Source organism: Rhinoderma darwinii, unplaced genomic scaffold (assembly GCF_050947455.1).
Source record: "Rhinoderma darwinii isolate aRhiDar2 unplaced genomic scaffold, aRhiDar2.hap1 Scaffold_4302, whole genome shotgun sequence".
Lineage (NCBI taxonomy): Eukaryota > Metazoa > Chordata > Amphibia > Anura > Rhinodermatidae > Rhinoderma > Rhinoderma darwinii.
Window position 1 is genome coordinate 13,431 of NW_027463820.1, and position 72,089 is coordinate 85,519.

General features: G+C 41.7%; 1 protein-coding gene across 2 annotated transcripts; it reads left to right on the forward strand.

Annotated features, from left to right (window-relative positions):
* The first annotated feature begins 18,919 nt into the window (after window positions 1–18,919).
* Window positions 18,920–51,983, forward strand: KCNK10 (potassium two pore domain channel subfamily K member 10). Of its 2 annotated transcripts, none has more exons than XM_075848595.1 (6): window positions 18,920–19,279; window positions 35,650–35,767; window positions 36,293–36,453; window positions 38,908–39,094; window positions 41,850–41,992; window positions 44,596–51,983. In XM_075848595.1, exons 1-6 carry the CDS (start codon window positions 19,022–19,024, stop codon window positions 45,208–45,210), a joined length of 1,482 nt encoding a protein of 493 aa, XP_075704710.1. In that variant the 5' UTR covers window positions 18,920–19,021; the 3' UTR covers window positions 45,211–51,983. The 2 variants fall into 2 exon arrangements, with proteins under 2 accessions (XP_075704710.1, XP_075704709.1); XM_075848594.1 differs by having other exon boundaries at window positions 18,927–19,279; window positions 38,911–39,094.
* Window positions 51,984–72,089: the final 20,106 nt, after the last annotated feature.

Here is a 72,089-nt window from a genome sequence, read left to right on the forward strand (position 1 = left end):
GGGCCACAGCTCAAGTGCTGCTGATTTCTAGGACGGTCTTGAAGAGAACATTGATTTGAAATCAATGTAAGAAGTGATTATTCCCCCGCTGTTCTGTGTGAACACGACTTATGTATATATATAAAAAAAAGACACATCTTGTCAGCTCCGTCATAATGGCACAAGTGTCTGCAGTGATTACAGGTCAAGATAAGAACAGGAAAAAAAGACAAGGTGATAGATATGAGATAGATAGATAGATAGATAGATAGATACTAGATAGATAGATAGATAGATAGATAGATAGATAGATAGATAGATAGATAGATAGATAGATATGAGATAGATAGATATGAGATAGATAGATAGATAGATGATAGATAGATAGATAGATAGATAGATAGATATGAGATAGATAGATAGATAGATAGATAGATAGATAGATAGATAGATAGATAGATATGAGATAGATAGATAGATAGATAGATAGATAGATAGATAGATAGATAGATAGATATAGATTTCGTATGGATCATATCTCGTCTGACGTAACATCTTGTTCTGCAATCTCGAGAGCCCAGAACTGTAGTATTAAATTGTCATATATTAACATATTCACATGAGAAGCTTTTAGAAGGTTTTGGTTTTGTAAAGTTCACTTACGTAGCGCAGCCAAAGTGTGAGGTTTTTCTAAAGCTGCTGCACAAACTCTGATTTTGCAGTTGAGATTTTATGAACTTATTAACAGATTTATTTTACCAACAAAGTCTGAGAGGTCAGCAAACAGAGTTATCTAGAATTATCCTGCTGGTTCTGTGCATTTTATTATCCAGAATTATTTATAATATATAAAAGGGGATGAAAGTCATATGTAAGATATTGCAACATTTGAAAAGCATTATTACCAACCTTATGTAGAGATCCAAACAGCGATTAAGATGCAGAACACTAGATAGATTGTAGCGTCTTATATCCAGTATTATATACAAGAATATAACTACTATAATACTGCCCCCTATATACAAGAATATAACTACTATAATACTGTCCCCTATATACAAGAATATAACTACTATAATACTGCCCCTATATACAAGAATATAACTACTATAATACTGCTCCTATATACAAGAATATAACTACTATAATACTACTCCTATATACAAGAATATAACTACTATAATACTGCCCCCTATATACAAGAATATAACTACTATAATACTGCCCCTATATACAAGAATATAACTACTATAATACTGCTCCTATATACAAGAATATAACTACTATAATACTGCCCCTATATACAAGAATATAACTACTATAATACTGCTCCCTATATACAAGAATATAACTACTATAATACTGCCACGTATATACAAGAATATAACTACTATAATACTACCCCTATATACAAGAATATAACTACTATAATACTGCCCCTATATACAAGAGTATAGCCACTATAATACTGCTCCTATATACAAGAATATAACTACTATACTACTGCCCCTATATACAAGAATATAACTACTATAATACTGCCCCTATATACAAGAATATAACTACTATAATACTGCCCCTATATACAAGAATATAACTAATATAATACTGCCCCTATATACAAGAATATAACTACTATAATACTGCTCCCTATATACAAGAATATAACTACTATAATACTGCTCCCTATATACAAGAATATAACTACTATAATACTGCTCCCTATATACAAGAATATAACTACTATAATACTGCTCCCTATATACAAGAATATAACTACTATAATACTGCCCCTATATACAAGAATATAACTACTATAATACTGCTCCCTATATACAAGAATATAACTACTATAATACTGCTCCTATAAACAAGAATATAACTACTATAATACTGCCCCTATATACAAGAATATAACTACTATAATACTGCCCTCTATATACAAGAATATAACTACTATAATACTGCCCTCTATATACAAGAATATAACTACTATAATACTGCCCCTATATACAAGAATATAACTACTATAATACTGCCCCTATATACAAGAATATAACTACTATAATACTGTCCCCTATATACAAGAATATAACTAGTATAATACTGCCCCCTATATACAGGAATATAACTACTATAATACTGCCCCTATATACAAGAATATAACTACTATAATACTGCCCCCTATATACAAGAATATAACTACTATAATACTGCTCCTATATACAAGAATATAACTACTATAATACTGCCTCCTATATACAAGAATAAAACTACTATAATACTGCTCCTATATACAAGAATATAACTACTATAATACTGCCCCTATATACAAGAATATAACTACTATAATACTGCTCCTATATACAAGAATATAACTACTATAATACTGCTCCTATATACAAGAATATAACTACTATAATACTGCCCCTATATACAAGAATATAACTACTATAATACTGCCCATATATACAAGAATATAACTACTATAATACTGCCCCCTATATACAAGAATATAACTACTATAATACTGCTCCTATATACAAGAATATAACTACTATAATACTGCTCCTATATACAAGAATATAACTACTATAATACTGCCCCTATATACAAGAATATAACTACTATAATACTGCCCATATATACAAGAATATAACTACTATAATACTGCCCCCTATATACAAGAATATAACTACTATAATACTGCTCCTATATACAAGAATATAACTACTATAATACTGCCCCCTATATACAAGAGTATAACTACTATAATACTGCCCCCTATATACAAGAATTTAACTACTATAATACTGCTCCTATATACAAGAATATAACTAATATAGTACAGCCTCCTATATACAAGAATATAACTACTATAATACTGCCCCCTATATACAAGAATATAACTACTATAATACTGCTCCTATATACAAGAATATAACTACTATAATACTGCTCCTATATACAAGAATATAACTACTATAATACTGCCCCTATATACAAGAATATAACTACTATAATACTGCTCCTATATACAAGAATATAACTACTATAATACTGCTCCTATATACAAGAATATAACTACTATAATACTGCCCCCTATATACAAGAATATAACTACTATAATACTGCTCCTATATACAAGAATATAACTACTATAATACTGCTCCTATATACAAGAATATAACTACTATAATACTGCCCTCTATATACAAGAATATAACTACTATAATACTGCTCCTATATACAAGAATATAACTACTATAATACAGCCTCCTATATACAAGAATATAACTACTATAATACTGCCCCCTATATACAAGAATATAACTACTATAATACTGCTCCCTATATACAAGAGTATAACTACTATAATACTGCTCCTATATACAAGAATATAACTACTATAATACTGCTCCCTATATACAAGAATATAACTACTATAATACTGCTCCTATATACAAGAATATAACTACTATAATACTGCCTCCTATATACAAGAATATAACTACTATAATACAGCCTCCTATATATAAGAATATAACTACTATAATGCTGCCCCTATATACAAGAATATAACTACTATAATACTTCTCCTATATACAAGAATATAACTACTATAATACTGCTCCTATATACAAGAATATAACTACTATAATACTGCCCCCTATATACAAGAATATAACTACTATAATACAGCCTCCTATATACAAGAATATAACTACTATAATACTGACCCCTATATACAAGAATATAACTACTATAATACTGCTCCTATATACAAGAATATAACTACTATAATACTGCCTCCTATATACAAGAATAAAACTACTATAATACTGCTCCTATATACAAGAATTTAACTACTATAATACTGCTCCTATATACAAGAATATAACTAATATAGTACAGCCTCCTATATACAAGAATATAACTACTATAATACTGCCCCCTATATACAAGAATATAACTACTATAATACTGCTCCTATATACAAGAATATAACTACTATAATACTGCTCCTATATACAAGAATATAACTACTATAATACTGCCCCCTATATACAAGAATATAACTACTATAATACTGCTCCTATATACAAGAATATAACTACTATAATACTGCCTCCTATATACAAGAATATAACTACTATAATACTGCTCCTATATACAAGAATATAACTACTATAATACTGCTCCTATATACAAGAATATAACTACTATAATACAGCCTCCTATATACAAGAATATAACTACTATAATACTGCCCCCTATATACAAGAATATAACTACTATAATACTGCTCCTATATACAAGAATATAACTACTATAATACTGCCCCTATATACAAGAATATAACTACTATAATACTGCTCCCTATATACAAGAATATAACTACTATAATACTGCCCCCTATATACATGAATATAACTACTATAATACTGCTCTTATATACAAGAATATAACTACTATAATACTGCCCCCTATATACAAGAATATAACTACTATAATACTGCTCCTATATACAAGAATATAACTACTATAATACTGCCCCTATATACAAGAATATAACTACTATAATACTGCTCCTATATACAAGAATATAACTACTATAATACTGCCCCCTATATACAAGAATATAACTACTATAATACTGCCCCCTATATACAAGAATATAACTACTATAATACTGCCCCCTATATACAAGAATATAATTACTATGGATAAAAAAATAACAATTCTGATTTATTACTTTGATTGTAAATGTTATATATGAGAAATTATTTTAGGTACCTTCTTAAAGGGGTTTTCTAGGGGTACTGGCTATATGTGGGGGTCAACTATTTGAAATCTCAAGTGAATTTGGAAGGGAATAGCTAAGAATGTCGTAATCCTCCTCCCAGCAGGTGGCTCTACCCCTTAGGTGCGTTCTACCTTTTCAGTCGATCTGTGTAAATAGACTTCCAGGTATGGAGAGGGATCACCACTGGGCTGCGTCATTTGCATCGGCAGGAAAGGGTTGCTCTTCGGCCCCTTGGCACTGCCCAGTTGCCTCTTGATGAATATGATTAATTTGGAAAATCTCTTGTATCCTTTTTACAAATGTTTCCTTTCATTTCTATTACTTTTGCAATCCTTTGCATTTTGATTTGAGTTTAGTATTTTCTTGAGTGGGGCAGGGAGTGATTTTAAGCCCATGCATGATATGTTAGTATTGCAATCGCCTGAAATGCCCTGCAGTGTTGCGTCGTGGACTGTTGCTTTTAGAGACGTTTAAGTACAAATTAAAACTGAATCAAACAATGGAACTGTACTGAGCCCTGCAACCAAGTTGGCTATTGTATACAGGAGTGTGGAAAGGTGAGAAGCAAAAATTAAATATCAAACCTGCCCCCGCCTGGAGCTTATTCGCCCTCCCCGTTTCCCACATCAGGGTACAGTGACCATCGTCCCTTGGTATCTACGAGTGATTTGTGTGGGTCACGCTGCTCATAGGAAATAAGAAGGGTCCTAGGTGAGCTGAGCCTCCCCTCCCTATAGCGGCTGTCGGGGTCCCCTCTATGGACACATGCCCTTGACTTTATATTATCTGCCACTCGTGTTACATCAGGATTTTGGTGTATTATATTCTGGGCATCTTGGTCCTGTCCAGTATTATTTCCGCCATATTTATATAAGGGGAATACGTGGCATTTTTTGCTTGCTCCACCTGAGTGCAGCTCTGCAGAGCTCAATATTCCATAATTCCAGAATAAAGAATCGTTCCAGACAGTGAGCGCCACTCACACAGACACGAAGAGTCTACACATATTTACAGCCGTCTCGTATTAGACGTGATTGGCAGGAGAAGAATTGATCCAGTGCAGTGATACAAAGTAGCAGTTTCATGTGCTGTGGTAATGAGGTTATCTCCACTGCGGGTCTTCACCTCTCGTAATGTCATTATAGAATATCGGAGACAGACCCTGCCTCTTACTGGACATGTCTTATTGCTTTATAGTCTCCCCTTACAGAATGGGAACCTGTGTAACAATGCAAAGAATAAGACATGAGGCGTTTACATGGATAATAGCTTCTTAGAATGACATACAATACATTGCACCTTATAGACACTTTATATTCTGCAAGACGGGGTCAAGAGAAGCAACAGCAAGAATGACATGAGGTATGAAGGGCCCATGAATCAAAGAGAGGAGCCCGGCAGCTGCAATGGGACCTGTGGATAGTAAAGGAGACAGGACGGAGTCCAGAAGTAAAAAAGGAAAAATATGAAACTGAACTTGATGACTTGTTTGTGTAGATGTGGAGTTTTCATCCTGTTTACACGGTAATTGTAATATTCAGGATAAATGTATGGTGGACATTGATGTGGATGTTGTTAGGATGGAGGCTGAACCTTTGGTGGGCATTGATGTGGTTGTTGGTAGGTTAGAGGCTGAGGCTTTGGTGGACATTGATGTGGTTTTTGTTAGGTTGGAGGCTGAGGCTTTGGTGGACATTGATGTGGTTGTTGTTAGGATGGAGGCTGAGGCTTTGGTGCACATTGATGTGGATGTTGTTAGGATGGACGCTGAGGCTTTGGTGGACATTGATGTGGTTGTTGTTAGGTTAGAGGCTGAGGCTTTGGTGGACATTGATGTGGTTGTTGTTAGGTTGGAGGCTGAGGCTTTGGTGGACATTGATGTGGTTGTTGTTAGGTTGGAGGCTGAGGCTTTGGTGGACATTGATGTGGTTGTTGTTAGGTTGGAGGCTGAGGCTTTAGTGGACATTGATGTGGTTGTTGATAGGTTGGAGGCTGAGGCTTTGGTGGACATTAATGTGGTTGTTGATAGGATGGAGGCTAAGGCTGAGGCTTTGGTGGACATTGATGTGGTTGTTGTTAGGTTGGAGGCTGAGGCTTTGGTGGACATTGATGTGGCAGGTGTTAGGTTAATGGTCTATGTTCTTTCAGTGTTCATGTGGTTTTCCTCCTACATACAAGATGGTAATTGATTCCTGATTAATTTGCCCCATAATTTACCAGGTTGAGAACCAATCAATGATAGTGACTGGAATACATTTTATATTCAAAAGTCTAAAGAAGAATTCTGGAGACACTTGTCACATATACAGGTGACGACAGAAGGTTGAGATCATGGGACATGTGAACTGAAGCTCTTTTATATTGCAACATGCACTAGTTTTGTAAATTTGGCCCATCTATGTGATGTTACATGCACATGCTGCCCCCCCTGTATTCAGGGCTTATTCTAACCCGGCCATTGCCAGAGGCAAAAAGTAAACTGGCGCCTCCATCTTCACTTTAATTTGGAAACTTGAAAGCGTGACGAATACCTGGGGCATCTGCAGTGTGCCATGATAATAGTTTTCGTGAGTTCTCACCTTTGGATTTTCTGGCCATGTGTTCACAACTTGTAAACCATCCTTGGTCATACCCCAGGACAATACTCATAGCAGTGCCCACAGTGCTAACCTCATAGTGGTCCCCACATCTCCAGACTGATTGTAGTTCCCAAAGTGTCATTTGGAGCAGGATGGCAGTGCGGCAGAAGAGCTGATGATCACTATTGCTAGGACAATGCCCCCCTGCCTAAATGAATATTTATATATGTGCATCATTGTAAATGAGAGAAGCTATATAAAAAACTACAGTATAAAGAGCCAGCCTGAGGGGAGAGGCAGATCCAGCAGCCCGGGCTCAACTAATCTTAGACAATATCCATAAAATGGAAGTTATGAGCTCAAGAAGCTGCCACCGGTTCATTACTGATCTCCCTGGGGATGAAGTTTAGTTGGTTGACAGAAGGTAGAAACTTCACAGTTCCCGGTATTCAAATTTTACTAATAAGGAGCCGAGATGCTGCAGATGCAGCCCAGAAAATATGGAAAGGAGTTCAGCACCTGAAGGAAGTAAAGCTGCCAGGGGCACAGACACATCCTGGAAATGGAGCCGGAACCGGGAAACTAAAGAGGATCGGCTACGGTAAGGGAAAAATCTACACTATAATACCAAATCCAAGGACAGAATAAACAAGAACTAAAGTGCAGCAAATTAAGAAAACCAGCAGTAGTGGATCATAGGAGTCGTAATATGGGAATATATTGTATTAACAGGATTTTTTTCATGACATTCTTTATGTAATATCTATCTATCTATATATATATATATATATATATATATATATATATATATATATATATACACACACACACACACACACACACACACACACACACACACACACACTACCGTTCAAAAGTTTGGGGTCACCCAGACAATTTTGTGTTTTCCATGAAAACTCACGCTTATATTTATCAAATGAGTTGCAAAATGACTAGAAAATATAGTCCAGACATTGACAAGGTTAGAAATAATGATTTTCTCCTTCAGACTTTGCTTTGGTCGCTCCATTTACAGCAATTCCAGCATTGCAGACCTTTGGCATTCTAGCTGTTAATTTGCTGAGGTCATCGGGAGACATTTCCCCCCCCCATGCTTCCAGAAGCCCCTCCCACAAGTTGGATTGGCTTGATGGGCACTTCTTGCGTACCATACGGTCAAGCTCCTCCCACAACAGCTCTATGGGGTTGAGATCTGGTGACTGCGCTGGCCACTCCATTACAGATAGAATACCAGCTGCCGGCTTCTTCCCTAAATAGTTCTTGCATCATTTGGAGGTGCTTTGGGTCATTGTCCTGTTGTAGGATGAAATTGGCTCCAATCAAGCGCTGTCCACAGGGTATGGCATGGCGTTGCGGAGTGATAGCCTTCCTTATTCAAAATCCCTTTTACCTTGTACAAATCTCCCACTTTACCAGCACCAAAGCAACCCCAGACCATCACATGACCTCCACCATGCTTGACAGATGGCGTCAGGCGCTCTTCCAGCATCTTTTCAGTTGTTCTGCGTCTCACAAATGTTCTTCTGTGTGATCAGAACACCTCAAACTTCCATTCGTCTGTCCATAACACTTCTTTCCAATCTTCCTCTGTCCAATGTCTGTGTGCTTTTGCCCATATTAATCTTTTCCTTTTATTAGCCAGTCTCAGATATGGCTTTTTCTTTGCCACTCTGCCCTGAAGGCCAGCATCCCGGAGTCGCCTCTTCACTGTAGACGTTGACACTGGCGTTTTGCGGGTACTATTTAATGAAGCTGCCAGTTGAGGACCTGTGAGGCGTCTATTTCTCAAACTAGAGACTCTAATGTACTTGTCTTGTTGCTCAGTTGTGCAGCGGGGCCTCCCACTTCTCGTTCTACTCTGGTTAGAGCCTGTTTGTGCTGTCCTCTGAAAGGAGTAGTACACACCGTTGTAGGAAATCTTCAGTTTCTTGGCAATTTCTCGCATGGAATAGCCTTCATGTCTAAGAACAAGAATAGACTGTCGAGTTTGACATGAAAGCTCTCTTTTTCTAGCCATTTTGAGAGATTAATCGAACCCACAAATGTAATGCTCCAGATTCTCAACTAGCTCAAAGGAAGGTCAGTTTTATAGCTCCTCTAAACAGCAAAACTGTTTACAGCGGTGCTAACATAATTGCACAAGGGTTTTCAAGTGTTTTCTAATCATCCATTAGCCTTCTAACACAGTTATCAAACACAATGTACCATTAGAACACTGGAGTGATGGTTGCTGGAAATGGGCCTCTATACACCTATGTAGATATTGCATTAAAAACCAGATGTTTGCAGCTAGAATAGTCATTTAGCACATTAACAATGTATAGAGTGGATTTCTGATTCATTTAATATCTTCATTGACAAAAACTGTGCTTTTCTTTCAAAAATAAGGAAATTTCTAAGTGACCCTAAACTTTTGAACGGTAGTGTGTATGTGTATATATATATATATATATATACACACACACACACACACACTACACACACACATACACACACACACACTCCTTGTGTCCTAGAGAAAAAAGAGTGAGTAAGAGCCCTAATAGTAGTTTCAAGTTGGATGTCCAGACAGCCAGTGTTCAGCATTCCCACTTTAGGGACTAGTTAATCACAGATATTGTCATTGTAAAGAAAATTAAAATGCAATAATACTGCCCTTGTATACAGCAGTATAACTACTATAAAACTGCCCTCTATATACAAGAATATAACTACTATAAAACTGCCCTCTATATACAAGAATATAACTACTATAATACTGCCCCCTATATACAAGAATATAACTACTATAATACTGCCCCCTATATACAAGAATATAACTACTATAAAACTGCCCTCTATATACAAGAATATAACTACTATAATACTGCCCTTGTATACAACAGTATAACTACTATAAAACTGCCCTCTATATACAAGAATATAACTACTATAATACTGCCCCTATATACAAGAATATAACTACTATAATACTGCCCCCTATATACAAGAATATAACTACTATAATACTACTCCTATATACAAGAATATAACTACTATAATACTGCTCCTATATACAAGAATATAACTACTATAATACTGCTCCTATATACAAGAATATAACTACTATAATACTGCCCCCTATATACAAGAATATAACTACTATAATGCTGCCCCTATATACAAGAATATAACTGCTATAATACTGCTCCTATATACAAGAATATTACTACTATAATACTGCTCCTATATACAAGAATATAACTACTATAATACTACTCCTATATACAAGAATATAACTACTATAATACTGCTCCTATATACAAGAATGTAACTACTATAATACTGCTCCTATATACAAGAATATAACTACTATAATACTGCCCCCTATATACAAGAATATAACTACTATAATACTGTTCCTATATAAAAGAATATAACTACTATAATACTGCTCCTATATACAAGAATGTAACTACTATAATACTGCCCCTATATACAAGAAATATAACTAATATAATACTGTCCCCTATATACATGAATATAACTACTATAATACTACCCCTATATACAAGAATATAACTAATATAATACTACCCCTATATACAAGAATATAACTACTATAATACTGCCCCCTATATACAAGAATATAACTACTATAATACTGCCCCTATATACAAGAATATAACTACTATAATACTGCTCCCTATATACAAGAATATAACTACTATAATACTGCTCCTATATACAAGAATATAACTACTATAATACTGCCCCTATATACAAGAATATAACTACTATAATACTGCCCCGATATACAAGAATATAACTACTATAATACTGCTCCTATATACAAGAATATAACTACTATAATACTGCCCCCTATATACAAGAATATAACTACTATAATACTGCCCCTATATACAAGAATATAACTACTATAATACTGCTCCCTATATACAAGAATATAACTACTATAATACTGCTCCTATATACAAGAATATAACTACTATAATACTGCTCCTATATACAAGAATATAACTACTATAATACTGCCCCCTATATACAAGAATATAACTACTATAATACTGCCCCCTATATACAAGAATATAACTACTATAATACTGCCCGCCTATATACAAAAATATAACTAATATAATACTGTCCCCTATATACATGAATATAACTACTATAATACTACCCCCTATGTATAAGAATATAACTACTATAATACTGCTCCTATATACAAGAATATAACTACTATAATACTGCTCCTATATACAAGAATATAACTACTATAATACTGCTCCTATATACAAGAATATAACTACTATAATACTGCTCCTATATACAAGAATATAACTACTATAATACTGCTCCTATATACAAGAATATAACTACTATAATACTGCCCCTATATACAAGAATATAACTACTATAATACTGCTCCTATATACAAGAATATAACTACTATAATACTGCTCCTATATACAAGAATATAACTACTATAATACTGCTCCTATATACAAGAATATAACTACTATAATACTGCTCCTATATACAAGAATATAACTACTATAATACTGCTCCTATATACAAGAATATAACTACTATAATACTGCCCCTATATACAAGAATATAACTACTATAATTATCTTTTTTATTTGAAAACTTGCAACAAATTATTACAATACCTTTGCAATACACTCATAACAGATAAAGAAAATAAACGTATGTCTCTTAATAACATCACAATCATTAAACAAACCATAACATATGAATATTTCGCCAGTATAGATTGTTTCAACTATTTTTCATGATATTATTCTAGACCGTATTACAGGAGAGTTCTTCTTTATTGGTGACCGGGCAGCATCGCGCACACCACAGAGGGTACACGGTCACCACATTTATGACATATAGTAATCCTCTATGATATAAACGGAGTTCGGGGTAGAAGTCTCCATACAGCAGCTGAGAGTTTCACTGTCCCACTAGATGTGGTGACTGCAAGGACACAGCAGGGACATTACTTTGTAGATAAGTCTCTTGTATAAAGATGACATTGGTTTTGTCGTCAGACAGACGCTGGAATATCGCCTGCCGTCTGCTCCTATTCTTCACACTGTTCACATTAATAGGAGGTGATTTTCAGCCTCATCCTGGTTACATGTCTTTCCTACTTTTTTTTCTTTCTTCCACTACTATGTCCCGTTACACCCCATCTTTTGGTGGACATTGGAGGGTCAGCATCTTCATCCTGAGGTTCGTCATCTGGGTTGTGTGAGGAGACTTGCTCCATCTCTGCTTCTTCTTCCTGGTCATCTTCTCCCAGCGCACAGTAACGTCCCCCAGTTATCGCCAGCACTGGAGACTCCGGTGATTTCTTTGCAGCAGTGATTTTTTTCCTAGAAGAATTATCTGTTTTACTTCTCCTTTTAACCGTCTGAAATCCCTCCTCATCGATACTGGTCGCTGCGGCTGGATCAGCAGGTTTTTTACTGGTCGCTGCGGCTAGATCTGCTGGTTTTTTACTGGCCGCTGCGGCCGGATCAGCTGGTTCCTTACTGGTCACTGCGGGTCGATCAGCTGGTTCTTTACTGGTGTTGGGCAGATGTTTAGATGTTTTGGTGACAGAGCGGCTGGATATTTTACTTTTAGCATGACCTCTATTTTCAGTGGCTGGTGACACTTGTGCAGCATCCACAGATGGGACATTCGTCTCTGGAGCAGGGTCTCTGGTACTTTGGCTCACATCATCGCTGGGACTTCCAGGTTCTGGGGTTGTATCTACACGTATGGAGACATCCTCCTGGTCTTCCTCCATGGCTCCTTTAAAGGTCTCCTCCTTATTATGCTCTGCATGTGGACACTCCCGGAATGTATGTCCAGGTCCTAAGCACAGGTTACAGATGACAGGTCCTGTACAATCATCCTTCACATGCCCAAACTGACCACATAGTGAGCACTTAATACGGGAACAGTTGAATGCCAGGTGTCTGCCCCCACATCTATGGCACAGTCGCGGTTGACCAGGGTAGTAACATACGCCTCTCTCCGAGCCCAGGTAGAAGGAGTGCGGCAGATGTCTGGTCACTCCATTTTCCTGAACCAGCTGGATCTTGACAGAATACCCTCCATTCCAGATCTCCTCCTCATCATAGATCTTTGTTGGCGGTCTCTTCACCTCACAATATCTGCTCAACCAGTGCTGCAAATCTGCCAGAGCCACCACCTCAGACTGGAACAGGACGGTGGCGGTGACTACCTGGGGTTTAGTCAGCTGGATGACATGTAGATGCTCCCACATCGCGTGCTCCTTTGTATCATTATAAATACTCCAGAATAAGTCTAGACTATATTGCAGCTTGAAACTGATGTCATAATTCCTGCTGGAGGGAACGTGGATCAGAGCGAACACCTCAGAAGCTTTAAACTTCATAAACTCCTTCAACAAAACTTTCCCAATGTAGAGTCTGGAGGGGAGGTTTTCCTCTGGTCCCGAGTACCTGATTCTGACCGCGTTCCTCCTCTGAGGTGTGGGGTTAGTCGGTCTTGTGACGCTGGAGAACAGTCTCCTGTACTGAGGTCTGTCAGCAGGTGGGTCAGGACTGGACCTCTCCTCAGCTGATTGTACTGCAGATCCTCCTGTGTCTGCTCCTGATCGCTGCGTAACCTGCACTCCATTCACTGACACTGCGGACGGCTGAACCTCCAGAACAGGGTCCGCAATGTCGGGCTCAGCCTGTGCCGCTGGTTCATCAGATATCAGACTGTCAATCACCGCGCTGAGCGAGGTCTCACTTACAATGTCAGTATATGCGGCACTTTCTTGCTCACTCCCAGGAGTGCCACTCGCATTCACTTCATCAGTACTGCACATAGAGTCTACTGCAGTTAACCCCTCGTCAGCTGCCACACATTTCTCTGCAGCTTTAGCAGCATTTGTGTTGGCTGATTGCACAGACCCCACACATGATGAGAGATGTGATCCTCCAGCCACTGCACACTCATATCTTCCAGGGTTTCCCTGCTCCACAATATTATAGTCAGTGTCTTTTTTTGCAATGATATTTTTTCTCTTCACAGTTTGGGCTCTGGTCTCCCTTTTGTTCTCACTTGCCCAGTTCTTTATTTTGGGTACTGTGCATGATTCTTTCTGCAATCTCTCCTTCAATATCACCAGCTCACGTGTGCAAACATCCAGACACTCACATTTCATCAGCTTTGCCTTTGGATCAGTCTCTTGGTTAATTTCAGTTCTCAATTTGCGAACTTGCATTTCCATTTTAAAGATATTTTTCTTTGTCATTTTTGTGCACAATTCACCAACATCATGAGATTCAGTTGACTCACCAGCCACCAATTCCAGATCATCACCTTCACCATCTCCATGCTGCAGGCCAAACTCCAGACTCTGGGCTTTCCCAGGATCATCAGCCCAGGACCCCTCCCCTCCACCTGGGTCAGAAGCCATGCATAGTCCTAACAGGGAGCTCACAAGCACACGTCTATCCTCTCCTATGGACAAGAATATAACTACTATAATACTGCCCCTATATACAAGAATATAACTACTATAATACTGCTCCTATATACAAGAATATAACTACTATAATACTGCTCCTATATACATGAATATAACTACTATAATACTGCTCCTATATACAAGAATATAACTACTATAATACTGCCCCTATATACAAGAATATAACTACTATAATACTGCCCCCTATATACAAGAATATAACTACTATAATACTACCCCTATATACAAGAATATAACTACTATAATACCGCCTCCTATATACAAGAATATAACTACTATAATACTGCCCGCCTATATACAAGAATATGACTACTATAATACTGCCCGCCTATATACAAGAATATGACTACTATAATACTGCCTCTATATACATGAATATAACTACTATAATACTGCTCCTATATACAAGAATATAACTACTATAATACTGCCCCTATTTACAAGAATATAACTACTATAATACTGCTCCCTATATACAAGAATATAACTACTATAATACTTCCCCTATATACAAGAATATAACTATTATAATACTGCTCCTTTATACAAGAATATAACTACTATAATACTGCTCCTATATACAAGAATATAACTACTATAATACTACTCCTATATACAAGAATATAACTACTATAGTACTGCCTCCTATATACACTAATATAACTACTATAATATTGCCCCCTATATATAAGAATATAACTACTATAATACTGCCCCTATATACAAGAATATAACTACTATAATACTGCTCCTATATACAAGAATATAACTACTATAATACTGCCCCTATATACAAGAATATAACTACTATAATACTGCCTCCTAATATACAAGAATATAACTACTAGAATACTGCCCCCTATATACAAGAATATAACTACTATAATACTTCCCCTATATACAAGAATATAACTACTATAATACTGCTCCTATATACAAGAATATAACTACTATAATACTGCTCCCTATATACAAGAATATAACTACTATAATACTGCCCCCTATATACAAGAATATAACTACTATAATGCTGCTCCTTTATACAAGAATATAACTACTATAATACTGCTCCTATATACAAGAATATAACTACTATAATACTACTCCTATATACAAGAATATAACTACTATAATACTGCTCCCTATATACAAGAATATAACTACTATAATACTGCCCCTATATACAAGAATATAACCACTATAATACTGCCCCATATACAAGAATATAACTACTATAATACTGCCTCCTATATACAAGAATATAAATACTATAATACTGCCCCCTATATACAAGAATATAACTACTATAATACTGCCCCCTATATACAAGATTATAACTATTATAATACTGCCCCCTATATACAAGAATATAACTACTATAATACTGCTCCTATATACAAGAATATAACTACTATAATACTGCCCATATATACAAGAATATAACTACTATAATACTGCCCCGTATATACAAGAATATAACTACTATAATACTGCCCTCTATATACAAGAATATAACTACTATAATACTGCCCCTATATACAAGAATATAACTACTATAATACTGCTCCTATATACAAGAATATAACTACTATAATACTGCCCCTATATACAAGAATATATCTACTATAATACTGCCCCTATATACAAGAATATAACTACTATAATACTGCCCCTATATACAAGAATATAACTACTATAATACTGCTCCTATATACAAGAATATAACTACTATAATACTGCCCCTATATACAAGAATATAACTACTATAATACTGCTCCCTATATACAAGAATATAACTACTATAATACTGCTCCCTATATACAAGAATATAACTACTATAATACTGCCCCCTATATACAAGAATATAACTACTATAATACTGCCCCTATATACAAGAATATAACAACTATAATACTGCCCGCTATATACAAGAATATAACGACTATAATACTGCCTCCTATATACAAGAATATAACGACTATAATACTGCCCCCTATATACAAGAGTATAACTACTATAATACTGCCCCTATGGACTTGATCAGGGAGTATTCTCATGGAGTGGCTGTATGATGAGGCTGTTTCGTAGTTTGTGGTGTAACTCTTGCAGTTGTGATGATCTGTGTTGTGTGTATTGTGTATCGGGTGGTGAGATCAGGGTCTGGCTCCCTGCAGAACATCGCCTGATAACATTGCTGGGGCCCTTGGGGGCTTTGTGTTATTGAGCTTGTGATGTAGATGAGTCCCTGAGCTCCGCTGCGTTGCGCTGAGATCCTGCCATGTATTAGTTTAGGTGAATTTACCTTATTACAACCCTCACACCGCTGCTACCTCTCCCCATTATAAGCTGCTCCAGGCAGGGGCCACACTGTTGGCAGGTAAGGGCCCTTCTTCAAGGCTTTACGGAGAATTTAATGATAGGATTATATACTCTGTTTACTATAAAGGACTCTGAACGATTTGTTGATAGCAGAAACTGTCAGGGAGTTGGATTATTATAAGAAGGCGCAGCGGACAGCACACCAGGGACCTTTTAATTGACCAAGTATTTAGAGGACTCAAGGTCATTGTTTGTGCTGAGGCGGAAGGCGCTGATTTCTGTTCCTTTATCAGTCGCCTTCTTTATGGTAAAGGGAGAAGATCTGACAAATTGTCTATAAGAGGTGGCAACATTTTTAAAATGGAAACAACAGAATTTATCCATGGATTATATCAGTATAGAGGTTACATAGGTATAGATTATATAGGTATTATTGGTTTATGATTATATATTGGTTATATCAGCACAGAGGTTATATATAGGTTATATTAGTATAGAATATAAAGGGTATATCGGTATAGTATTTTATATATAGGTTACATCGGTACAGAGGTTATATATTGGATATATTTGTATAAATATAGTATATAGGCATGTTATATATATATACACACTTATTCTGTGATTCAGGATAGATAGGAGCCGCAGTCTCTTGCGCCAGGTCCCCAGTATTTTATGCTGGATGTGTCGTATATGAGCATCTAGAATCATCCTGGTGTACAATTTCTGTTCTGTGTACATCTTAAAGAAACATCGCGCCTTTTACCTGATAAACATTTCATGTTTCATGAACATCCAAGTAATGAGCAGGAAGAGACTTGGAACATCTTGTTCTGAATCTCAGAAGATCTGAAATGCATGAACTCCTCTGTGGGATCTGCAAACAAACAGCCTCATCCGCTGCGCTGCCCTTGATTTGGTCTCCAAGTCTCCGTGCAGTCAAAGAGAAGTCATCTTAAAGAGACAGTACACTTGTCTGTATGCGGTTTACTTACTGTTCAATTAATTACAATCTATTGCTCCCTGTTATCGGCCATTTCAGGCCAGGGAAAAACTGACTGTAGTGTTCTTCAATGGGATGAGTGATAGGAAGTGCAGAAACCTCCCTGCCCCCCCCCCCCCATGATCACCAATTCATGTCACATCTCCAGTAAGGAACAACTCCAGAGACATTTACATCCATATATATGTGACTGATATCAGCCGCTCCCCCGATAACGACGCTTCACTGGTATAAGCTACTGACTGCAGGGTTACTGGCCCTTTAAATTCCCTTCACGGAGCTGAGTCATTCCACTAGCATGCAGGGAAAGCTTGCTCGAAGGATAGATCGCAGCTCATGATCTTCTCAGAATATAAACTCCTGACATGTCTATCAGAAGCCACCTGCAGTTTGGGGGTCCCCCAGTGATCTGTGTGGATGATCCGCTGCTATTGCTGGGCAACCAACTTGTAAGGGTTCAAGATGAACCCATGAGATGCCATTGATCCCAAGAGACGCCAATGGAACCAAGAACCTAGAGTAGCTCTTGATGTGGCTTTTGACTGTAGCTAAATGGAGGGGGTCCCGATAAGAAGACCCCAACCACCTCTATGTGTACAACCTGGACATTCTGATTAATAGGAACAGTTACATCATTCTGTGACAATGTATCAGTTGTCAATCACGGTTATACTTTTCTTGCAGTGGCTGTGCCATCAGCTGTGCCCTCACCTGCCCCACTTCCTGTGCCCCCGTCTGATCCGAAGCCAAACGGGCATCACTCTACTCCCTCGTCGACACCTAGAATGTCGGTATGTTCCCGGACTACTATAGTGACTACGATGGACAACACCTCTAGAGGTCTACACTCCGTCATGAAGTGGAAGACAGTCTTGGCAATCTTCGTGGTGGTGGTGGTGTATCTGGTCAGCGGTGGCCTTGTCTTCCGGGCTCTTGAGCAGCCATTTGAAAGCAGCCAGAAAAGCACGATAGCCCAGGAGAAGCTGGATTTCCTGCAGACGCACTCGTGTGTCACTCAGCAGGAGCTGGATGCTCTGATTAAGGTAAGAAATTATGTCAATTATTGTATCATTCAATTGTTAAAGGAGCCACAATACAGATATCGGCGGCGGCAGATGTTGTGCAGAAAATTGTGTATAACCTTTAGATGCTGGGTTCAGAATTTCAGTGCAAGCTGGATCTTTCTTGTGTGATAATCTGTATTGTAGAAAAAGAGAATGCACGGCGCCACATAGTGCAGGTAAAACCGATAAACAGTATAAAAAGGTAGCTGAAAGTTACGCTCACCTATACGAGTTGTTCTCAGTCAGACACAACTCTGATGTGTGCGAAGTTTTATTTGTAAAGAGCCAAACGTAAGCAGCAGCCAAGGTCCGATCCGGTAATCAATGATGTTACCGCCGGAGATAAGGAAGAAAAAAATGTGAACAAAATATGGACCAACAAAACGGCGCTGCTAAACTGGAATGAGGATGACTGGAGTAATAAACGTTAATCTATTGTACAGGGCTACGCGTTACGTCATCGAACTGATGTCTTCATCAGGCCATAAAAAACAAGAAATGTTACACCTTAAATACTAACAACTGAAAAACAAAAACCGCCAAATCTGTACAGGTCAAAGATCAATCCTGACGTCATACACCGGTTACAAGGGACGGAAAAAAAACCTGCAGTTTATAAAGATAAATTGTTCACAAAAAACACAGAGGTTAATAAATGAAGAGATATCGATATACTAAGAGAAGCGGTCAGTAAATAATATAACAGGGTAAAACAAAATCAGGTCAAAAGAATTATGAGCATCAATTCAAAACAGAAAAAAATGATATTACTCACATATTGACATCATCTTATCAGCGTGGAGTATAGAAATATCATCCGAAGGAGGAGAAGAAAAACAGCCAAGAACCTATTCCGTAGGCAGGTGAACGAGGACACAGGCGATGGCGAAAAGAAGCGTCCCTGGAGTCAAGGCAACGGACAACTACGGAAGCCGAGAGGAGACAGACAGACTCCGATATAGAAGGTCTGCGGGATTGGTGAGTGGGAGGATAATTCTCTAATAATAATGATGTAAGACATAGAATAGATATATCGGTAAGTTACTCTTGTGCTGATGATTGTAAACTCTATATATTTATTATTAGATTCTGTAATATTACACGGTTAGTCTCTTGGTGCATGTTCATGCTTTCTATTGTATTCTCATACCCTCCAGCATAATGCTTTAAGGTAAGAACTTTCACAATCTTTTTAATTATTTCCTTTATATAATATAATATACATTTCCCGATATGCTATTGATTCCTCGATCAGCCGGATGATCAAACTTGTTGGTCACCTAACAACACTATATTCTTCTAGTCCGCCCTATTTTTGTATGAGACTGAGAGTTTCTTTTTTTACTAAAGACTAAATACGATCAATTTCTAATTACTCCTATCCGCAGCACAAGAGTAACTTACCGATCTGATTAGTCTACATCTTACATCATTATTATTAGAGAATTATCCTCCCACTCACCAATCCCGCAGACCTTCTATATCGGGGTCTGTCTGTCTCCTCTCGGCTTCCGTAGTTGTCCGTTGCCTTGACTCCAGGGACGCTTCTTTTCGCCATCGCCTGTGTCCTCGTTCACCTGACTACGGAATAGGTTCTTGGCTGTTTTTTCTTCTCCTCTTTTCCCCTCCTTCCGATGATATTTCTATACTCCACGCTGATAAGATGATGTCAATATGTGAGTAATATTTTTTTCTGTTTTGAATTGATGCGCATAATTCTTTTAATTAGATTTTGTTTTACCCTGTTATATTATTTACTGACCACTTCGCTTAGTATATCGATATCTCTTCATTTATTAACCTCTGTGTTTTTTGTGAACAATTTATATTTATAAACAGCCGTTTTCTTTTCTGTCACTATTAACCAGTGTATGACGTCAGGATTGATCTTTGACCTGTACAGATTTGGCGTTTTTTTTTCAGTACAGGATCAGTAATGTAATGTATGTACACAGTGACTCCACCAGCAGAATAGTGAGTGCAGCTCTGGAGTATAATACAGGACATAACTCAGGATCAGTACAGGATAAGTAATGTCATGTATGTACACAGTGACTCCACCAGCAGAATAGTGAGTGCAGCTCTGGAGTATAATACAGGATGTAACTCAGGGTCAGTACAGGATAAGTAATGTATGTACACAGTGACTCCACCAGCAGAATAGTGAGTGCAGCTCTGGAGTATAATACAGGATATAACTCAGGATCAGTACAGGATAAGTAATGTAATGTATGTACACAGTGATTCCACCAGCAGAATAGTGAGTACAGCTCTGGAGTATAATACAGGATGTAACTCAGGATCAGTACAGGATCAGTAATGTAATGTATGTACACAGTGACTCCACCAGCAGAATAGTGAGTGCAGCTCTGGAGTATAATACAGGATGTAACTCAGGATCAGTACATGATAAGTAATGTAATGTATGTACACAGTGACTCCACCAGCAGAATAGTGGGTGCAGCTCTGGAGTATAATACAGGATATAACTCAGGATCAGTAATGTAATGTATGTACACAGTGACTCCACCAGCTGAATAGTGAGTACAGCTCTGGAGTATAATACCGGATGTAACTCAGGATCAGTACAGGATCAGTAATGTAATGTATGTACACAGTGACTCCACCAGCAGAATAGTGAGTGCAGCTCTGGAGTATAATACAGGATGTAACTCAGGATCAGTACAGGATAAGTAATGTCATGTATGTACACAGTGACTCCACCAGCAGAATAGTGAGTGCAGCTCTGGAGTATAATACAGGATGTAACTCAGGGTCAGTACAGGATCAGTAATGTCATGTATGTACACAGTGACTCCATCAGCAGAATAGTGAGTGCAGCTCTGTATAATACAGGATCAGTACAGGATAAGTAATGTAATGTATGTACACAGTGACTCCACCAGCAGAATAGCGAGCGCAGCTCTGGAGTATAATACAGGATGTAACTCAGGATCAATACAGGATAAGTAATGTATGTACACAGTGACTCCACCAGCAGAATAGTGATTGCAGCTCTGGAGTATATTACAGGATGTAACTCAGGATCAGTACAGGATAAGTAATGTAACGTATGTACACAGTGACTCCACCAGCAGAATAGTGAGTACAGCTCTGGAGTATAATACAGGATGTAACTCAGGATCAGTACAGGATAAGTAATGTAATGTATGTACACAGTGACTCCACCAGCAGAATAGTGAGTGCAGCTCTGGAGTATAATACAGGATGTAACTCAGGATCAGTATAGGATAAGTAATGTATGTATGTACACAGTGACTCCACCAGCAGAATAGTGAGTGCAGCTCTGGAGTATAATATAGGATATAACTCAGGATCAGTACAGGATAAGTAATGTAATGTATGTACACAGTGACTCCACCAGCAGAATAGTGAGTGCAGCTCTGGAGTATAATATAGGATATAACTCAGGATCAGTACAGGATAAGTAATGTAATGTATGTACACAGTGACTCCACCAGCAGAATAGTGAGTGCAGCTCTGGAGTATAATATAGGATATAACTCAGGATCAGTACAGGATAAGTAATGTAATGTATGTACACAGTGACTCCACCAGCAGAATAGTGAGTGCCACTCTGGAGTATAATACAGATGTAACTCAGGATCAGTACAGGATAAGTAATGTAATGTATGTACACAGTGACTCCACCAGCAGAATAGTGAGTACAGCTCTTGAGTATAATACAGGATATAACTCAGGATCAGTACAGGATAAGTAATGTAATGTATGTACACAGTGACTCCACCAGCAGAATAGTGAGTGCAGCTCTTGAGTATAATATAGGATATAACTCAGGAGCAGTACAGCAAATTAGTGTATTACTGTGTTGTAATTCTCCCACCACGAGGGAGCTTTGAGGTCGTGGTCCGCGATTGTTTTCTGGTAACCGGGATCTAACCATAACCTGGCTGAATACATTTAATATATGTTTCACCGTACTTTATAAATACATACGTGTATATAATATTGTGTGTATATATATATATATGATAGAAAATTAGCAGATGGAGAAAACGGATGATACCGGGACGCAGCTTTATCTTTGACAATGTGACTCAGTAGCAGTTACTTAATAACATGTTTTCATACATTCAGATTTTTAAGCCAACCCCCTGTGATATTACCCATGATTCCTTGGGTACATGCAGTATTATATAGCATACACTTATTGCTCAACACTTCCTGAGCTGAATCTGCTGGAAACGTTCCTATCTTTGTGTGTGATGTGTAATTGATCTGCGCGTGTATTTAGTGTTGAATATGGTGTGTAGCGGCTGAGCCTCCCTGTGTAACATGAATGGATGCAGCACTTAGTGTCACTCAGATTAACTGGACATAAAGTCACATAAACTTCTGGTGTTCACAGCTGCTGGCAACTTCTGAATAAATATTCTCCATAACGCCCTTCAGGGGTGTATAGTGAGGAACGTGTCCCTTCAGTTATTGCATATGGTAAGCCCAGACACCCCACCTAACACACACACACACACCGGTCACTGTGTACACCCTCAACTAGCTGCCAACCACCGGGCTCACCCAAGCTGTCAGCAACAAAAGAAGAAGAGTAAAACTGGCACTGAAATGGCCCCCAAACAAATATAAATTCTAAAAAAAGGAGGGCGAAAGGGAAGTAAGAACCAAGGGAGTATATGGAAGGAAGAGAGAAAGGGAGGAAAGAAGAGTAAGGGACAGAGGGACAAAGGAAGGAAAAGGGAAAGCAGGAATGAAGGAAAGTAGAGGAAGGCAGAGCGGAAAGAAGAAAATGGAAAGGCGAGAGGGAAGGAGGAACTAAGAAAGAAGAAGGAAGGAAGGGGAAAAGAGTAAAAGTAAGGTAGAGGAAGGGAAGAAAGAGAGGAAGGGTGAGGGACCAAGGAAGAAAAAGGGAGAGAGGAAGGAAGGAAGTCAAAGTAAGGAAGAGAAAGGGAGGAATTAAAAGGAAGAAAGAGGGTGAGGAAGGGAGAAAAAGGAAGAGAGAGAAGGAGGTAAAAGTAAGGAACAGAAAAGGGAGAAAGGGAGGAATGAAAAGGAAGAAAGAGAGCAAGGAAGAGAGGAAGGGAGAGAAAGAGGTAGGGAGAGAGGGCAGAAGAAAGTGGATGGAAAAGAGGAGAGGAGGAGGAAGGGAGCGAGGAAGGACAGAAGGAAAAGGGAGCGAGGAAGGAGAGAAAGAAAAGGGTGCGAGGAAGGAGAGAAGGAAAAGGGTGCGAGGATGGAGAGAAGGATAAGGGAGGATGGAGAGAAGGAAGAATGAAAAATGGAGGTAGAGAAAGGAAAATAGAGAGTGAGAAATTGAAAGAGAGGGAGTGAGGAAGGAAGGAATTAAGGAATGAAGAAAGGAAGAGGGAGAAGAGGAAGGAGAGTAAGGAAAAGGGAGGAAGAAGGACAGGTAGGGTGGGAGAGAGAGAGAGAGAGGAAGAGGGAATGAGGAAGACAGGAAAGAGTATATAATGTGGAAGAATTGCAGAAAGAAAGGAAGTTCAGTGGGAAGTAAGTTAAGAATGAGCTAGGAATGAATTGAAAAGGACAAAATGCGAAAGGAGGGCGGAAAGAGAGGAGGGCAGAAGTAAGGAAGTCAGGAGAGAGGGAGAAATGAAGGAAGTGAGGAAAGGAATAATAAAGACAATAAGGGAGGAAGGAAAGATGGAAAGTTCAAGAGAGGAAGGGAGGAAATAAATATCTGCTCATTCACATTATTGTTATTTACAGGTTGTTGTTTCTTTGTGAAGAGGACCGGTCACCTCTCCTGACAATTAAGGCTGGGTTCATACGTGGCGGAATTTCACTTGAATTCCGCTACGGACACTCCGCAGCGTTAATCCACAGCGGAGCCGTTTCTCCATTGACTTCCACTTCTATTTAGAAGTGTTCGTTTAGACGAGGCGTAAAATTCCGCTGCGGAGCGGAATTTGGTGTCCGCAGCATGCTCTGTCTGTTGCGGACCAGTGGCGGACTGGTTGCGGACTCATGGCGGAATTTCTCCATTGACTTCAATGGAGATTCTAAATTCCGCAATGAAGTCCGCAGCTGTCATGCACATGTTATGTGTGCTGCGGATGCGTCTTGCTTTTTTGACATGACATTTCTTCATTCTGGCTGGACCCATGTATTTCTAGGTCTACAGCCAGACTGAGGAAGTCAATGGGGCTCCCGGAATTACGGGAGCGTTGCTAGGTGACGTCAGTAAATAGTCACTGTCCAGGGTGCTGAAAGAGTTAAGTGATCGGCAGTAACTGTTTCTGCACCCTGGACAGTGACTACCGATCACAATATACAGCAACCTGTCAAAAAAATAGAAGTTCATACTTACCGAGAACTCCCTGCTTCTGTCTCCAGTCCGGCTTCCCAGGATGACGTTTCAGTCTAAGTGACGGCTGCAGCCAATCACAGGCTGCAGCGAATCACAGGCCAATCACAGGCTGCAGCGGTCACATGGACTGCCGCGTCATCCAGGGAGGTCGGGCTGGATGCCGAAAGAGGGACGGGTCACCAAGACAACGGCCGGTAAGAATGAAATTTGTTTACTTTCACTAGGGAAAGGGCTGTCCCTTCTCTCTATCCTGCACTGATACAGAGAAGGGAAGCACTTTGACCGCAGTCCGCAGCAGCTAGTCCGCATCAATTTACTGCACATTTTGGGCAGATCCGCCGCAGAATCTGCAACGCAGATTCTGTGCGGCATTGATGCGGACAGTTGCGGAGGAAATCCGCCACGTGGGGGCATGCCCTTATAATAAATAATTGTTCCGTTCCTATGTAGGGACACTCCACTTTGATAAGGGTAATGGTGTCACCCGGTTTTCAATTTATTCATATATTTCCAGGAGGAATAACAGATGAATGCCACAACGCAGAGTTTTAAGAAAATATGCCCTTGCATTGTTAATTCATGGTGAATACAATTATTTACTAAAACCGACAAGTCAGGAGAAGTGACGGGTCTTTTTGTAAGGGACACATCCATCAATAGACGCCATAGGCCAATAATTAAGGAAGAGTTCATTAAATCAGGATTTTATGTTGGATTATTGGATCTGGTAAAGCAAATTTTGTTTTTGATTCTGCTAAAAGTGAAATTTTCCGGTATATTCCAGTCTCACATGTGGCGTCTTGGCCGGGAGCTGATGAGCAGTTGGGGGTCAGTCATTGCCCTCCTGCCGGGACCAGCAGTATGAGCAGTTGCACGGCGCTGATGTCTGAGCGTCTGTGGCTTCTATTCTATACTGCAATGCAGCAGGATCCAGCCCCAGTCTACAATGCATAAACTCAGGCGATATGACGGAACAAGCTGGGAGTACACAGCACACAGCAGGGATTACACATCCTGATGCCAGCAACATCTCTGATTAAACCTCCAGGTCCTGCAGGATTTGCAGCGAAACACTAGAAACACAGCGACAGGCTCCAACATCGGGCGCGGCGGCAGAAATCCCCCGTATTTGCTGGGATTTCTCTGTAGCACATTCACTATTGATGCGGTTGATCTGAAGAACTTTCATACATGACTGCTCCTAAGTGATCGACAAGCGGCGCCTGCCTGTAATAAGCCAGTACCTTGTGATTGTGCCGATACAGGTGCTAAATTCACGTTCTCCTGCCCAATCGCGGTGACAAGATTATCCTGGAGAATAGAGGTGGCATTAGGGGGATTTTATTTTCCTATCTGACAAGGTTCTTATTTATTGCTGCTGCTGAGAAAACAAATGTTGAAGAACGTTTCCACCCGGATACTAGTGATATTTACAATGAATATCCATGTAAACTGCGGCATACATAAGAGGGGGCCCTATAGCAAACATAATGCGCCCCCTTTCTGATGCCATGTATGTTTTGTCATGCAGGACAGAAGGGCTCTGTATTTGTGATCACCTCCACCCTCTTTCCATGAGCCTTCGGCCATTTCCGCACTTCTTGTTCTAGTTCTTCTGGAGTTCTGCACAAGTTCTCTACACACAGTAGTAAAGGGAATGGGACCATCCAGGGATGGGCCCCTTTCCCCAAGGGCCCCTATAGCAGATGTCGTCATCTATGATATGTAGATCTTTCCATGTATAAATGGGGAATTGAGGCAACTTAAAAAAAATATGGCCCCAAGAAAGGCAGAACTCCACACAGGTAATCATGGGCCTCCTCCAGACTTCTCCTGCATCCGATTCCTTAGACAGGAAGTAGCTGTCTGATTTATACCATATCAGCCTTATTGGTTCTCACTGAGGTTTTTTCTGTCACTTGGTCAACTGGAAGTCAATGACCCTGCCCTCTCCATCCTTTTCAATGTGCAGAGAAAGGCTTGATTGAATCTCTGCCTGTACATTATGAAGCATGATCTTGTTTGTGTCAGCGACCAAATATTTATTGCATCATTAGGATTGTGTCAGACAGAGCAGAAACTCCACCTTCATTTATAGCGGAGGTGGAAACAAGTCTTTTATGTTTTTGAATAAAATTAGAAAAGCAGGAATGTTGAGAAATAATTAGGGAGGCTGGAAGTAGCTAACTTCTCCTCCTACTCAGGCTTCACTAGTTCAGCAGTTGAACACAATTTTATCACAGCAGGCACCTCAGACAGATTATGCCCGGTCTTGATCCACGATAGGAGTTATATGTGCTGCCCGGAGTAACTGATTAAGTTATAGCCATTATCACTAAGACAAAGTTCTAGAAGATGAATGCTCACATCTGATTGGTTGTCTACTGCATCCTTAATAATAGAGGACACAAAAGTCTCATCTATCCAAAAGAGACAATAAACCATCCTGACATTCACCGTAAACACCAACAAGATGGCATGCTCTAATATCTTTAGTGGGAGAAACCTATATATACAACCATAAAGACTATTTACAGACTGCACTTCATTTACCAAAGGATCAACTGTGTTTGGAATCAACTTGTGACCTTTCAGCCTAAAAGCAACGTGCTCTAAATACATACAGGACAAAGCTAGAGATGGAAGAAGAGGAATAAACTGCCTCTCCACCCAGACCATTATTATAGTCTAAAGAAGCAGTATTATAGTAGTTATATTCTTGTATATAGGGAGCAGTATTATAGTAGTTATATTCTTGTATATAGGAGCAGTATTATAGTAGTTATATTCTTGTATATAGGAGCAGTATTATAGTAGTTATATTCTTGTATATAGGAGCAGTATTATAGTAGTTATATTCTTGTATATAGGAGCAGTATTATAGTAGTTATATTCTTGTATATAGGGAGCAGTATTATAGTAGTTATATTCTTGTATATAGGAGCAGTATTATAATAGTTGTATTCTTGCATATAGGGGGAAGTATTATAGTAGTTATATTCTTGTATATAGGAGGCAGTATTATAGTAGTTATATTCTTGCATATAGGGGGCAGTATTATAGTAGTCATATTCTTGTATATAGGGGGCAGTATTATAGTTGTTATATTCCTATATATAGGAGTTAGTATTCTAGAAGTTATATTCTTGTATATAGGAGGTAGTAGTATAGAAGTTATATTATTGCATATAGGGGGCAGTATTATAGTAGTTATATTCTTGTATATACGAGCAGTATTATAGTAGTTATATTCTTGTATATAGGAGCAGTATTATAGTAGTTATATTCTTGTATATAGGAGGCAGTATTATAGTAGTTATATTCTTGTATATAGGAGGCAGTATTATAGTAGTTATATTCTTGTATATAGGGGCAGTATTATAGTAGTTATATTCATGTATATAGGGGGCAGTATTATAGTAGTTTTATTCTTGTATATAAGGGGCAGTATTATAGTAGTTATATTCTTGTATATAGGAGCAGTATTATAGTAATTATATTCTTGTTTATAGGAGCAGTATTATAGTAGTTATATTCTTGTATATAGGAGCAGTATTATAGTAGTTATATTCTTGTATATAGGAGCAGTATTATAGTAGTTATATTCTTGTATATAGGGGGCAGTATTATAGTAGTTATAGTCTTGTATATGGGAGCAGTATTATAGTAGTTATATTCTTGTATATAGGGGGCAGTATTATAGTAGTTATATTCTTGTATATAGGAGCAGTATTATAGTAGTTATATTCTTGTATATACGAGCAGTATTATAGTAGTTATATTCTTGTATATAGGAGGCAGTATTATAGTAGTTATATTCTTGTATATAGGAGGCAGTATTATAGTAGTTTTATTCTTGTATATAAGGGGCAGTATTATAGTAGTTATATTCTTGTATATAGGAGCAGTATTATAGTAATTATATTCTTGTTTATAGGAGCAGTATTATAGTAGTTATATTCTTGTATATAGGAGCAGTATTATAGTAGTTATATTCTTGTATATAGGAGCAGTATTATAGTAGTTATATTCTTGTATATAGGGGGCAGTATTATAGTAGTTATAGTCTTGTATATGGGAGCAGTATTATAGTAGTTATATTCTTGTATATAGGGGGCAGTATTATAGTAGTTATATTCTTGTATATAGGAGCAGTATTATAGTAGTTATATTCTTGTATACAGGGGCAGTATTATAGCAGTTATATTCTAGTATATAGGGGGCAGTATTATAGTAGTTATATTCTTGTATATAGGGTGCAGTATTATAATAGTTATATTCTTGTATATAGGGGGCAGTATTATAGTAGTTATATTCTTGTATATAGGGGGCAGTATTATAGTAGTTATATTCTTGTATACAGGGGGCAGTATTATAGTAGTTATATTCTTGTATATAGAGGCAGTATTATAGTAGTTATATTCTTGTATATAGGGGCAGTATTATAGTAGTTATATTCTTGTATATAGGAGGCAGTATTATAGTAGTTATATTCTTGTATATAGGGGGCAGTATTATAGTAGTTATATTCTTGTATATAAGGCCAGTATTATAGTAGTTATATTCTTGTCCATAGGAGAGGATAGACGTGTGCTTGTGAGCTCCCTGTTAGGACTATGCATGGCTTCTGACCCAGGTGGAGGGGAGGGGTCCTGGGCTGATGATCCTGGGAAAGCCCAGAGTCTGGAGTTTGGCCTGCAGCATGGAGATGGTGGAGGTGATGATCTGGAAATGGTGGCTGGTGAGTCAGCTGAATCTCATGATGTTGGTGAAATGTGCACAAAAATTACAAAGAAAAATATCTTTAAAATGGAAATGCAAGTTTGCAAGTTGAGAACTGAAATTAACCAAGAGACTGATCCAAAAGGCAAAGCTGATGAAATGTGAGTGTCTGGATGTTTTCACACGTGAGCTGGTGATATTGAAGGAGAGATTGCAGAGAGAATCATGCACAGTACCCAAAATAAAGAACCGGGCAATGGAGAATAAAAGGGAGACCAGAGCCCAAACTGTGAAGAGAAAAAATATCATTGCAAAAAAAGACACTGACTATAATGCTGTGTATAATATTGAGGCGCAGGGAAACCCTGGAAGATATGAGTGTGCGGTGGCTGGAGGATCACAACTCCCATCATGTGTGGGGTCTGTGCAATCAGTCAACACAAATTCTGATGCTGCTGCTAAAGCTGCAGAGAAATGTGTGCCAGCTGACGAGGGGTTAACTGCAGTAGACTCTATGTGCAGTACTGATGAAGTGAATGCGAGTGGCACTCCTGGGAGTGAGCAAGAAAGTGCCGCATATACTGACATTGTAAGTGAGACCTCGCTCAGCGCGGTGATTGACAGTCTGATATCTGATGAACCAGCGGCACAGGCTGAGGCGGACATTGCAGACCCTGTTCTGGAGGTTCAGCCGCCCGCAGTGTCAGTGAATGGAGTGCAGGTTACACAGCGATCAGGAGCAGACACAGGAGGATCTGCAGAACAATCAGCGGAGGAGAGGTCCAGTCCTGACCCACCTGCCTACAGACCTCAGTACAGGAGACTGTTCTCCAGCGTCACAAGACCGACTAACCCCACACCTCAGAGGAGGAACGCGGTCAGAATCAGGTACTCAGGACCAGAGGAAAACCTCCCCTCCAGACTCTACATTGGGAAAGTTTTGTTGAAGGAGTTTATGAAGTTTAAAGCTTCTGAGGTGTTCGCTCTGATCCACGTTCCTTCCAGCAGGAATTATGACATCAGTTTCAAGCTGTAATATAGTCTAGACTTGTTCTGGAGTATTTATAACGATACAAAGGAGCACGCGATGTGGGAGCATCTACATGTCATCCAGCTGACTAAACCCCAGGTAGTCACCGCCACCGTCCTGTTCCAGTCTGAGGTGGTGGCTCTGGCAGATTTGCAGCACTGGTTGAGCAGATACTGTGAGGTAAAGAGACTGCCTACAAAGATCTATGATGAGGAGGAGATCTGGAATGGAGGGTATTCTGTCAAGATCCAGCTGGTTCAGGAGAATGGAGTGACCAGACATCTGCCGCACTCCTTCTACCTGGGCTCGGAGAGAGGCGTATGTTACTACCCTGGTCAACCGCGACTGTGCCATAGATGTGGGGGCAGACACCTGGCATTCAACTGTTCCCGTATTAAGTGCTCACTATGTGGTCAGTTTGGGCATGTGAAGGACGATTGTACCGGACCTGTCATCTGTAACCTGTGCTTAGGACCTGGACATACATTCCGGGAGTGTCCGCATGCAGAACATAATAAGGAGGAGACCTTTAAAGGAGTCATGGAGGAAGACCAGGAGGATGTCTCCATATGTGTAGATACAACCCCAGAACCTGGAAGTCCCAGCGATGATGTGAGCCGAAGTACCAGAGACCCTGCTCCAGAGACGAATGTCCCATCTGTGGATGCTGCACACGTGTCACCAGCCACTGAAAAGAGAGGTCATGCTAAAAGCAAAATATCCAGTCACTCTGTCACCAAACATTTGCCCGACACCAGTAAGGAACCAGCTGATCCAGCCGCAGCGACCAGTAAGGAACCAGCTGATCCAGCCGCAGCGACCAGTAAGGAACCAGCTGATCCAGCCGCAGCGACCAGTAAAAAACCAGCTGATCCAGCCGCAGCGACCAGTAAAAAACCAGCTGGGCCAGCCGCAGCGACCACTAAAAAACCAGCTGATCCAGCCGCAGCGACCAGTAAGGAACCAGCTGATCCAGCCGCAGCGACCAGTAAGGAACCAGCTGATCCAGCCGCAGCGACCAGTAAGGAACCAGCTGATCCAGCCGCAGCGACCAGTAAAAAACCAGCTGATCCAGCCGCAGCGACCAGTAAAAAACCAGCTGGGCCAGCCGCAGCGACCAGTAAGGAGCCAGCTGATCCAGCTGCAGCTACCAGTAAGGAACCAGCTGATCCAGCCGCAGCGACCAGTATGGATGAGGAGGGATTTCAGACGGTTAAAAGGAGAAGTAAAACAGATGATTCTTCTAGGAAAAAAAATCACTGCTGCAAAGAAATCACCCGAGTCTCCAGTGCTGGCGATAACTGGGGGACGTTACTGTGCGCTGGGGGAAGATGACCAGGAAGAAGAAGCAGAGATGGAGCAAGTCTCCTCACACATCCCAGGCGACGAACCTCAGGATGAAGACGCTGACCCCCCAATGTCCACCAAAAGATGGGGTGTTACAGGACATAGTAGTGGAAGAAGGAAAAAAAGTAGGAAAGACATGTAACCAGGATGATGCTGAAAATCACCTCCATCAATGTGAACAGTGTGAAGAATAGGAGAAGGCGGCAGGCGATATTCCAGCGTCTGTCTGACGACAAATCTGATATCATCTTTATACAAGAGACTTATCTGAAGAGCAATGATCAGGTGGATGCAGCCAAGAGAAACTGGAGACACGGACCATCATTCTGCTCCTTTGGACTGGAACGAAATGATGGTGTAGGAATTCTATTTCATAACATGGACGTACAAGTGGAGAAAGTCCTGGAGATCTGCTCCGGCCGCTGCCTGATGCTGGACTTTACCCTGGACACTGTACATTATAGAGTCATTAATATCTATGCCCAGCAAACCAGAAAAGAGGAGGGAATTATTCCAAAATATTAAGCCCTATTGTTTTACTTCTAAGGTCTTTATTTTGAGTGGTGACTTCAATAGCGTCTCCAGTAATGTGGATCGTTCCAGTAGTCACAAAAGATTGAGATATGATGAAAATGTTCTCAATAATCTAGTCCAGCAGGCTCATTTAGTGGACCCCTATGGTCTACATTTTAGTCGTAAAGCTTACACTTATCATAAGGGAGGTAATGCAAGCAGAATAGACCGTGTGTACATTAAGAAAGAATTGAAGTGTTCTCAGTATAGGATAAGTCCTATAGAGTTCTCCGACCATTGTATGGTGAGTGTAACGCTGGATCTGGACGATGCTGTGGTCTATGGTAAGGGCTACTGGAAGGTAAATAGCTCTGCGCTCCAGGATCCACAGTTTAAAGAGTCCTTTATCGCATTTTATAACGACCGGAGAACTACCCAGTGTATGTGCGATGATACAGCGGAGTGGTGGGAGGACATGAAAAGAGACATCAAGCAGTTTATTATAAGAGCTGCAAAGAGACGGAGTAATATGGAGTATATGAGGTATTCTGCCCTGAGACTGCTACTGAGCCGTCTATATAGTAAGATGAATAGTGGAGAGCAGGTAGACGGAGAGAGCGTCCGCCAGATAAAGCAGAAGATGAGACAGCTGCAGTGTGATCGCCTCAAGTCTCTGAAGGCAGAAGGCCAGTTTGATAGTTGGGGGGTTCATACCCCAGATCCCTTTATTGCCTGTAAGAACCGGGTTAGTAAGAAACTTCTGGTGAGTCTATTAGATGAGAACGGGATGGAGCAATCAGAACAGAAAAAAATTCATAAAATCATTGGAAATTATTATGGAAAACTGTTTAAAGGGAGTCAGATTAGAGATGACGGCATAAAAGCCTATCTGAAGAGTGTGACCCTGCCAAAATGAGATCCCGCGCAGGCAGATGGCATGGCTGACCCTATATCTGAGGAGGAGGTCAAGAGGAGCATTGACTCCTTAAAAACCAAGAAGAGTCCTGGTCTGGACGGCCTGACCGGCGAGTTTTATAAGGAGTTCAGGGATTTATTGGCCCCTGACCTGGTGCAGGTATATAATGATTGTCTCTCTGCAGGGAAACTTTTACAATCACAGTATAAATCTGTTCTAGTTCTCCTAGCAAAGAAGGGAAATCTGAAAGATTAAAAAAATTGGCGTCCATTGTCCCTGCTGAACACGGATTATAAAATCCTGGCCAAGATCTTGTATATAGGAGCAGTATTATAGTAGTTATATTCTTGTATATAGGAGCAGTATTATAGTAGTTATAGTCTTGTATATAGGACCAGTGTTATAGTAGTTATAGTCTTGTATATAGGGGGCAGTATTATAGTAGTTATATTCTTGTATATAGGGGGCAGTATTATAGTAGTTATATTCTTGGATATAGGGAGCAGTATTATAGTAGTTATATTCTTGTATATAGGAGCAGTATTATAGTAGTTATAGTCTTGTATATAGGGATCAGTATTATAGTAGTTATATTCTTGTATATAGGGGCAGTATTATAGTCGTTATATTCTTCTATATGGGGAGCAGTATTATAGTAGTTATATTCCTGTATATAGGGGCAGTATTATAGTAGTTATATTCTTGTATATAGGGGACATCATTATAGTAGTTATATTCTTGTATATAAGGGGCAGTATTATAGTAGTTATATTCTTGTATATAGGGGGCATTATTATAGTAGTTATATTCTTGTATATAGGAACAGTATTATAGTAGTTATATTCTTGTATATAGGAGCAGTATTATAGTAGTTATATTCTTGTATATAAGGGGCAGTATTATAGTAGTTATATTCTTGTATATAAGGGGCAGTATTATAGTAGTTATATTCTTGTATATAGGAGCAGTATTATAGTAGTTATATTCTTGTATATAGGGGCAGTATTATAGTAGTTATATTCTTGTATATAGGGAGCAGTATTATAGTAGTTATATTCTTGTATATAAGGGGCAGTATTATAGTAGTAATATTCTTTTATATAGGGGCAGTATTATAGTAGTTATATTCTTGTATATAGGGGCAGTATTATAGTGTTTATATTCTTGTATATAGGAGCAGTATTATAGTAGTTATATTCTTGTATATAGGGGACATCAATATAGTAGTTCTATTCTTGTACATAGGGGCAGTATTATGTTGTTATCGTTATGTCGATGTCTCATTGTACGTGGTCATAGAAAAACATGCAGTTTAGGATAAGTCGTGTTCCAAACATTCGTTTCCTATAAAAGTGCCGTCCAGTTCGCCTATAGATCCACCCATCATGATAATAAGTCTTGAGTAATAAGTATTTTCCCTCACTTTGTGAGATGTTATTCTTAATTATTTGACCAGTTCCTGGGTTCATCATTAAACTCTTGTCTCTCTTTAGAAAGCCATTGACGCTGACAATGCTGGAGTCAATCCCATTGGGAACTACTCAAACATCAGCAGCCACTGGGATCTGGGCAGTGCCTTCTTTTTTGCTGGGACTGTGATTACGACGATAGGTGTGTAACATGGGCCGGATTCTGTGACGTCTTCCATTCTTCCATTCTACTATTTTCCTATTTGCCTTTCTCAGTCCCATTGCCCCCTCACCCTTTCTTCTACCCACTCTGACTTTCTCTTTTAACTAATCCACTTTTTCATGCCAGTCTGTAGTACTTCCATAGATTTTGAATTACAAATGATCACAAACATCAGCTCAATACACAAACTTTATAAGCAGCAAATAATAAATCATGAAATAATATACAGGGTGTGAACTTCTATGCAATTAGGAGCCAGAGGAAACCTTCATGCAGAAACATAGTAATTTAGTAATGCAACAGGTAGTGGCTGCCCATATAATAGAGATAAGGGGAGGAATTTAGAACTCCCAGAGACGATCCATAAGAACACCGGGGGGGGGGGGGGGGCATATAATCTGCACACTGGGCTACCTGGTCAGATATGAACCCAAAATATTATAAGGGCGTGAATAGTTTAGGTGAACTGTTGCTTCTGATAACACGTGATCTTCTGTCTTCCAGGTTATGGGAACATTGCACCCAGCACAGAAGGGGGGAAGATTTTCTGCATCCTGTATGCTATATTCGGAATCCCTCTCTTTGGCTTCTTGTTGGCTGGCATTGGAGACCAACTGGGTACAATTTTTGGGAAAAGCATTGCAAGGGTGGAGAAAGTCTTTAGGGTAAGAATGAGTATCTTTATCTGAAGATGATTTTATAGTAGCGGCCCTTCGAAGGTCATAGATAGCCCTCCGAAGGTCATAGATCGGTCAGACATTACTGATAGCAGGGGAAGGGGTAATCAGCAGTCAGACTATATCAGTCCCCATCTGAGGCTGGAATATTATTCAGAGGGATCCTAAATTATGGATTTAAAGAAAGAACTAGTCCGATGTTTTGCTGAGGTGCAGTTACTTTGTGCAGCCTCTAGCTGGTGTCTGTTTATTTAGGATCATTTAGTCCTTGCTACAGGTGGAGAATACACAAATCACTAAGAGGTTATGCTCCCACCAGCCCTCATGTGCCAATCATAGTCTGCTGCCCTGTTATGTGGTAGAGGGCCCTTTAGGCACCAGGACGTAGGTGTGTCTGCAACCGTTGCACATTTTTGTGGCTTTGTCACACCTTACACTACGATGCTCAGTATTTAACTGATACATTTATCCCACTGTTTGTAACATTGTTGCATTTATGCATAGAGAATGGACATGTGAGTGTAAGTTCTGCTGCCACGAGACCAGAGATCAGGCTTCCTACAGGTGGCCCCTTATTAATAAGAATTGGCCCTTTAAAGTCAACGGGGCCACTTAATTCCAGCTGAGCCCATTACCCTAATGAGCAGAAATCTGTAAAACGTTGTATTTATATTTAATGAGCTGGATTGTGAAAGTCTTAGAAGATGCGGCGCGGGGACGATCGTGTAAATTGGGCTCATGGTGAGTGAACCCCCAGACACGGTGACCTTATAGATAGGTCTCTAGAAATGAAGGAAAGACAAAGTTACAATTAATTATATAAAGTGCTTGTTACTGCGTTCTGCATGTGGTCAATATTTTAGAAAAAAAAAAGGACAATGGTCATACTGGTACAATGGGAGAAATATATATATTATATATATTTAACACACACAGTAAATATATATATAAATTACACACACACAAATATACATGCGCTGGAGGTCACGTGTACAATATGTCGATCTCCTCAATGTCAGGACTTGACCTAAGATGAGGTCCTAGTCATGAAGCCTACAGCTAAAACCTCTCTAACACAGACCCCCCCACTTTTCATTTGTGAGCCCCAATCTGTGTTACCCATTCCTATAGTTGTAGTGGTTATATTATTTATACACAAATGGACGAGTTTCTGATGCTCATCCAGAGCCACATCCAGAGCTGCAGTTTGCAGTTTTGCTGGTTTCCTGCCAGCTCTGAGTTTGCCTTTTTGTTGTCCCTGCTTGTTCAGTGTCTGTACAGAGCATGCTCAGATCCGGTGGTAGTTGTAGTGTTTACATTGGTCATTGTATAGAAACCTGATGGTGACTGTCAGCTGGTAGGGATGTGCCTGTTCGCACAATGCTTACATATTTCAAGAAGCAGTCAGCAGAATTGTGAATGCAGCTCTGGAGGTGACTAACGTAAGCTTGATGTAACTTAGGATGGGTACAAGCAAGAATTGAGTGAAATACATAAAATGAGAGCAAAGCAAAACCTGAAGGAATTATCCGCACCTCAGCTCTGACATTGGCTGCCCTCCTCCTCCCTCCAGTGCTGGCAGCAGATGTACGGGTGGAGCATCAATACCTGTCAGCAGCCCTTCTCCAGTACAGCGTGGCACTGCCAGGTCTTCACAAGGGCACCGAGATCAAGGGCCTAAGCCCCATAGACTTTTTTTAATGGGTGGTGATCCGGTCAACAATCCCCTCTCCGTAGCGCATCATTGTCCCCCGCTCCTAGACATGACTCATGTTATGGTTTTACACGGATCTTTGCTGCTGATTCATATTCAGGGGCTTCACCACTGATTATTAAACATCTAGACCCAGGGACCCCCTGATTATCACCATGGAAACAGAAATATGATTTGAACGTTCCCAACATATTCAACAAGATCCCCAATCAGCAGGATTTGTAGTCGTCGCCTGCGGGTCCACGGAGCCGCTTAGTCACTTTACTTTTCCCACAAGGCTCCACTGAGGCGTTCCCTGCATCTAATTTATCCCTCATTTGCATACAAGGTCATTTACATGTTTCGTGCAAATTAAAAAGGATAAAGAATAAAAAGATTTCTCCACAAAATCGAAAATTAAATTACAACTGTGAAAATTTTATTCTGAAACCGAGAAAACGAAACAATGAACTGGATGCAGGAAATGTAGGATGAGATTTATAAGTAGCTGCTGATGGGAGTTGTATTCACCCCTGATCCCATCGTTTTGGTGAATGATTTCACATCTCCTTGTCACCCCCTGCTGCTTCAGCGTCTTATAAAGAGCATGGTCTCCCATCCGCAGTGCTGAGATAGATGTATGCACAAAGTTACAATCATTTTATTATAATAAATGTAAATAGACACAATGTATCTAGTAGAGTAACATGTAGTATCTACGTGTATCTAACAATGTATATTCGTTCTAGAAGAAGCAGGTGAGTCAGACCAAGATCCGGGTAATCTCCACCATCTTGTTCATCGTGGCCGGATGTCTGGTGTTTGTAACGATCCCCGCGGTCATCTTCAAACACATAGAAGGGTGGACGGAGCTGGAGTCCATTTATTTTGTAGTTGTTACACTCACAACTGTTGGCTTTGGGGACTATGTGGCAGGTAAGTAACTGAAGAAAAATGGCCTGGGTGTATCTAATCCGGTCATGTGTGATACGGTCTGCTGAGCTGGTGTATCTAATACGATCATGTGGGATACCGTCTGCTAATCCATGTATCTAATCCTAACATGTGTGATATTGTGCTGAGAGGTGTATCTAATCCTATCATGTGTGATACTGTCTGCTGAGCTGTGTATCTAATCCTAACATGTGTGATATTGTGCTGAGAGGTGTATCTAATCCTATCATGTGTGATACTGTCTGCTGAGCTGTGTATCTAATCCTATCTTGTGCGATACAGTCTGCTGAGCTGTGTATCTAATCCTATCATGTGTGATACTGTCTGCTGAGCCACTGTACCTAATCCTATCATGTGTGATACTGTCTGCTGAATAGGGTATCAAATCCGATCATGTGTGATACTGTCTGCTGAATAGTGTATCTAATCCAATCATGTGTGATACGGTCTGTTGAATAGTGTATCTAATCCGATCATGTGTGATACTGTCTGCTGAGCCGCTGTATCTAATCCTATCATGTGTGATACTGTCTGCTGAGCTGTGTATCTAATCCTATCATGTGTGATACTGTCTGCTGAGCCACTGTATCTAATCCTATCATGTGTGATACTGTCTACTTGAGCTGTGTATCTAATCCTATCATGTGTGATACTGTCTGCTAAACTGCTGTGTCTAATCCGATCATGTGTGATACTGTCTGCTGAACTGGTGTATCTAATCCTATCATGTGTGATACTGTCTGCTGAGCTGTGTATCTAATCCTATCATGTGTGATACTGTCTGCTGAGCCACTGTATCTAATCCTATCATGTGTGATACTGTCTACTTGAGCTGTGTATCTAATCCTATCATGTGTGATACTGTCTGCTAAACTGCTGTGTCTAATCCGATCATGTGTGATACTGTCTGCTGAACTGGTGTATCTAATCCTATCATGTGTGATACTGTCTGCTGAGCCGTGTATCTAATCCTATCATGTGTGATACTGTCTGCTGAGCCGTGTATCTAATCCTATCATGTGTGATACTGTCTGCTGAATAGTGTATCAAATCCGATCATGTGTGATACGGTCTGCTGAATAGTGTATCTAATTCTATCATGTGTGATACGGTCTCAGAGAATTACAAATCACTACATTCCCCATCATTCCCCACTGCTGGGTCCCTCCCTGGTAATTCCTGGATTCTGTACACTAGTATAAAAGGCTTTATGTATGTTCTGAATAATTCCCTATAGACTGGCTACAGAACGGCTCAGATACTTAGCTGATGGATCTGTAATTGTGGGTTGCCTGTGGCATAAACTTAACAGCTGCTTCTATTTTATGCTCTTTGTTAGTAAATTCCCTCGTCCCCTCCCCCGTTACGATTCTCTTATGATATCAGCCTTACATGAATTATACATGAGACATACGTGGGGGGTGGACACAGGGTTAATAGTCTGGCGACCACTATCCAGCTTCCTCTCTATATTACTGAGGTGTCGGAGATGCAGCGGAGCTCTGCACAAAGATACCGTACAGCTACCTGATTATTATACAGGATATGTCTGGACACTTTGTTCCTCAGATGTATAGCGCCAACTGTGGTGTGAATAGAGACTAAAATGATGTCTCGGTGCTGACACCAGGTATCGGGGACGTCTCATGTATACCGTACAGTAATGCAGAAAATTGAAAATTTTATAAAAAAGTAGTTATAAAGTAAAAGTTGTAATTCGCAAATGTGTCGTGTTATTTTTTTTAATGTTCGTTATATATTATATTCTTTTTAGGTAGTATTTCTTTGGTTCATTGTTTATTACATTGTTATTTCAGGTTATATTGTGTTGTACTATGTTTTGTATTATTATTATACGTTATATTATATTTCAATATATCGTGTTGTAGGATATGGTGTTATATTATATTATTTGATGTTTTTTATGTTACATTTTATAATGTTTTGTTGCATTGTATCACATGATATTTTACTATATTGTTTGGTGTTTTGTGTGATACTCTTTATACATATCAAGTTTTGCATTATTATTATGATTTTTTTTTTGTATTGTGTTCCATTTTATTATTTCAGTAGAGAGGAAACAGACACTATCTTAAGTCATTAGCGGTTATCTCATCCAATTAAAACTGTTTTAAGTTAATTATTTTCATTCCAATTAGTGTAAGCAGCGAGCTCTTTAAATAAGGGTCTGCAGAGTGGCGGAGGCCGGGTACGACTCTCTGAGGCATCGTGCTCATACTGCGCAGCACAATCCATTACTGGAGAAGTAGAGGACTCTGCAGGTTCATGTTGTTCGCTGAGCAGGTTCCTGATTGACTTTAGGGATGAGAGATCTCAGACTTTAGAGTCGCTTGTAGCTGCCTGCGCCGCTGAGTTGTTAATCTGCTTGTGGATGTGAGAATTACGCAGTCTGGAGACCCAAGAGAAGTGACATCACAGCTCTCCAGATATCAGTTATATTATACAGCAGTGACATCACCGCTCTCCAGATATCAGTTATATTATACAGCAGTGACATCACCACTCACCAGATATCAGTTATATTATACAGCAGTGACATCACAGCTCTCCAGATATAAAAGATAGTATACAGCAGTGACATCACCGCTCTCCAGATATAAAAGATAGTATACAGCAATGACATCACCAATCACTCTGAATATATTTTGGAAGACATTATTATTACAGCTCTTGCACATTATACTCAGGTAACCCAGAGGAACTTCTCTTACAGGTGGGAATACAGATATAATGTACCGGGAGTGGTACAAGCCGCTCGTGTGGTTCTGGATCCTGGTTGGTCTCGCATACTTTGCTGCTGTCCTGAGTATGATTGGCGACTGGCTTCGAGTCATATCAAAGAAAACAAAAGAAGAGGTAAAGTAGTCGCTGACTAAGATAAGATTCCTCCGGTTACACTGTACAGATGTAGCAGAGTTGAGTTACAGAGCACATTGTGATATCACCATTACAAAGAATGTGGGCCCCCTCAGCTATAGGATCCCACAGAAGCGGTTATGCTGGCTCCCCTAGTAGTAGTGTACATAAAGAAGAGTGAGGTCCACGCAAAGAATCTGAATGCTGCCCTGTGCTGGTGCTTGGCATCACTACCCACCATCCTAGGACAGGTAGACCCAGCATTTGTTGTCCCCTCCCCCACCCCTTCTAATCAATTGCAAAAACTGATCTCCTCTTGCGGTCATTGTGAAGAGGGCGAGTCCCTGTTCAGGCCCATATAACCCATAAAAAGGGGTTAAGAAATAACTGGGCTGGGCCCCCGCCTCACATGGATCCTATAGAAGCTGCGTGGTCTCCCTTTATAGGATCTATGACTTTGATTCCAGGTTATTTTAGAATTATTACAGATTAATGAGCAAAAATCTTAAAATGAAAGTTTGTCCTATTAACGAGGCCTAGAATGTTCTGCACCACCTGGATACATTGTATCATCTTGTATCTGTATGTAGCAGGAGATCCGCAGTCTTCTGTACCTCACATTTACCACCTCCCCTCCATATCTTCTTGACCTCCCTGCTATGAAGCCTTTATGACACAACAACCCCCATATACAGGGCAGAGGCAATATTAACCATACGCCCTGTGTATGATCCTTCTGGGAGTCCCAGATAACCGGCCCTGCTGCAACTACCCACATCCAGGACTCTACATGGGACACTGGGGACTGTCTGATTGCAGAGCTCGGGGGGGCTCAGGGAACGTGACCACATATCTGTTTGTGTTGTACTGGGATCCAATCATTGGCATAGAGCATAATAGGGGCCACAGGAGCCACTGCCACCAGAGAATGAGTCTTATTATTAGCGGAGGATCCGGATTGCAGAATCCTGGGATTTTCTTATAATCGCGGTGATTGATCAGAACGTTGCAGGAACCGGGGACTGTTCAATGTCGAGTTAAAGGGAACATTGTCATCCAACACTAAAGGGCCGTCCGCAGGCCCCGTCCTATACAGAATGATGAGAATCATTGGGGGAGAATGGTCCTCAGTGTCACTAAATACCGGAATTTACGAGTCGGTAAAAATGTCGCAGATGGATCACAGGGTAGAATATGTTCCTCCTCAGTCTTCGTGCTATATCATGCGGACACCCGTGGAAAAGACCAGGAAGACCTTGAAAGACGTCATTTTTATGCTGTTTTTATAAAGTGTATAGAAGACGCAGCTCCCAGTCTGAACTTCAGCACCATGGACAGCGGATGAGATTAAGGGAACTTCTGTAGATTGTGATCATATTTCTTTAAAGTGTAGCTAAACTTTTGACATTTCATAGTGACATGTCAGAAGTTTGGATTGGTGGGGATCCGAGCACTGAAACCCCCACCAATCGCTAGAATGAAGCAGCTGAAGCGATTGGTGGGGGTCTCAGTGGGTCACAGTGCTCGGACCCCCACCAATCCAAACTTCTGACATGTCACTATGAAATGTCAGAAGTTTGTCAAAAGTTTAGCTACACTATAAGTTCAGAAAACCCATTGTCATACATCCTATTAGTGAATTCTGGGTAATAGAGGGGGGTCCTCTGTTCAGGATCCTCATCTCTTGGTCAGAGTGGAGAGCGGTTACATAGAGCGTCTCTCTCTCTCTGGAGGACCTGTCCTGTCCTGTATTACACAGACACCACATTGATATGAATGGGCACTGTGTAATGCTTCATTTCTCCTGTGTTGGCGCTGCAGGAAAACTGAACATTTACTACAAGATTTTCTCACAGATCACAGCTGAATGATGGGGGTCTCAGCACGTGGACACTTTGTGATCTGCTTATTGTCAAGGGACCTTCTAACAAGTAGGGATTGTCCATAATTTTAGGACCCCTTGGAGTATATATAGTAGATGTGAGAATAATAATGATTTAGTGTCAGATACGTAAGTTGTGGTCTGTAAACCCACAGGAATCCCACAAGAAAGGGGCCATGGAGCTCAGTAATTAATTCCAAAAGCGATACATTGCTGGAGGGAGATTTTCCTCGCTAGCTCTGTATGGTCACTTATACGGGGAAGGTTGTCGATCACTGAGTAGAACCGCCCACTGGACTCCTAAGCTCAGAATATGCAGGATATAAATGAATAAATTACAAGTCATGAATCTTATCCTACAATATTATAAATCAATCTGCTCCACTCTAGAACATGCTGCCTGCAGATTGAGACATGACAGGTTCCCTTTAAAGGAACATTCTGGGTAAAACGTATATACCGTTTTAGGCCTATTGCAGGGCCAGAGGGGGCGGAGCATGACAAGGATTCACAGAACACCAAACAGAACACCCATGTCAAGCTCCGCCTCTTAGACTCTACACTAAGTGTAACAGTGTATCGGTTTTTAATTGATCATTAGCATGCAGCACTCAGTAATGCCTATTGTTTACACATTCATTCATGGCAGAAATTCTACAAGAAGAGTTGAGGAATTGCTTTATTATAACAAGTCACTGATCCTAATCCATTTTTTCTTTAGGTCGGAGAAATCAAGGCTCATGCTGCGGAGTGGAAAGCCAACGTGACCGCCGAATTCAGAGAGACGCGCAGACGCTTGAGTGTAGAGATCCACGACAAACTCCAGAGGGCAGCCACAATCCGGAGCATGGAGCGCAGACGGCTCGGGCTTGACCAGAGAGCTCACTCTCTAGACATGCTCTCCCCAGAAAAACGCTCCGTGTTTGCCGAACTGGAGAATGGCCGTTTCAAGGCCTCATCTCAAGAAAGTATTAACAACAGACCCAACAATCTAAGACTGAAGGGAATAGAGCAGTTCAACAGTTTACACGGTCAAGGCCTCTCGGAAGACAATATCATCAATAAGTTTGGCTCCAGCTCATCGAAGTTGACCAAAAGGAAAAACAAGGATCTGAAGAAGAACCTTCCAGAGGATGTACGGAAAATTTACGAGAACTTCAGAAAATATTCAGTAGATGAAGAGAAGAAGGAGGACGCGGGTGATAGGATATCCACCTCCGACACGGCGACTCTCTCGGACTTCATCCAGCACTCCATCATAGAGAACGGTTCAGTACCCTGCGAAACCAAAGATGAGGAGCACGAGAACAAAGCATTACTTGAAGAACGCAACTAACGGGGCAAACTTGAGGATCATTGCTCGGTCATCGCACAACAAAGCTGTGGGCTGCAATGTGGGACGCACCGTTGACTTTGTATTTCCATTCTGGAGCCCAAACTTAGTTTGTACTTTGACTCAGCAGTAACCTTTGACCCCTTCTGTGCTGGAGGGGATAGTGACTGTGTGGACTGCCCCCTCCAGCACAGAAGGGGTTAAAATATCGCCCTGGGGTGTAAACCAGAACCGACAGCAATTGGTTACTTTAAAGGAGTTCTTGAGACATGTGCCTTATGCAGACTTTTAACTTAACTGGAGCTCCATAATCTGCATTGGAGGAAACTTTTACTGTGCCATAACTGACTGCCAAAAGAAAAGAAGCCCCCCCTCCCCCAACAACGACTACAAATAAAAATACGGAAAAATTGCAGCCAGAATGTGGAAAATTGCTAAATAAGATAACCATAATCATTATAGGTTTTAAGGAGAGATCAAGATTGGAAGATGTTTCGTTAGTCAATTCGGCAAAAAGAGTGTACAAAAATAAGAATGCAACGCGTTTCACGCTCCAAATCAGATGTTAGGAAAATCCAAGCCCCCAAAGTGCGTATACAAGGAAATATGGTGATGGCTATGCGTTTCACACTCCAACACAAGACTGGGAGGAATTTCCAAGCCTGTAACTCCAGTATACAAGGAAATAAGGAGATGGTAATGCATTTCACTATCCAATTCAGATGTGTTAGGAAACAATTTCTAAGCCTACAAAGACAGTATACACGGAAATATGGAGATGGTACCGCATTTCACTCTAAACCAAACGTGGTAGGCAGCATTTTCCAAGCTTGCAACTAAACGCATACATGCATTGTGTGGCACATCATGAATAGAATAAGGAATACTTAAGTGATACTTGGCATCATTCTAACCTCTACATTGAGCCAGATCCTTTCCTGGCCAGTAAACAACATCAGCACATCCCACTATAATACCGCGTGTCAGCTTTTTAACCGCAAACAAGCACTGTGGCAGCAACCATTACCAATGAAAACACCAGAGACTGTGACAGCGCCACTAGCTGTAGATGTGGGAACTGCAAGCCCCAAGATCCAGAAAGACGCCAGTTCTAAAAACACATTGAAAAGTGGATCATGCCTGTTCTTTTTTTTTATTGCAAAAACTTTATATTTGCTGAAGAAATTTCAGTTCTCAATGCTAAATAACAAGGAAGCAGCGGAGCATCTTGCATGTGGTTGATAGCCGGCCCGCGCTGTAAGACTGCAATAGTCCCAGGACCTAGAGACAATGGGATGTTATTGTGCAATTCTCAGGGCTTGTTCTCTTCTTTTAAGTAAAGGATTTCATGGGCACTATACATAAGCACCCCAAAAAACCAACCACCATTACATAAGAAACATTATGTGCAGTCCGGCTGGCGAGGGACGAGAAGTGCTCACCGCTTTGTGCCATCTTATTTTGTAACTTTTTAAGAGTATTTTCAATAATTTATTTGTTTTTTTGCATTGCTGGACGGTCGGTCCTTATATCAGTGTTTCTCCTCAATAGGTTTTCTATTGCGCACCCTGCGAATTTAGAGGGATTAGAGAGGGTTTTATATCCAGACAAAAACAGAACAATAAATTATTAGGAGATATTCAAGTCTTCATTGTTTCTGTGAAATATCATCGGGAGGATAAAGCTGCTCATACACGGTGCCATATATCAATCCAATGTGGAAACCATTGAGCACGTCGGAAGGTGCAGCTCGAGGCTTCCGGACCCTTGTGGACAGTCTATACCTGCTCCCCTCCCCCATACAGACTCATTAATTTCATGTGATGCCATCCAGGGCATCCTTAGAATTTAGCATAGTCAGGAAAAGCCCCCGACCCTCACCATGTTGTATGGTAGTTGATCTTTTACATGTAGAAACCACATAGTATTTCCTGCACTTGAGTGGGCCCCTAGACTCCGAGACCTGTAACTGCTGCTATGGATGGAGTTAGAGTCTTCCCGAATCCTTACCCTAACCCTCTTCTTCTAACCCTAACCCCCCACTCCTAACCCAACTCTCTTCTTCTAACCCCACCACCAACCCTTGACTTGCATTGCCAAGCACAGCCACAACCAAATGTATGGCACTGTGCCTGGTAAACAATGAAGGGGATGTGGTTTCTTTAGTCAACAGATTTGCAAGGGTGCCAGGGGATTTGTACCTTTTCAGATCCAAAATTGATGGCCTATCCGAAGAATAGGTCATCAATATTATAGTCCCAAAACCACCCCCCCTTTAAGCCTATGATACATCACCCTTTATAGTCTCCATCATACAGATCATTATACATTAATAGATTATCTTTTTGTGCATCCACATTCAGGGTTAGATTACAGCATGGGCAAAAGGGGCAATTGCCCCACCATGGTCTAAACTTACATCATTGTGCCCATTAAGGAAGCATTTAGGCACTTTACAGTGTTACTATTCGAGCACTTTATATCACTGGTATATGGCACTGGTGATACTCTCCATTTCACCTCCACAGATCTTGATCTGGCCCTGACCACAATGCCCACTCGTGCCCTTATTCTCGTATGTAGCATGAAGCCCATTCCCCCCTTGTCCTAAGAGTCCAGTTACAATGGCGACGTCTGCTACCCCCATACTGACACCACCGTCCTGAAGATCAGAAGTGCTTGATATTGTACAAACAAGACAGGAGCGTAGGACTCGCCCTGTATGATCGGCTTTAGACGCCCCAGACTGAGAAACTCTTAATTTTTTACTGGTTACTGGATTTATTTTAAGTATAAAGAAGAAATGTGAATTCTGATGAAAGTGTTAGGGAAAATGTAAATATTTACAGAAACGATTGGGAAAGTAGTTATTTTTCTCCCATTCGGGGGTGTTACTGTTTCCTGTGCTGTAATGAAGGGGGGCAGTCATGGTCTACCTTGTCCCTTCTGCTCTACAGCCCCCTCTACAGTTAAGTGCAGGAAATTTGTTGCAATTTCAGAATTTCAAATAACTTTTGCGCACGGTCAGATGTAAATACGCAGTGGAGGCTTTCAAAACATTTCCCTCTAAGCCTTACTAGAAAATCCTAGGGGTTTGTTTCTAAATGTGAAGACGAGCAATATCACCCGCTGTACCAGGAAACAGGGACACGGGATAAGAAGAAGATACATTGTGATGAAAAGAAAAATAACATTGTGACAATGTATCAAGATGAACCCATGGGAAATAGTCTTCAGTATTTACAGGGTCTACATACTTCTAGGGTCTCTTTTTACATAACTTATAGGAAATGATCTAGGAGGAGAGATCATTGATTTTTTAATGGGGGTTTAAAGACAGTCCATGAAATGCCTCCAGTTGCCCAGTCCTTGACAAATCCCCCTTGAAATGTAAAAATAAATTTAAAAAAAATGCAAAAATATTCCCCCAGTCCAGCACAACCGCTCGCTGCCAGACCACATCGGTAATCATCAGGTATAACAACCATCGTCCTATTGCTGCTGTGGGACATCTCTAGTGACTACTGCCACTGAGGTCTAGTGATGAGTCCTGGTAGAGAGTGGTGCCACCAGACTGGAGGAGCGTTTTTTTTTTTTTTTTGCAGTTTTAGGGTATTTGGGCGATTTGTCGGAATCTTGGACAACTCCTTCACAATCAGAAAACTAGGCTTACCTTGTGTTCTTCCTTCCTGCTAGACTCCTGGGGTGGAGGTGCTGGTGGCTGCTCATCAATACGCACCAGCAGGATCTCAGCAGAATGGACGTAATCAGAGGCTGTGGAGCGAGAAAGAACAGGATTATGGAGTGTGAAGAACGTAACGAGGATCGGTAACAAGACATCCTCATAGTAACATTGTGCTATAGCGCCCCTGTACCCCCCTAAGTAAAAGGGTGAGGTGATACTGCTCAGCCACTCAGTCACGAGGAACTTGCTATTTAACATGTGTCTCTCCCTGGACTGGATAGTATTGAAGGTTTTTCTTTAGGGTTTTTTTGGTTTTCTAATAGAACCAAAAATATGAAGTAGAGAATAGATGGAACTTGATGCATTTGATCCATTTATTGAATTACTAAATCGGTTTTTGCTAATTTCTTTGGCTCAGTGATAGGAAGAAAGGTGGAAACAGGAGCAGATGCTGCACATTTGTATCATAGTAGAAATGAATGAGATTCTCCATCAGCTCCTGTTCTCATCCTTTAACCCTCTGCGACATTTGTGCCCATGTTTTGGCTGGTGTGCCCAGAGCCTCGGTATGTGTGTTATGGGGTGGGGGTCTGCAGGGCACGCTGCGTGTACCGTCACACATTACTGATCTGGAGTCTATTAGTAAAATGACTCATCTGATAGAACAGTCTGAGTCAGCGGCCGATCAATCCATTATTCACCATTAGTGATGCTTCCAATAGAGACGGATCTCGCCTCTTACATTATTTAGGTTTCCATCGGATTGTATGAAATTAATTCTCATCAGAAGTTCATTTTGCTGCTGCACTTTGAGAAGTGAAAGTCTCGATATATGAAGGATACTCCTGGGGCGAATAGTCATATCGATTCTCACCCCACCAGAGCTCCATACAGAGGAGTCGGATGGCTGATTAAGGTATTTAGGGTATCACATTGTACCAGAGCACAGGCCAACACTAAATACTATATTATAAAGGTTGGGGGCAGGGGTAGAGAAAAATGGAAAATAGAATCCTGGACGAAAGAGCTTACAATCTACAACGTGTATTCACCAGTCAACTTGATTCATGTGTGGTTTAATTTTGTTATGTAAAGAGATCAAACTATTCATCTAGATCCATCCACCCAACATTCATCCATTTAGCCAACCAACCTTCAACCCAGCCATGTTTAATTCATTCAAAACCATATATTTCATAGTGTATTGTTCCAGCTAAACAGCCATCCAACCCTAAACAAGACATCCAACTATCCACCTAGACATGCGCTCATCTATCCATCCATCCACCAAGACAAGCTTCCATACTGTACACCTGTCTACCTTTCCATCCATCCAACCAACCAATCTACCAGAGATCTATCTATGTATACAAGCCATGCTACCGTCTATCCATAAGGGCTCATTCAGATGAACGTAGAATACACTAGTGCGACGGCTATTAAAACGGTCATCACACGGACGCATGTATTTCAATGGGGCCGTTCTTTCAACGGACCGTGTGAAGGTTCCGTTGAAAAATAGGACATATGTTATTTTCTTCCATGTTCACGGATCCCTCCATAGACTCAAGTCTATGGGGATCCTTGAAAACGGGACCTGCATGGGGGCAATGTGGAAAATGTGGAAAAAAAAATTCTCGTCTGATTTTCCCCATGTTTGTCTGAATAAGCCCTAAAACAAAGTAACCAAGCGAACATCCATCCAAGACCTGCTACCATCCAACCAAGCAACCAGACATCCATCTATTGTTCCAAGCCTACAACCAGACATGATCCCATCCATCTAACCGACCAGACTTTCATACATACATCTATTCAAGATATACCATCCCACCAACTAATTAACCAGACATCCATCCATCCGTCCCCAAGCCTTCAACCAACCAGAAATTCTCATTAATCCATTCATCCATCCCATAAAACGAACATCCATCTAACCAACCAACCAACCAACCAACCAACCACTAACCCAACAACTAACCACCCATGCTTCCATCCATCCAACACATCAGTTATCCATCTATCCATCCAACAAACTAAAATCCATCCATCCAAGCCTCCAACCAACCAGACATGCTTTTATCCATCTCTTTAGATCGTATACATGATTTAAGACGATCACTAAATATAATCGTTCAAATGATAGCGTGTAGATTCAGAGATTGCGGCTCTGGTTCCATGGTTATACATTGTTGAAGACCATAAATTACTGAGAACATTAGGGTGAGACTATTATATATTAGTCACTGTGGGCTGCCGGGTTACAGTCCTAGTCACCTCTACATCTGAAAATGACTTGATGAACCTTCCATGGTTCCACGTGAGGTGAACCAAGAACTTAACAGAAAAAGATGAGATCATTGAGCCACAAAATGTCTAAATGGAACCAAATCCCAGAGGATACTAAGCTGGATGGAGTCTTAAGATGAGGTGACATTTCTACGCTCATAGATTTTGTGAGAGGGTAGGATGGAAAATATTGAAAATTTACTATGCAAAGCTTGTGCGTGATGTCTTGTGTGTCTCGTGTGTATCTCCTTGTGTAGATAGCACTGATGGTTGTTCTGCAGACCATCCGTCATGTTCTTACCTGACGTCTCTGGAGCACGGAGGACGATCTGGACGGTCACCAATCCTTTCATGTTGCAGTCTCTTTTTTTAAAAATCCTTTTTTTCAGTCAGCAGCGAATGTCATTCCTTGCTCTAGGAACACCAAATCCAGCTGAATTTTTATGCATTTCACAAGAGACATTGAATAAAGTGACTTTGTCCCATCCAGTCCAGTGGAACCACTTCAGAGACCATTGCAGAAGACACGTCCTCTGTTCATCGTGGGTGAAGCCTCGGCTGGACCTGACCTCGCTCTCTGCTAGGACTTGATAACTTTTCTGTTGAGATGTTCTCAATTCACCTGTAAAACAGGACACATTGAACGGTCAAGAAGGAGGACGCTGGACCGGAAGGCTCGTTGTGTTGCACTAATTTGCTCTGTCTGCAGCTTTGTAAATGAGCACGCCCGTTGTGGTGTGTTGTGGTGAATGGTGTATCCGATGATGAATGATCAAAAACAATACAGTACAATGTAACCAAACCTCAGTCTGTGTCTTCCATCAGCACCCAACTGCCCATGGTCCAATGGAGATTCATCAGGATAAGTGGAGCAGATGCCCATATAGTATATAATAATAATAATAATAATAATAATAATAATAATAATAAAAAATGGAATCTCATTGATTTCTATGGGCGACTGCTCCACTTTCCCCTTCTAGTTTCTATAAATCTCCTCTGTTGTCTCTTGTATAACGACGAACCTCCACCTATAAGAATATGAAGGATGGAGGCACAAAATTCTAATGGCGACCCAGGCACAGACTATAGCGGTCTGACCCCCTGATACTGCTAGTATGTCGTACCATATAAGATCATGGGCCGCAACTGTACGTAATGGAAAATCCTACTGAAAATGCAAAGGAGTTTAGCAAAACTTTTTAAAGAAGAACTCCAGTCATCACAAATGTTGTACTGGTGATCGCCCCTCCCCCTATGGGAGACCAATAACAATCAGAACTAAAAATGATAGAACGAAGATGTATGAACTCCTTTATTTTTATCTTGTAACTGAAGTCCCATATTTAAGTCTTAATCTTCCTGGATGGATTTTAATTGTTACAGGTGGGCACTTGATAAATGATACCTGTGTAGAGTAGAGAATGAACATGAGGGGCGGAGTCTGACACAAATCTTCTGGTGTGGGAAACGAGGTGTCAGGGATTATAACCAAGAGCTGCTGCAATATAGAACTACAGGGAACAGCGTGATATACAATGTGTAATAATAAACACACACGATGGAGGGCACAGGGATTAGTTTGTTTCCAATAGAATTTTCATGTTAGTTTTCATCAGGCTGTTCAGTACAGCTCTGGAGTATAACACAGGATCTAACCCGGGATAAGAAATGTCATGTAAGTACACAGTGACTCCACCAGCAGAATAGTGAGTGCAGCTCTGGAGTATAATACAGGATGTAACTCAGGATCAGTAAAGGATATGTAATGTATGTACACAGTGTGTCCACCAGCAGAATAGTGAGTGCCGCTCTGGAGTATAATACAGGATGTAACTCAGGATCAGCACAGGATAAGTAATGTAATGTAAGTAGACAGTGACTCCACCAACAGAATAGTGAGTGCAGCTCTGGAGTATAATACAGGATGTAACTCCGGATCAGTGCAGGATAAGTAATGTAATGTATGTACACAGTGACTCCACCAGCAGAATAGTGAGTGCTGCTCTGGAGTATAATACAGGATGTAACTCAGGATCAGTACAGGATAAGTAATGTAATGTATGTACACAGTGACTCAACCAGCAGAATAGTGAGTGCAGCTCTGGAGTATAATACAGGATGTAACTCAGGATCAGTACAGGATATGTAATGTATGTACACAGTGACTCCACCAGCAGAATAGTGAGTGCAGCTCTTGAGTATAATACAGGATGTAACTCAGAATTTAATTATAAAGTGACTCCAATGTTTGTACATTAATTGTATTTGTGACCAGTAAGATGATGCTCAGAGGTGGACATACTCCTACCATGGGTCTCCTTTTGGGCATTGCTGCTGGCATGTATGGGGTTAATTCTGTCCTGCAGTTGACATGCTGTGAGATGTGGTGTGAAGTAATGAGACAGCTGTGACTATAAGGTGTCATCTTGTTCTTTACAGCTGTAAAAACCTCATTTCTCAACATTCAGGTCTGCAGTACAATAATGGGAGTCCTGGTAGAATGACGCATGTGCAGTGTCCCCGCTGGGGGAGAACATTTAGAAGAAAGACTCTATAGTGGTCACCTGCATTTTACAATATGTCTCAACGTGTCACCATAGACCCGCACACTGGGTGGCAGCACCTGATCATGTTCCCCATTAGGGCATTTTGAGGTCATAGACGGGGCCCGGATCAGATCCCCCTGCTATTTGCCTGGGTCAAAGTCGCTGTGAAGTTCAGCTCTGGAGGTCTCGGAATGTACATTCAAATCAACAGCGAAAAACGGTCAGGAAAACGCCACAAACATGAAGCCATCAGGACGCACTAAAGAACGAGCAGTTTTGAACCCCACGGAGTGAATCCGATCACATAAAATACCATTCAGTAATTTACTGCAGCAACAAAGATGTGACCGAACCACCACAAGTGAATACGGCTTAATACTTCTCACAGCTGAGAGTCTGCTACAATTGCCTCCTCTGTGAGCTAAGTACAGTAGCACAAAGCCCTCTCCAGGCTGATGTCACTTACCTACACTGTTACATTGTAACAAATGGTCAGCTGTGTGAGCAGTAGCTGATCAGGCTCTAAATATACGGTTTCCTTTCATTGTCAGCAAGCAGAGATCTTAAAAATGAATTAAAATACAATGTTTTAGAATGTCACAAGACTTTCCTGTATGTAATGATTAAGCGTCATTTACATAATATGAGATGAGTACTTAAATACTATCTTTCAGTTTTGATCTTACAGGGGGCGGGGCTGTGACAACCTCCCATAAATAAAGATTAACGAATGATCCAATATAATCAGGGAGTTAGATGCCCGCAGGGGTAAATCTAAGATAGACTGGAACCCATCCCTCATGGAGTGTTTATGGGGGAACTCGTCTTACTTAGGATTTGCCCCTGGACAGCAGCACCGGTTTCATGTGAAGCGTTTGCTGCGTCTCCGAGGCCTCAGAACAGATGGAGCAGAGAATATATCAGGAGCGGATAAAGGAACGATCGACTGAAGATCTTCATCAGAAACCTCTGCAGCTACAAGGACAAACCCCTCAGAGAAGATTATAACGAGGAAACGATATAATGTAACAGGCGCGGGAAGGACCGATACAAAGAGGCGAAAATCAGGATGGCAACAAATGATCCTTTAAACGACGATATTTCCTGTAATTTACACCCAACCCCGTACAATGACTTATTCGATTTGGCTTTAGATCTGTGAAGAGCGGAGGGGGTGAACTTATAGCGCTGTTCATCCTAGGCCTCCTGGTTCATGAATACAATGCCATGGCAGTAAAGACTGACAGACACTTACAGACAGAGCAGTATGGGGGAGCAGACGGGTGTTATTCAGGGTGTGAGGAAACCTGGGTGAGGTGGAGCTTTAAGCTACGGGGTCCGGATGCAAAATATTCTGAACTGCTCGACTCGGGGCTGCGTGCGACTGCAAGCTTTGCAACCCCATAGCTGCACCCCGGCTGACCAAGGCCACACCACAGAGGCAGACTATGCAGCAGCAATGGACTCTTGGAGAAGGGCCCCAGTCCTGTTGGTACCTTCTTTGCTACTGGGTGGAAAGAACATGAGCAGGACCCGGCCCCCCAGAGGAACCCCATTGTGAGCAAGAAGTGGGGAATGGGCTCTAGGGTCATGGGTGACAAAACCCGGCACCATATTGGGGGCTCGTTTTGATCATTGCTATGGGGCCCCTCTATGTGCAGCTGCTGAGAGTCGCAGTGGGCGGTGCAGTGGCTGCGGTTAGTGGTAGTCACAGAATCTGGACCACGATAATCAGAGGGAAGACCGGAATAAACAGAATATGGGGGGGGGGGGTTATATATTTCGGGAGGGACCACTGGGTGACTCGTTACATCCCGCGTTTTTTAATTTGATTTTAATTTCTCGCCGTTTTCAATAAATGATAACTCTCAGAACTTTTTTTTATGGCGCTGGGCTGCGCACGGTCCGCGGGGCTCGTTTCCTCCCCGGGCTGAGTCAGCAATTCAGGAAAGGAAAATCAATTACAAGAATTTTGCACTTAAAAGGTTGCAGGGTCTCGGAGGGATCGCGAGTATGAAGACATTTCCCAGAAATCACTGCTCTATGATTGAAGAGAAATGACTGAAGCAGCAACAGTGACAGCAGAGCAAAGTCACGCCTCGTAGATGCCACCACTCAAGATTGATTGCCCCCAACCACAGCAGAATTAAAGGGGAATTCCACCTTTATTCATCTGTAGATAACAATTAGTGCGACTTAAAAGCTGCCTGGCACCCTGTGTCCTGGATCGGTCCGTGGGCTGCCTGGCACCCTGTGTCCTGGATCGGTCCGTGGGCTGCCTGGCACCCTGTGTCCTGGATCGGTCCGTGGGCTGCCTGGCACCGTGTCCTGGATCGGTCCGTGAGCTGCCTGGCACCGTGTGCTGCCTGGCACCCTGTGTCCTGGATTGGTCCGTGAGCTGCCTGGCACAGTGTCCTGGATCGGTCCGTGAGCTGCCTGGCACCGTGTCCTGGATCGGTCCGTGAGCTGCCTGGCACCGTGTCCTGGATCGGTCCGTGAGCTGCCTGGCACCGTGTCCTGGATCGGTCCGTGAGATGCCTGGCACCCTGTGTCCTGGATAGGTCCGTGGGCTGCCTGGCACCATGTCCTGGATAGGTCTGTGGGCTGCCTGGCACCGTGTCCTGGATAAGTCTGTGGGCAGCCTGGCACCGTGTCCTGGATCGGTCTGTGGGCTGCCTGGCACCGTGTCCTGGATCGGTCCGTGAGCTGCAATGTTCAGAACCAGAACACTCTGCAGTTGGTTGGAGATTTCTTCACGTCAGTTCTCCAAAGTAGTAAATCTTGATAACTTTTGACCGGCATCAAACAAGTTTTATCTCCTTCCCGAGCACCAGGATCTCCTCATTCTCCAAATTGGTGGAAGTTTTTAGCTCGTAGGATACTCTGATTCTTCAGCCTCATTCACACAAGCGTAAATCACGTCCGTGTGCTGCGCATGGAAATCACGTGCAGCACACGGACTCATTGATTCTAATGGATCTGTTCACACATACGTTAGTTTTCACGGCTGGTGAGGTCCTACAATATCAGTAAAGATGACGGAATCCATCAGTCGGATTGACTCCACCAATATGATAACGGGCTGGAGATCCGGGGTGGAACATGTGGCTGCCTGAAGAACGATTGCGGACCCCGGCTGCTCCCGGTGACCCCCAGTGACCCCAGCTCTGGACCCAGTGGCTATTGCTCACGTGGCTGCTCCTCAGGTCGGTCACGATGCCACCAGGGCTGCAGTACACCAGGCGTGGCTGCTAATATTCTCCTGTAGATCTCCAACTGTAGAACCAGGGATGTCCTACTGAACAGACAAAGAAAAACTGATCCCTCATTGCTCTCCGATGCCTATAAAAATGACGTCTTCTGTGCCGACTCAAATCTGTAATGAACGAGACCCCATAAAATATATTATAGAGGAGGCAGGACCCCTAACAACTCAAGAGACCTCCACAACCCACGGGAGATCAGATCAATAGCTCTTACTTTAGGAAAAAAATAAAGCACTAGTAGGAGTAGCAGTCCCCAGAGGTAAGACTTGCTTAAATATTAGGGGCCATGACAGTAAGTAGATAGATCACAGTAAAGAGCTCAGGCCTGTCCTCGCCTGCATCACTCACGCTGCAAATTGTGGAACTAGGGACCACCAGGGACTAACAAACCAGGGACTAACAAATATTCATTGCCGAATACAGAATTGAGAGCACCTGACGGGTTGCTATTGACAACACCGTGTTATGTATAGAAGGTTCCAGGAATAGATACAAATGATATCATATGAAGAAACTAAAAGGTGGAGCCCCATGGTAGCGAAATCCCAAATCCAGAACAGAACCCACACCTGGTGACACTAGGACATGTCCATCATACATCTTGGCCGCATGTGATCTCGGATATCAGCCTGGACAGGGGGGCACATAGGGAGAGTTTCCTAGTATCTAGAAATCCCCTCTGAGCCCTTCCTGAGAAATGAAGTTAACCAATAAAATTATGTCGCCACAAGAGGGAGCTCACAGCATATGAATTTATTATAGAGATCTGTGTGAGCTGTATACATCCTAATGCAAGAAACTCCCCCTAGTGGTGACTGCAGGCAGCAGAATGTTATCATGTACCTCTATGGGAGCTGTATATATCTGTATGTAGTGAGCTCCCCCTAGTGGTGGCTGCAGGCAGCAGAATGTTATCATGTAACTCTATAGGAGCTGTATATATATATCTGTAATTAGTTGCCCTCTTCATCCCCCTTCCACGTCCCAGTTGCCCCCTCTCTTGGGGTGTCTCTGGAGAGGAGAATTCTTCACAGGCTTTCACCACTAGCAAAGAATGAGACAAATGTTGAATGGGCTCCATAGCTGGCACAAGGGCTGCCCCTGTGCCACTTATCCATCGCCTTCAGCTGTGTGCACAGGACTAGATCACAGTGGATTTTCAGCCCCTGGATGTAAACAATGAATGTTTCCATTCACTGATGGCAAGCATATAATTTCAAAAATTTCGAAATTTAACTATAAAGTCTAATAGGAAGTTGTAGAACTTTCCAGGATACAGAGATGAAGCTTTGAATGTTCTCAGTATAAACGCTGGCCGGTGCAAACAACAGATTTTCTCTGCGCTGCCCCCACCTCGTGGATTATAATGGCCGGGTACAGGGTCCTGAATAATCCATTAGAACTGTAGATGTTGTTCAGTATTTTGTCGCTGCCACTTGATACATTTTATAACGTCAGTTCATTTATTTCACAAGTGCTGAATTTGCTGTCTCGCAGCAGCGTCCTCGTCACATTGTCCTTTGTGACCTTGCACCTTGAGCTGTTATTATAGAGTCATTTGAAAGCGTTATCTGCAGTCACCATCTCCACTGGGCCCTTATTAATCTGCCGGCGGCGCCCGGTGCCAGGCAGGCGGAAGAATGAGAGTCCTGGTGGGCGCGATTCTCCCGAACGATAATAAAACGCCATTTACAAAGTCACGTCTGACAGAAGAAAACACAATCTACGGCCTCAACAACACAAACAATCAGCGACACAATGTAACGAGATCTGCTGCGAGACAAACAGATCAAACGCTACAACCTCAGAGCGTTACACGGGGAGAAAATCTAAATATCAGATGGAAATAAACTGGAAACGCAATTACCGCAAAATTAGAGAACGTTTCGCTATAAAGAACCTGGAAATATTAACCCCTGAGAGGTCCTCTCCTTCTATTCAGCCCTTATTTAATTATCTTTGACTCTTACACAGCTGCTGGGCCACAACGTTCTCCATAGTGCCCCCTAGGGGTTGTCACCCATCTTTCCAAGGACCCTGAATGGCTTCTAAACCAGCGCTGTGATGTTAGATTCCTTCTGATCACCCCGTTACGCGACGACGACGACTTCCTTGCCGCTTGGACGCTGCGACATTCGGCGAGATCTCAGTTCATGACTCGGAAAGTAAAACAGGAAATTATTGATCCGTCTAATGGAAGTGAAAAAGGATTCTGTGAAGTCGTTATCTGTAATTCATATCGTCAGGCCCAGAAGGAGAGAAGATATGGGGGGGGGCGTTCAGGAATATGGGGGAGACCGTGGTATGGGGGTCTCTCTAGATTGCAGGTTGAGTCTGTACAGGGGTCTGGCAGTTGCTGCGGCCGATGAACAGATTTCTACAAACTTCCTACAGATCAATGGGGCAGCCCCAGAAATCTTTGCAATGAATCTGCAGCGTGTGAATACGTCCGTACAGGGTAACTAAACGTTCAACAAACTTATGACATATTATAGTGACGTTTCAGAAGTTTTGATCGCTGGGGGTCCGAGCACTGAGACGCCCACCAATCGCTAGAACGAAGAGGCAGAAGCGCTCAGGTGATCGCTGCGCCGTTTCTTTTCTGATCGTTTTTTTCCGGAAATCAATGTGTATGGGTTCAATAGAAAGTCTATGAGCCCCGACTCTGCTACATCGGCTTTCTGGAAAAAGCCGAACAGAAAAGCAGCGGCTCAGAGATCACACGAGCAGCTTTGTTTTAGCGATTGGTGGTGGGCGTCTCAGTGCTCGGACCCCCAGTGATGAAAACTTCTGACATGTCTCTATATTAAATGTTTAGTTACCCTTTAATGTTTTCCGTCTTGTGACTAGAACAACCAGAGGAGTCATCTGTGGTGTTACATAGGACTGCAGGTAACATCTACTACATTATCTGTAATCAGAGAGTTATCACTGTGTTATATGTGGTGTTACATAGGACTGCAGGTAACATCTACTACATTATCTGTAGTCAGGCAGTTATCACTGTGCTATCTGTGGTGTTACATAGGACTGCAGGTAACATCTACTACATTATCTGTAGTCAGGCAGTTATCACTGTGTTATCTGTGGTGTTACATAGGACTGCAGGTAACATCTACTACATTATCTGTAGTCAGGCAGTTATCACTGTGCTATCTGTGGTGTTACATAGGACTGCAGGTAACATCTACTACATTATCTGTAGTCAGAGAGTTATCACTGTGTTATCTGTGGTGTTACATAGGACTGCAGGTAAATCTTATAGAGGCCGGGCCTGGAAATTTGGCTCAGTCCTCGATTTTCTAGTTTCTTCGTCTTCTGTGGCAGGAAATTAGTTTTGTAAACGATCTGAGAATTCGTGTCTCGCTGTCTGGACTATTGATGGACATGGATTGGATATTACTCATGACAGCGACGTCTCCCCTCATGTCCCAGAGCCGCGCAGCCCCCTGTAATTACTGAGGGATGATCCCACAAAGATCCATTAATCACGAGGAGCCCGGAATAATCTCCAATAACCCCTCACACGCCAGCAATAAATGTCACTATAGACGCTGGGCAGTGTTTGAGTGGCAGACTGTAGACCAGGTGTAAACTATCTATTGCTCACTGTAAGGGCAGATTCAGACGAACGTTGCGTTTTTGCGCTCGCAAACAACGCGGCGTTTTGCGCGCGCAAAAACCATTTGACAGCTGCGTGTGTCATCCGTGTATGATGCGCGGCTGCGTGATTTTCGCGCAGCCGCCATCATAGAGATGAGGCTAGTCGACGCCCGTCACTGTCCAAGGTGCTGAAAGAGTTAACTGATCGGCAGTAACTCTTTCAGCACCCTCGACAGTGAATGCCGAACACAATATACAGCAACCTGTGAATAAAAAAGAAAAAGTTCGTACTTACCGAGAACTTCCCGGCCGTTGCCTTGGTGACGCGTCATTGGTGACGCGCCTCTCTTGACATCGGGCCCCACCTCCCTGGATGACGCGGCAGTCCATGTGACCGCTGCAGCCTGTGTTTGGCCTGTGATTGGCTGCAGCCTGTGCTTGGCCTGTGATTGGCTGGAGCTGTCACTTGGACTGAATTGTCATCCCGGGAGGTCAGACTGGAGGAAGAAGCCTGGAGTTTTCGGTAAGTCAGAACTTCGTTTTTTTTTTACAGGTTCATGTATATTGGGATCGGTAGTCACTGTCCAGGGTGCTGAACCAGTTTAACTCTTTCAGCACCCTGGACAGTGACTATCTCCTGACGTTGCGTACCGGAAATTTTTTGGCCGGGTTCGGCCAAAACGAGTTCGGCCGAACCCGGTGAAGTTTGGTTCGGTTGGCCGGGTTCGCTCACCTCAAAGACACTCCATTTGGATGTTTGGAAACAGAAAAGCAAGTGGTGCTTTTCTGGTTACATTCATCCTTTTGACAGCTGGTGCGCTGTTTCAGTCGGTTCGCATGGAAGATCTTCCGTGCAACCTGCGTGGTTTTCACGCACCCATTGACTTCAATGGGTGCGTGATGCGCGAAATACGCGGAGATATTGAAACTGTCGCGTTTTGTACGCAGCGAACAAACGCTGCGCACAAATCACGCACTGTTTGCACTGCCCCATTGACTTCTATAGGGCTGTGCATGGCGCGCGAAAAATACGTGGCCTGCACGCACGAAAATCACGCTCGTGTGAATCCCCCCTTACGCGTGCAGGCCTCTTATATCACTCCAGTACTATTATATCCTCCAGAGACATTACATCATATGTGACTGATATCAGCCGCTCCTCTTATAACACTCCAGTACTATTATATCCCCCAGAGACATTACATCATATGTGACTGATATCAGCCGCGCCTCTTATATCACTCCAGCACTATTATATCCTCCAGAGACATTACATCATATGTGACTGATATCAGCCGCTCCTCTTATATCACTCCAGCACTATTATATCCTCCAGAGACAATACATCATATGTGACTGATATCAGCCGCTCCTCTTATATCACTCCAGCACTATTATATACTCCAGAGACATTACATCATATGTGTGACTGATATCAGCCGCTCCTCTTATATCACTCCAGTACTATTATATCCTCCAGAGATATTACATCATATGTGTGACCGATATCAGCCGCTCCTCTTATAACACTCCAGCACTATTATATCCTCCAGAGACATTACATCATATGTGACTGATATCAGCCGCTCCTCTTATATCACTCCAGCACTATTATATCCTCCAGAGACATTACATCATATGTGTGACTGATATCAGCCGCTCCTCTTATATCACTCCAGCACTATTATATCCTCCAGAGACATTACATCATATGTGACTGATATCAGCCGCTCCTCTTATAACACTCCAGTACTATTATATCCTCCAGAGACATTACATCATATGTGTGACTGATATCAGCCGCTCCTCTTATATCACTCCAGCACTATTATATCCTCCAGAGACATTACATCATATGTGACTGATATCAGCTGCTCCTCTTATATCACTCCAGCACTATTATATCCTCCAGAGATATTACATCATATGTGACTGATATCAGCCGCTCCTCTTATATCACTCCAGCACTATTATATCCTCCAGAGACATTACATCATATGTGACTGATATCAGCGGCTCCTCTTATATCACTCCAGTACTATTATATCCTCCAGAGACATTACATCATATGTGACTGATATCAGCCGCTCCTCTTATATCACTCCAGCACTATTATATCCTCCAGAGATATTACATCATATGTGTGACTGATATCAGCCGCTCCTCTTATATCACTCCAGCACTATTATATCCTCCAGAGACATTACATCATATGTGTGACTGATATCAGCCGCTCCTCTTATATCACTCCAGTACTATTATATCCTCCAGAGACATTACATCATATGTGACTGATATCAGCCGCTCCTCTTATATCACTCCAGCACTATTATATCCTCCAGAGATATTACATCATATGTGTGACTGATATCAGCCGCTCCTCTTATATCACTCCAGCACTATTATATCCTCCAGAGACATTACATCATGTGTGACTGATATCAGCCGCTCCTCTTATAACACTCCAGCACTATTATATCCTCCAGAGCCATTACATCATATGTGTGACTGATATCAGCCGCTCCTCTTATATCACTCCAGTACTATTATATCCTCCAGAGACATTACATCATATGTGTGACTGATATCAGCCGCTCCTCTTATAACACTCCAGCACTATTATATCCTCCAGAGACATTACATCATATGTGACTGATATCAGCCGCTCCTCTTATAACACTCCAGTACTATTATATCCTCCAGAGACATTACATCATATGTGACTGATATCAGCCGCTCCTCTTATAACACTCCAGTACTATTATATCCTCCAGAGACATTACATCATATGTCACTGATATCAGCCGCTCCTCTTTTTAATACCCACACACTGTCTTTAACTGTATGTAGTGAGGGGCAGCCGAATCTAGTCATGTAACTCTATAGGAGCTGTATATATCTGTTTGTAGTGAGCTCCCTCTAGTGGTGACTGCAGGTAGCAGAATATCATCATGTAACTCTGTGGGGGCTATATATATATATGTGTATGTAGTGATCTCCACCTAGTGGTGGCTGCAGGTAGCAGATTATCATATAACTATAGGAGCTGTATATATCTGTATATTGTGAGCTCCATCTAGTGGTGGCTGCAGGCAGCAGAATGTGATCATGTAACTCTATGGGAGCTGTATATATCTGTATGTAGTGAGCTCCCCCTAGTGGTGGCTGCAGGCAGCAGATTGTTATGTTATCTATGTCTTTGCAGGGGATTTGGAGCTCTGTATCAGGAGCTTCGCTCTCTATAAAGAAATATCGTAGAATTTATTAGCACAGAATTAAACAGGTTCACCATGACTATGCGACTGTGGGGCTTTGTTGGCTTAGTGAGTGCTCCAGAATTAATGGGGTATTTCTGAGTACTAGGATCCCCCTCCCCCACATTCTTTTCTGCACACATTTGCCGTTTCCTATTTCTGAAAGTTCTTCCTGAAATCTGATGGGAAATAACAGATATGAGCAGATCTCAGGGAATTTCCCACTGATCAGAGAGATAACGATATATTACAGCCCTCTATACGCAGCGTCCCGGATCTGATATTTCACAACCCCCCCCCTTAATAAACTACTGTAACCCCCAGAATAAGGCTCCATGCAGAATCCTATCACATGCAGGAATCACGCACGACTACACGCGAAAACAAGAATCAGTGATAAGCGGCCGCGCCAAACCTCATCGCCAGTCATAAATCAACTCTAAGGAAAGACGACATTAGAGGAGAAGACGGAGCACGAACACCGACAATCAAAGTCAGAAAACGAGAACGACCGAAGCCTCATCCTACTACCAAACGCTGAATATCATGGCTGGCCCAAGAGCGCCCCCTAGTGGTGAGTGCAGGAAGTCGTGTTCACATCCAATGTCACATAGTAGGGTCAAAATAAGTCAAACGCTCATCAAGCTCAAGCTCATAAATGTAAAGGGGTTTTCTGTAAATAAATCCTAATCCGTGTATAACGAACAGTTCTGTAACAGACTTCAATTCCTCACCATTCACAAGATCTTTGCTTGCTGTCAATCAATGGAAACATGATTTTTTTTTTCATATCCAGAGGCTAAAGACCCACAGACCTAGTACTTTAGTTTTATTCCCCCACAATCACATTCAGATTTCTGCTTGTTGTCAGTAAATAATGATTTGTGAGCTAAACACTGCAACAGCACCGTATTTATAATATGTTACAATGTATCAGTGCAGATAAAAATGTATCAGTCTGGTTTCCAGACTGTATAGTTCACAAAAGATTGTCTAGAATGCATACAATTGTAACGGACCCTCAGCTGTGAAAAGTATTAAGTCAGGATAGAGCGTAAACAAGAATGTTTGACAACACATTCCTCAGCTCTGCACAAAGATTTGAATTACTTCCATCATCCCTGACCCCATGAGCTCACAATTTGAAATATTTTAATAAATGCTGCAGCTCCCATTATTTGCCTACAACTTCCCTGTAACGCTGCCATCTAGTGGTGATTATATACATTACAGTCTGCTCTCATCAAATAACTCGGCTGTAGGCATTGGAGTAACGTTGCCATCTAGTGGTAAATATATACAATTACAGTCTGTTCATATTACTCTGCTGTAGCCATGGAGTAACACTGCCATCTAGTGGCGATTATATACAATTACAGTCTGCTCAGATCATATAACGGCTGCAACCATGGTGTAACGCTGCCATCTAGTGGTGATTATATACAATTACAGTCTGCTCAGATCACATAACTGCTGCAGCCATGGTGTAACGCTGCCATCTAGTTGGTGATTATATACATTACAGTCTGTTCATATCATAGAACTCTGCTGTAGCCATGGAGTAGCGTTGCCATCTAGTGGTGAGCAAATAAAATTACAGTCTGCTCAGATCACATAACGGGTGCAGCCATGGTGTAACGCCGCCATCTAGTGGTAATTATATACAATTACAGTCTGCGCAGATCACATAACTGCTGCAGTCATGGAGTAACGTTGCCATCTAGTGGTGAGCATATAAAATTACAGTCTGCCTAGATCACATAACGGGTGCAACCATGGTGTAATGCTGCCATCTAGCGGTAATTATTTAAATTTACAGTCTGCTCAGATCACATAACGGCTGCAGCCATGGTGTAACGCTGCCATCTAGTGGTTATTATATACACTTACAGTCTGCTCAGATCACATAACATCTGCAACCATGGTGTAATGCTGCCATCTAGTGGCGATTGCTCAGATAACGTATAACCAGATGCTACTATGACCTTGTATGTTCTCTTAGCCCCCAAAAAAGCCTTAAAACCATTTTATAGCAAAACTGCTCGCGGATGTGGCTTGCGGCTGCACTTCAGTGATACATGTGGGATTTACCTTAGACCCAGTTCATACTTTGTAGTCCTAATGCCGTTTTCCCTGTAGATAAAATATGTAATAGAGACTCCAGAAGTAGAAGATCCAGTTCTAGGTTTGGCTACAACAAACTGCAACGTGTGAACTGGACCTTAGAATAGATCAGAAGTCCCTCGTCACATGCAGTAACTTTACACCGTGCAGGACTCATATATTATAACACTTCCAGTTATTACATGATTGTCACTGACCCTCACACTCCTGCGGCTCGGGAGTCTCTGGCCTGCTCCAGATAGAACTGTGCCCACCAGTGAAACAATCCGATAAAGTGAACCAGGAAAGATAAAACTCATCACAAGATAAACTTGCCCTCAGTGATGGCTGGAGAAGAGTCTTGTAGAAATCTTGCAGAGAGCACAGGTGATCGTTTTCTCCTGATCCCTTCCTGGTGGGGCTTAATCTAGGGGTGTGGCTTGGTTTGCCTGGTTTCCTATTGCAGAAACAGTGGGGTGGACAGGGAGGACTCCTGCTGCAGCCAGTTGCCCCATATCCAGTTCTGATCTGAGTTCAGTGAGAAGGAAGGCGGAGGAACAGGGCCGATCTCCGGGACACATAGGGAAGACGTCTTCATATATTGTCTAGATTATAAAACCAATAAGACGAGGGCTACACGGTGACATATGCAGCGCAACATCAGAGTATCGCGGATTTGTGTGCATGTCGCATGCAACTACAATTTTAATCTGAATTTATTAAGACCTGTCGCACCCAAGTTGCAGTTGCACTCAATGAAAATTGCTGTCTACAGAAAGCCGTGACGTGATGTGCGACTTGCAACCTGTTATGTAAAATCCAGCAAATTTGGATTCTTTGCGTCGATCGCGTCGCAGATGCGTTACATCATGTTACAATGAGACCACGTAGACCGTAGCCGTGATGTCACAAGCGATTTACTTGTCACGTGACACATGTCGCCGTGTAGCTTTAGCCTAAGTTGCAGCTTTTTTTGGTGGTGGTTTTTGCTGCAATCATGGTAATAACGCGCCATTTTATCAAAACCGCAGCAATTACTGAGATTGTTGCATGAACCACCACAAAAAAATTACTAATATGAACAGATCCAAAGACTGCCAGGTGACAAGGAATCTAGACTGGCATGCTGCGTGGCACACTTATTCTATAGTCAGCGATTGATAATGCATCAGATTTCTATTTGGTGGCATTGTGGATCCTTGCTGCCATGTAAGTGTACTGTGCTCAGGGGCGGCGACCGATAATAGAGGCCCCCGTGCCGAAACGGTATATGGGCCCCTTATGTTGATGATAGGTGCGGCGCTAGTCGTGGACGACCTCATTCATTTCAGTCTAGAAAATCCCTCACCAGTGAGACTCATGGGAATGAGTGCAGCCCCTTATATGTGAGATTGTAGACAGTAGGGAGCACTCAGTGACCCTCTCACTATACTTCAGGAACTGACTTGTTACACCGGTGACGTCCTATTACAGGACCACACTGGAATCCACTGATCTCTTTACAACGCCCGTTCTATCACTAATGTCTGTAACATGACTGCAGGGCGAGTGCTGGATGTTATAGGAAACACCGCAATTCACTTATTAGTAGGGGCCCATACTTTTCGCCATATAGTGTATCTGTATGTAGTGAGCGCCCCCTAGTGGTGGTTGCAGGCAGCAGAAGGTTATCATGTAACTCTATGGGAGCTGTATATATCTGTATGTAGTGAGCTCCCCCTAGTGGTGGCTGCAGGCAGCAGAATGTTATAAAACTCTATGGGAGCTGTATATATCTGTATGTAGTGATCTCCCCCTAGTGGTGGCTGCAGGCAGCAGAATGTTATCATGTAACTCTATGGGAGCTGTATATATCTGTATGTAGTGAAATCCCCCTAGTGGTGACTGCAGACAGCAGAATGTTATCATGTAACTCTATGGGAGCTGTATATATCTGTATGTAGTGAGCTCCCTCTAGTGGTGACTGCAGGCAGCAGAATGTGATCATGTAACTCTATGGGAGCTGTATATATCTGTATGTAGTGATCTCCCCCTAGTGGTGGCTGCAGGCAGCAGAATGTTATCATGTAACTCTATGGGAGCTGTATATATCTGTATGTAGTGAAATCCCCCTAGTGGTGACTGCAGACAGCAGAATGTTATCATGTAACTCTATGGGAGCTGTATATATCTGTATGTAGCGAACTCCCGCTAGTGGTGACTGCAGGCAGCAGAATGTGATCATGTAACTCTATGGGAGCTGTATATATCTGTATGTAGTGAGCTCCCTCTAGTGGTGACTGCAGGCAGATATAATTTTATTATTTATTTCTATGACTTCTCAGGGGATTTGGAGCTCTGTAACAGAAAAATGAAACTTAAGCCCTAAAAACGAGTTCATATATAATCAGCACAGAATTTATGACTGTGTTCTCTTTAGACCGCTTTTCTCTCACTGATTGTTTCCATTTCCCGTTTTGCTGCAATGACTTGTGGTTTGTGACTCTTTTGAAAGCAGAATTACAAATTTCTGCTTCTTGAAGTTTTGCAACAGGATACTGAGAACTTTGTGGTTAGAAAGCACCCGGTGCCCGGTTAGGCTGGATTCACACGACAGGGTCCCGCCCGAGCCCGAGTGTCGGCCGGTAAAATCGGCCATTTTGCCCAGCCGGTTTGCATAAAGTTTTGCATCCGTTCCGGGCCGGGCAGATCTGGACAGTGACATCAGCGGCAACTCCTGAAGGGGAATCCCCATGTGTTCGGGGATTCCGCTTCAGGAGTTTCCCCTGATGTCACTGCCCAGATATGGACAGAGACATCAAGCGCTCTGTCCAGGAGCGGAATCCCCGAAAACACGGGGATTCCGCTCCTTCAAGGAGCTAAAGTGGGGCTAGCACATAGCAGAGCGGGGAGATACCTCCCTGCTCTGCTATAGTGGCGTCGCTGCAGTAGTATCACCCGCAGCAGCAGCAGCTACTAGCGGCGCTATGGAAGGTGTCGCCGGGCCAGGGCGCTTTTAAAACAAGCAGGGGAAGGGAGCCAGCGCAGCGCTCCCTCTACCTGCTGTACACCCCGGTCCTGCCACACAGTGTACAGCGATGCCATTCGTCCGAATGGCATCAACTCCTCCTCCTCACATGCACTCTGCGCTGTGAGGAGGAGGAGATAGAGCGCAAGCCACGGAAAACCCGGCCGTCACTCGGGACACATTTCGGTGATGGCCGTGTAATACCCGGCCCCATAGACTTCTATGGGAGCCGGGCGGCCGGGTACCCGGCCGAAAATAGAGCATGTCCTATTTTTTGACGGCCGGTTTTCCCGGCCGTCAAAAAATCGGTTGTGTGAACAGCCCCATTAGGGGTCTATTATTCCTAATGCAGCCGAGTGCTGGCCGATTTATGAACGGCCGGCACCCGGCCGGGAAACCCTGTTGTGTGAATGAGGCCTTATTGGTTCATATGGGTGAGCAGCAGCGTCATCATGTGAAAAGATCCATAGGGGGATTTACTACGGCTGGTGTTTCATGCGGCGTTCTTAAAGGGAAGGTGTCACAAAAATTTTTTTTTATATATGTTATTGCTTTTAGTATGTCATTCAAATAAATGTTATTTGTGTTGTACTATTTTCTTTTTTCTTTCTTTTTCTTCACTATGGGGGCTGCCATTTTTTTTTCATCTCTGTATGTGTCGATTAACGACACATACAGAGATGGAATATGGCACTCACATCATCATAGAGAATGCGAACGGGAGCCGTTCCATTCACTATAGTGTACGCCGTCTGTGTGGGAAAGGCGCATGCGCCGCTCCCACACAGTCCAAAAGGAAGGTCATTCAGCCGAGCGACATCCGGCGCCATTTTCTTGTGGACGGGAAGCCGCGGCCGGACAGTAAGGTGACTACTTCCGGTCGCGGCTTTCGTCCATATGTTCAGAAGCAAGGACTAGGAGCGGAGGTGGCGGCAGGAGCAGGTAAGTTATGTTTGTGTATGTGATGTGTGTGTGTATGTTCGTGTTACACTGTGTGATTACACTGTATCTAATAATCCTACACTGTGCATTCGCTCAAAAAATGGCGGCACACAGTGTAGGAGGATTGAACATTCAACCCCCTCCTTTCTGCTGGCACGAGCCAGGATAAAGCAGGGGGATTGTTTGAGGACACTAGAGCGAGTGTGTCTTCTCCAATTTTGCAGCATAAAGCAATGAGGTTGCTTTACCACATGCCAATGCTGCAATTTTGGGAATTGCTCCATCTAGTGACCAGCACATGGAAATGTTATAAATTAGAATCTAATTTATAATATTTCCTGACTTGTGAAAAAATGATGTGTAATCATTTATATACTAAAAGTTTAACTTAAAAAAAAAATTTTTTTTTCTATGTTATCATTTATCTCTATGGGAGCTGTATATATCTGTATGTAGTGAGCTCCCTCTAGTGGTGGCTGCTGGCAGCAGAATGTTATCATGAATCTCTATGGGAGCTGTATATAGCTTTATGTAGTGAGTGCCCTCTAGTGGTGGCTACAGGTAGCAGAATGTTATCATGTAACTCTATGGGAGCTGTATATATCTGTATGTAGCGAGCTCCCCCTAGTGGTAGCTGCAGGCAGCAGAATGTTATGATGTAACTCTATGGGAGCTGTATACATCTGTATGTAGTGAGCTCCCTCTAGTGGTGTCTGCAGGTAGCAGAATGTTATGATGCAACTCTATGGGAGCTGTATACATCTGTATGTAGTGAGCTCCTCCTAGTGGTGACTGCAGGCAGCAGAATCTTATTATGTAACTATATGGGAGATGTATATATCTGTATGTATTGAGCTCCCCCTAGTGGTGGCTGTCTATATCTGTATGTAGTGAGCCTCCCTTGATGTTATCATGTTTTAGAATAGTATAAATAACAGATCCCCAATATAACTTTATTATCAGAACTGCTCCATTTACAAGCAGGAACGATCTGCCGGCTCCTTTAATAAACTGCAGCGGTTGTGCACTGCAGACAACTAGTATGTGGACCCCCTTGTTTCTAACAATTGGCGCTGGCAGCTCTTTGGGACCACTGGTCCGTGGCTGTAGCTTTGGTCAATGAATCTTTGAGAACAAGTGAGGAATGGAGTCAGGACAAGGCCAAGGTCCTGGGTCAAGATCAAGGGTTAAGCAGAGTTCAGAATTGAAGATTTGACCTCAACAATGACCTTTAATAGGTTCTGTAATAACATTGCACTTGAGTACTGGCCCTTTAAGAGTTGTACAGGAAGCCTGTGCTTTCATAGATATGGATCAGATTAGGTAGAGGCACTGGCAGGGGACAGAGAGGAGCTGGGGTGTAGCTCGTAGGTGACATTATAGGGTCTCTATTCTACTACATAATAAGTCTTAGGGGGTCTCATGGAATGATTAAATATACCATCAATGTCTGGTCAATGTCTCCTCGCGGATATATAAGCTGCTGTGTGTGAATAGCACGGATGTGCAATGACCACAGATGTCTCTACAGTGCTCAGGGGGAGGTCAACCAGAAGCAGGGGAGGAATACAGATCTCACACCGGTGCACATAGCTCTGCATAGGAGCTGTATACACCAAACGGTAGGAAATGTGTAATCAACACTATGTGCAAAGTTCACTCTTTTATAAATAAAAAAATGAGGCTTTATAGGTAGAATTGGGGATGGGGTAAATCCTACTACTCTGCATTGCATCCCACCCCATTTCTGTCTCTCTGCAATGATTGTGAGACTTGTAGATGGCAGCAGTGCAGATGTAAGAGGACATGTGGGGGACGTCTCCACCAAAATGTCTATATTCAGAAGTCTCTATGTGATAACATCAAAAGATATAGTCAACCACATCCTGGATGCATCCACTGCACATATATCAGACATTAGACACAGTAGTATCATCTCTACCGCATGACAATAGTTACAGGAGAATCTCGTCAATTTCTTATACATATATATATTTCTGATGAGTTACATCCTGTATTATACTCCAGAGCTGCACTCACTATTCTGCTGGTGGAGTCACTGTGTACATACATTACATTACTTATCCTGTACTGATCCGGAGTTATATCCTGTATTATACTCCAGAGCTGCACTCACTATTCTGCTGGTGGAGTCACTGTGTACATACATTACTTATCCTGTAC

Excerpts from the sequence above, each read along its gene's own strand:
- KCNK10 (XM_075848595.1), top strand. The coding sequence starts at position 19,022 with ATGTCGGTATGTTCCCGGACTACTATAGTGACTACGATGGACAACACC. Across the intron at positions 35,768-36,292 it reads GACTGTGATTACGACGATAG|GTTATGGGAACATTGCACCC; the intron begins GTGTGTAACATG and ends TCTGTCTTCCAG. Across the intron at positions 36,454-38,907 it reads GGGTGGAGAAAGTCTTTAGG|AAGAAGCAGGTGAGTCAGAC; the intron begins GTAAGAATGAGT and ends TATTCGTTCTAG.